The sequence below is a fragment of the Camellia sinensis genome, chromosome 3, assembly GCF_055761805.1.
Source record: "Camellia sinensis isolate YWXY chromosome 3, ASM5576180v1, whole genome shotgun sequence".
Lineage (NCBI taxonomy): Eukaryota > Viridiplantae > Streptophyta > Magnoliopsida > Ericales > Theaceae > Camellia > Camellia sinensis.
This window is the reverse complement of record NC_138963.1, coordinates 13607147-13679235: the sequence shown is the minus strand read 5'-3', so window position 1 is coordinate 13679235 and position 72089 is coordinate 13607147. Positions and strand designations below refer to the sequence as shown.

General features: G+C 33.5%; 1 protein-coding gene and 2 long non-coding RNA genes across 3 annotated transcripts; 2 read left to right on the top strand and 1 right to left on the bottom strand.

The window, feature by feature from the left end:
• The first annotated feature begins 18940 nt into the window (after nucleotides 1-18940).
• LOC114307993 (uncharacterized) lies at nucleotides 18941-22429 on the top strand. Its single transcript, XR_014363450.1, has 6 exons — nucleotides 18941-19062; nucleotides 19186-19243; nucleotides 20484-20603; nucleotides 21315-21840; nucleotides 21974-22026; nucleotides 22130-22429. It is a non-coding gene; the product is annotated as an uncharacterized LOC114307993 (long non-coding RNA).
• Nucleotides 22430-24477: 2048 nt separating this feature from the next.
• LOC145820923 (uncharacterized) lies at nucleotides 24478-31845 on the top strand. Its single transcript, XR_014362964.1, has 4 exons — nucleotides 24478-24545; nucleotides 26792-26863; nucleotides 31637-31680; nucleotides 31802-31845. It is a non-coding gene; the product is annotated as an uncharacterized LOC145820923 (long non-coding RNA).
• A 10756-nt stretch (nucleotides 31846-42601) lies between these two features.
• On the bottom strand, nucleotides 42602-45544 carry GPAT6 (glycerol-3-phosphate acyltransferase 6). Its single transcript, XM_028253499.2, has 2 exons — nucleotides 44827-45544; nucleotides 42602-43647 (listed from the first exon to the last, which is right to left on the bottom strand). The coding sequence occupies exons 1-2, from the start codon at nucleotides 45442-45444 to the stop codon at nucleotides 42772-42774; spliced, it is 1494 nt and encodes a 497-aa protein (XP_028109300.2). The 5' UTR covers nucleotides 45445-45544; the 3' UTR covers nucleotides 42602-42771.
• Between the last annotated feature and the right edge of the window lie 26545 nt (nucleotides 45545-72089).

The following is a 72089-nucleotide window of genomic DNA, read 5'->3' as shown; positions in this document are numbered from 1 at the left end:
TAATTATTTTTTAGGCCGAGCTTGGACAAAAGTAGAAAACTGATGTTAGGACCAAGCTGGGCTGGACTTGAGCAAACACAAAATTTCTTATTATATAGTGTTGGCCCAACTTGAACCCAGACCACTCTACTATAGAACGGTTAGGCTTACAAAAAATTATTTAGTAGTCTAAGAGCATCACCTGGCAATATCCTTCATCAATCACAAAGCACAATGCCCCTTACTATTCCCTTATGATCAACACAAAATCGTGATTTTTCCACTTTCTCTATCAATCACAATACATTTGAGATATAGACCACCAAATAACTCCTCCTACCTTACCCATCAATAAGTGACAAAGAGGGCCATTGGGCCAACTTCCGTAAATCATGTTGGAAATGGTTATAAATTCTGGGTAAAACTAGAATTTTTTCCTAAGTTCGGTCTATTTTTTAGGTGGACCCCGAGTGTCGATTTACTCGGGTCAAAGTGGTAGCGCGTTCTATGCAGCGTTGTGATTCACGTGGTATATTTGGTTGCTCAAAACCATTACCGAGTGAATGGAAAATTGAAGCCAAAGTGTGCTCCATGGAAATGGAGTTTTAGTGGAAATTCCTTAAGGTTGTAAATTGGCTTGTCCCACATTGATTTGGTGGGAAGTTTTGAAAGGGTTTATAAGGCTTGGATGAGATACTTGGGGTGTGCCCCAAGGGGTACCCAAGTGTTTTAGAGGGAGAGGTTATGGGCAAAATGGGCTAGACCTATTGGACCCAAAAATCACCACACACGCGCGCGCGTGCCATCGTCGCAGTTCGTCCGGTCGAGCGGGCTGGGTTGGGCCTGGGCTTGGGCGCGGGTGCATGGTGTGTGGTTGGGTTGGGCTTCTAATCTTTTTGGGCCAAAAACATTTGAATTTAATTTTATTTTTTGGTAAAATAAAATCCAGAATTCAAAGTAAATTGTTTTGGATTTATTGTTTATCCAAACAGGGCCCTTCCCGGTTTCAAACAGAATTAAACTGGTTTGGATTTATTGCTCATCCAAACAGAGCCCTTCCCGTTTTTATCTGTTTGAATTACTAACCCAACAGATTCAAAATCTGTTTAAATTCGAAACTAATAGGTTTCATACCTGTTCAATTCAAAACCAAGAGTCACCTTTACATCTATAAATAGACTAGCCTCCCATTTGGATTACTATCGAATTTTTGTACTCCATCCTCTGCTTTAAATCTCTGCATTTTGCTGCATTTTATTTCTGAAAGAAAGAGTGTAAACACTTTGTGTGTTCGACGAACGATTAAATTGTAGTGCTGCTTTTATTCGTTGATAAGATCATTTTATCCTGGGAGATAGACGTCTAAATTCTGAAAGCACCGTGGAGAGGACGAATCTGTCTTAAGGACACAGTGTCAAACACTAGACTTGATCAGTTTATAATTCGAAGAAATTAAATCAAGTAAGTTATTTAATTAATTTTTCTGTTTTATTATTTATTTAAATCAGATTTTAATTTTGTTTTTGTAACAAAATAAAATCTGTTTTTATCTATTTATTTTTATTTCGAGTTTGATTTCTGTAATCAAACATATTCTCTCATTTTCTTTATTTCTTTAAATTCTAGTTGTTGTTTTGTACACAATAGAATTAAATCTTTTAAATACAATAAAGATTGTCCAACAATCTTAAGACAGATTCCTTTTTGGTATCTTCATTGTATTTAATTTTCTGTGTTTTCAAACTAATATTTTGGTTGGAAAAACAAATAGTGATTTATGCTATTTGACAGATAGTAGTAATATACTGTCTCTTTTCTTTGACAACTAGTAGTAATATACTGGTGTCATTAACAATTGCAAAATATTATTTGGTGTTACAGAAAATTATTTTGGTATTTTATTTTTCTAGTTTTAGTAACAAGGAAAATAAAATTATATTATTTTCTAGTTTTAGTAACAAAGGAAATAAAATTATTTTGTGTTTTATTTTATTTTTTGGTTTTAGTAACTAGAAAATTATTTTGTGTTTGTTCTGATTTTTGTAATCAGATAGTTTTGTGGTATTTTATTTTCTAGTTTTAGTAACAAGGAAAATAAAATTATAGTATTTTCTAGTTTTAGTAACAAAGAAAAATAAAATGATTTTGTGTTATAATTTATTTTCTGGTTTAAGTAACTAGAAAATTAAGTTGTGGTTTGGTTTTCTGATTTTTGTAATCAGATATTATTTCGGTATTTTATTTTACTAGTTTTAGTAACAAGGAAAATAAAATTATTTTGTATTGTAATTTATTTTTCTGGTTTTAGTAACTAGAAAATTAATTTTGTTAATCAATCATATAACTTTGTGACTCGGTCACAATCTGTTAATTTTATAAGTGACTTATGGTTTCGTTTGGTAGACCACTTATTTTTTGAACCCTTTGTGAAAAGGTGTTAATTCTTTTGACTGTATCATAGTTCATCGTGAGTATACATGGGAGAATTTGTTTCTAGAGTAAAATATTAGTTTTACAAACTAATTTTATTTTTTGTACAATGTGGATTCATAGTCTTGAATTGTTTCTGCACTTGAGTCGGAAAATATATATATATATATATATATTTATATATTCAGAAGAACATTTTAATGCATATTTAATTTGTTTATTTATGTACAAATAAAACTGATTAAATGAAGGTATGTTTTGTCATTTTGAAATTTAAAGTTTAAATGCGTTGGATTTTATTTATGAGTTGAGAATCCTTTTATTTCATGATGCAAGTGATGGGATCATGCATGATTTATTTATTTTGTTAATTCATTATTTTTAGTTGATGCGTTTGATATGCATGTATGATATCAACTCAAGTTATTTCTTAACAATAATTTCAAGTGATTTAGAATGATAAATTGTTATGTCGACTTTGGACATAAGCAGGTTAATTTGAATATTTCTAATCAATTCTGAATGGGTGTTTAAACACCAGAGAAATTTAAATATAAAGATGTATGTAATTATATCGGTCCGTTTAATTGGGAAGTAATTTAAGAAATCTTTTATGTTGATTATTGAATTATGTGACATGAGATGTCATTAATAATTATTTTACTTACGTAGTAGAATTTGTTAAACCATGAACCATTTTATTAATATGGGGGTGTATCTCTTGCATTGTTTGAGATAATTTAATTTTCTTCTGTCACAAATATTTTTATGACAGTGACATTTATTTGTTATTGAGTTGCAAGAATGTATACAATCAAATGGGTTTTTGGAATTGTTTGATTCTTAGGCAAAATTTTTTATGAGGATATGATTTTGTCAAAACATTAATTCTGACTTGAGTAGTCATAATTATTTTGGTTTTTTCGTGAATTTGTTTTAAAATTCATTGATTTATATTAGAAGTGATAGGGGTAGTGAATATGATGCACCATTAAATGAATTTTGTGCACAACATGGCATTATTCACCAAACTACAGCCCCTTATTCTCCACAGCAAAATGGAATTGCTGAAAGGAAGAATAGAACCCTAAAAGAAATGATGAATGCCATGTTACTAAGTTCAGGTTTACCACAAAACTTGTGGGGGGGGGGGGGAAGCAATATTGTCTGCTAATTATGTTCTTAATAGAATACCCCACAAGAAAACCAACAGCACTCCTTATGAATTGTGCAAAAGTCGACCGCCTTCCAACAAATACTTAAAAGTGTGGGGGTGTTTGGCAAAAGTTGAAGTTCCTGTTCCTAAAAAGACTAAGATTGGACAAAAAACAGTAGACTGTGTGTTTATTGGTTATGCTCAGAATAGTAGTGCATATCGGTTTCTGACTTATAAATCAGAAATACCTGATATAAATGTGAACATTATTATAGAGTCAAGGAATGCTGTGTTTTTTGAACATGTATTTCCTTTCAAAAAAGGACAGGAATTAAGTTCACAGAAAAGAATGATTGTACACAAAGTCAAGAGATTAATGACAATCAAACACAAGAGACTAGTAATAGTCTAGATCAACAGGATTTAACTAATGATGAACCAAGACGAAGTAAGAGAGCGAGAACATCAAAATCCTTTGGTCCAGATTTTCTGACATACTTGTTAGAAAATGAACCTCAAAGCTTTAAGGCAGCAATGACAGGTCCTGAAGCATCTTTGTGGAAAGAGGTTGTTAATAATGAAATTGAATTCATTATGCAAAATCATACTTGGGAATTGGTGGATCTTCCACCAGGTTCTAAACCTCTTGGATATATATGGATATTCAAGAGAAAAATGAAAGCAGATGGTTCAATTGACAAGTATAAAGCAAGACTTGTTGTTAAAGGTTACAGACAAAAAGAAGGTCTGGACTATTTTGACACATATTACCCTGTGACAAGAATAACATCCATTCGCATGCTTATTTCTATAGCAGCGTTGTTTAATTTAGAAATACATCAGATGGATGTTAAGACAGCTTTCTTAAACGGTGATCTAAATGAAGAGATCTATATGGAACAACCCGAAGGGTTTGTAGTATCAGGGCAAGAAAAGAAAGTTTGTCGACTTGTAAAATCCCTTTATGGATTAAAACAAGCACCTAAGCAATGGGATGAAAAATTTGATCATGCAATGCTTACTAATGGGTTTAAGATAAATGAATGTGACAAATGCGTCTATGTTAAAAACACTGACCAAGGATATGTCATAGTTTGTCTTTATGTGGATGACATGCTTATCATTGGAAGCAGTCAAAACATGATCAAATCAATTAAGCAAATGCTTAACAAAAGATTTGATATGAAAGATATGGGGGTCGCAGATGTTATATTAGGAATGAAAATTACTAAAACATCTGACGGATATGCATTATCTCAATCTCATTATATTGAGAAAATTCTTGATAAATTTATCAAGGATGATTTGAATTTAGCTAGAACACCTGTAGACATCAGTCTTTATTTATCGAAAAATAAAAGTGATACAGTGTCTCAGTTAAAATACTCCCAAATCATTGGAAGCCTAATGTACCTAATGAATTGTACTCGTCCTGATATATATTATGCTATCAGTAAACTGAGCAGGTACACTAGTAACCCTGGAGAAGACCATTGGAAAGCGATCATTCGGGTTCTTAGATATCTAAGATTTACTCGTGATCATGGTTTGAACTTTACTCGATATCCAGCAGTACTCGAAGGTTATTGTGATGCCAATTGGATATCGGATACTAAAGATTCAAAATCCACAAGTGGATGTCTTTACTCTAGGAGGCGCTACTGTTTCTTGGAAATCCACGAAACAAACTTGCATCGCACGATCCACAATGGAATCGGAGTTCATTGCTTTAGACAAAGCAGGTGAAGAAGAAGAATGGCTTCGTCACTTTTTAGAAGACATTCCAATGTGGCCAAAACCTGTGCCAGCTATTTGCATTCATTGTGATAGTCAATCTGCAATAGGCAGGGCACAGAATCACATGTATAACGGTAAGTCACAACATATTCGTCGTCGACATAATACCGTAAGGCAATTGTTGTCAAATAGAATAATCTCAATAGATTATATAAAATCTAAAGAGAATATTGCGGATCCGTTAACAAAATGTTTGACAAAAGAGCTAGTGTATAGTTCATCGAAGGGGATGTGATTAAAGCCTATTACATAAGAGTCGTCATAATGGTAACCCTACTTATATGACTAGAGATCCCAAGAACTAAGTTCAAAGGGACAACTAAGTTATGTATGGCTCACCAGAAATCACCAAGGGATTAAAAATTCCCTACCCATTCCTATGGTGAGAATGATATCTGCAACATATGTTGTATGCAGGGGTATAAGGTTAAGCTTTGCTTTTAATGATTACTTATATCTTGATTAAGATATAAAATCAAGACGAGTATAAGGAGATACTCACAATAAGAACCACCTATCTAAGTGTTGAACTGGGGCCGGATTTATGAGAATGAAAAGGCTAAATTCTCTAGAAACACTTATGAAAACCAGGCGCGTTCAAGGCCAAAATGAACACAACAGTGAGAACCAAGATGTGTTAGAAGATATTTTGTGTGAAATCTATTGTCTTGGCTTACACAAACAGCTGAACAATTCAAGGCATCGCGTCCATTGGTTAGCCAGTAAGTCCGATAGGTTATCACTAGGGAAGGTTCAAGGCCAAAAACTACGTATCCTGATGCAAGATATTTTCGACTTATACTCTTTCGATAAATCTGCATATTGTTGCATTTCCGTTGTCATCAAATTCCATTCATGTGGGGGATTGTTGGAAATGGTTATAAATTCTGGGTAAAACCAGAATTTTTTCCTAAGTTCGGTCTATTTTTTAGGTGGGCCCCGAGTGTCGATTTACTCGGGTCAAAGTGCTAACGCGTTCTATGCCATGTTGTGATTCACGTGGTATATTTGGTTGCTCAAAACCATTACCGAGTGAATGAAAAATTGAAGCCAAAGTGTGCTCCATGGAAATGGAGTTTTGGTGGAAATTCCTAAAGGTTGTAAATTGGCTTGTCCCACATTGATTTGGTGGGAAGTTTTAAAAGGGTTTATAAGGCTTGGATGAGATACTTGGGGTGTGCCCCAAGGGGTACCCAAGTGTTCTAGAGGGAGAGGTTATGGGCAAAATGGGCTAGACCCATTGGACCCAAAAATCACCACATACGCGCGCGTGCGCCGTCGCCGCAGTTCGTCCGGTCAGGCGGGCTGGGCTGGGCCTGGGCTTGGGCGCGGGTGCATGGTGTGTGGTTGGGTTGGGCTTCTAATCTTTTTGGGCCAAAAACATTTGAATTTAATTTTATTTTTTGGTAAAATAAAATCCAGAATTCAAATTAAACTGTTTTGGATTTATTGTTTATCCAAACAGGGCCCTTCCCGGTTTCAAACAGAATTAAACTGGTTTGGATTTATTGCTCATCCAAACAGAGCCCTTCCCATTTTTATCTGTTTGAATTATTAACCCAACAGATTCAAAATCTGTTTAAATTCGAAACTAACAGGTTTCATACCTGTTCAATTCAAAACCAAGAGTCACCTTTACATCTATAAATAGACTAGCCTCCCATTTGGATTACTATCGAATTTTTGTACTCCATCCTCTGCTTTAAATCTCTGCATTTTGCTGCATTTTATTTCTGAAAGAAAGAGTGTAAACACTTTGTGTGTTCGACGAACGATTAAATTGTAGTGCTGCTTTTATTCGTTGATAAGATCATTTTATCCTGGGAGATAGACGTCCAAATTCTGAAAGCACCGTGGAGAGGACGAATCTGTCTTAAGGACACAGTGTCAAACACTGGACTTGATCAGTTTATAATTCGAAGAAATTAAATCAAGTAAGTTATTTAATTAATTTTTCTGTTTTATTATTTATTTAAATCAGATTTTAATTTTGTTTTTGTAACAAAATAAAATCTGTTTTTATCTATTTATTTTTATTTCGAGTTTGATTTCTGTAATCAAACATATTCTCTCATTTTCTTTATTTCTTTAAATTCTAGTTGTTGTTTTGTACACAATAGAATTAAATCTTTTAAATACAGTAAAGATTGTCCAACAAATCATAGCAACTAACTTAGGATGGTCCATGAATCTGGATCGTTGAGTTTTGCTGAAATGCACATGGTCTGACAGCCCATGATTGTGATATCATCCATAGGTGCTGTTTGGTGTAGCTGTTAAAACAGATTATAAATTATAACTTAACAGATTATACATTATGATTTTAATCAGAAGCTATTAATCTGTTTGGTATATCTGTTGGATTATAGATTTAAGTTGCTGAGTAATGTTTGTTAAATAAGCTGTGAAGTAGCTTTTTCAATTAATTTTTATTTTTTATTATTCACTATTTGTCTACATTTCTCATAAAAAATAATAATAATATTTTATAGTCCATTTAGGTCTTTTTCTATTTTTAAAAAAATAAAAAATAAAAAAATTTAAGAGTATAACCGTAAATTAACATGTCCACAGCAGAAACTGATAATCAAAAGCAAGGGGTGAGCAGCTTCTCAGAATCAGCTTTTTTGACTTAAAATAAGTTGTTAGAATAAGAAACTGTTTGAAATACGTTTAACCAAACAGTCCAAAATAACTTGTTAAAAGTCAAAAACCATAAGTTGGCTCAAAAAAGCCCCACCAAACACCCTCATATTCATGGGCTTATGCCAAACTACATCAAATTGAAGCTCTTGAATTGGACAAAGTTCCAATTTAGAACACTAAATGAGAAACTCTAAAAAGACTATTAATGAGGTGGCAATATAAAGGAAAAAATAAAATAAAAATAAAGGCCAAACTATCACATTAGTAGTGGCGTCCACATGATGCCACTTTATTAGTGGTGCATTAATGATGCTAAATTAATAGTATAAAGCATTTTTCAAATTGGACATGAAAATGTTTTCTAAAAAGGGGAATTGCTAACCACCTATGAATAATAGGTGTATTACAATATATAAATGCGTACATAAATAAATAAAAATATATTAAATTATGTAAATTTTTTAATTTTGTTCACATTATTAAAATTTCAACATAACGCGGAATTAACAGTCATTACCAATACCATTAAGAAAAACGTAAAAATTATGTTCATTTTTGGGTTATCATAGCTTGCTCATGAGTTGGGTTGAGCCCACAAACTATGCCTACAGGATTCCCTATTAAGTAAGACTAGAAGTTTGATTTGATCTCAATTAATTGTGATCGATTATATTAAATAAAAAAATACAAAATACAAAAGAATTGAAATTTGAGATTTTACTACCATTAGACTTGAAATCGAAAGTATTTTATAATTGATTCGGTGTTATTTGATGGAATAAAATTACACGTATCAATTGATATATCAATTAACATATTAACAGATGATATAATATAATTTTACAAGTTTAGATTTAGTTTGTATAATAGACAGGATTTATAATTTTAAAATTACAATGTTATAACATATATTGATATATTGATTAATATACCAATTAATGCATATAGGCTATAGCACCACTAAATTTGATGTGGTTGTTCATGACTAACAAAAATGGACTCCTTTATGCCTATTCTTTCTATATTACTAACAGTCCCCTTCAAACTAAAGATGGTTTCAATGAGACCAACTGGAGTTTGGAAAGTAATTCATTAAAACGACCAGGAAGATGAGTTTTAGTAAACAGATCAGCAACTTGAGCAGTAGAAGAAACAAACTGGAGTTGGATAATGCCACTATTGACATGCTGACGAATAAAATGGCAATCAATCTCGATGTGTTTGGTGTGATCATGAAAAACATCATTGTGAGCAATCTGAATAGCACTACGATTATCACAATGAAGAGTAGTATCAGTGGGATGAAGTACACCCATGTCCTTAAGTAACCAACGAAGCCATAAAAGTTCCTGAGTGGTGTCAGCAAGAGCACAATATTCCGCCTCAGTACTGGACCTAGAGACAACAGTTTGCTTCTTACTCCGCCAAGGAATCAATGAACTTCCAAGAAAGAAACAATAACCGGTAGTAGAGCGACGATCAGTGGGATCACCGGCCCAATCAGCATCAGAATATGCACATAACTCTAGCGGAGTGTGAGCAGAGTAATGAAGTCCATGAAAAAAAGTTCCCTTCACATAGCGGAGAATACGAAGAACAGCAGCATAATGAGAAGATCGTGGAGTAGACAAAAACTGACTGACAATGTGAACTGCATGAGAGATATCAGGCCGAGTAACAGACAAATAGACTAGACTACCTACTAATTGTCGATATAGAGTGGCATCAAAAAGGAGAGTGCCCTCTAAAGAGGTAAGACGAGCGTTGTACTCAAGCTGGGTAGGAGCAATCTTACTATCCGTGAGACTAGCACGAGATAAGAGATCAGATGCATATTTGGCTTGAGTAAGATATAAGCCACTTGGAGCAGAAGAAATCTCAAGACCAAGAAAATAACTAAGAGAACCCGGATCTTTCATCTCAAAATGAGAGCTGAGAAAATGTTTTAGCTCATGAATGCCATCAAGATCATCACCAGTAATAATCATATCATCAACATAAAGCAATAGAAGAGTAATGCCACGGGGTGTCTTGCGAATAAAAAAAGCAGAATCATAAGAACTTGAAGAGAACCCAAACTGAGTAATGGTAGTACTGAACTTGGAAAACCAAGAGGGGATACGGTTAATAGTGTAAACAGCCGTAAGGGCAGCTTCACCCCAAAAACGCTCAGGACAAGAAAAAGAGATGAGAAGAGCTCTGACTGTATCAAGAATGTGCCTATGCTTGCGTTCAGCACGACCATTTTGCTGGGAGGTGTGAGGACAAGAGCGATGGGGAAGGGTACCATACTCACGAGAAGTTTTAAAAAACTAGTCTCTTTATATTCTTGAGCATTGTCAGATCGGAAAACTTTGATATAACAAATTGAGTTTGAATCATTTTAACAAAATCACAATAAGTTTGAGGTAATTCCGAATGTTGTTTTAAAATATAAATCCAAGTGAATCGAGAATAATCATCCACAAATATGACAAAGTATCTAGAGCCTCTCATTGTGGTATTGGGAGAAGGTCCCCAAACATCAGAATGAACTAAATCAAATGGAGAGTTTGAAACTAAATCACTTATATTAAAAGACAAAGCTGGCTGTTTAGCAAGTTGACAAGATTGACAATCATTATGATAATTAGAAGAAACAGAACCTAAATTGCCACTAAATACTAAAGTACATAGCCGACCAAAAGAAACATGCCCTAATCTAGAATGCCAAAGATCAAGAGAGGGAGTGGATGCAACATGCTGAGGAGTAGGTGTAGAAAATGGTAGATGAAGATTGATGAGCTCAAACAGACGTCCAGTTTTACGCCCTATCCCAATAGTCTGTCCTGTCCGCGGATCCTGAACTTGACAACCAGAGGAGGAAAAGAGAACAGTTAAACCAAGTTCACAAAGTTGACCAACAGAAATAAGATTTAGGATGAGGGCAGGAATATAATAAGCATCAGAAAGAGACACAGTGGAGGTAGAGACACTACCAATATGACTAACAGACATGTGAGTGCCCTCAGCAGTATGAATAATAGGTAAGGTACTAGAAGAAGTAAAAGAGGAAAAAACAGTGGAATCTGATGGCATATGATTACAACATGCAGAATCAAAGAACCAAGAAGAGCTACCTGGGGTGACGGATAAGGCAGTGTTATGAGAGGTACCAGAATGTGCTTGTTGAAACATGGCCTCCATATCATTCTGAGAATAATATGGAGCAGATGGATCTATAGGAGGAGGGGAATCCTTAGCAGCAGTAGCGGCAGTAGCAGTAGATCGAGAGGCAGACTTATATCGAGACCCTTGTTTATAGTGACCCCCTCTTGAGTTCCTAGAAGAGTGGTTATTTCGAGATTGTTTCTGAGGACATTGATGCTCAAAGTGACCAGGCCCTTGTTTGTGACAAGTACGACAATCCCGAACTGGACAATAAAGAAGAGAATGACTAAAATTGAGACCGCGATTCTGACAATACTAACAAATTTGGATGAAGGAACCAAAAAGAGTCTGTGTGTGAGAAACAGCAAGAACAGTGTCAGTAGTGGGTTTAAGAATACCAAGATGAGTCTCCTCAGACAAGAGTTCAGTCACAGCTTGTTCTAGAGTGGGTAAAGGATACCGGTGTAATAGAGAAGCTCGGACAGGCTAAAAAACAGGAGTGAGAGCCATAAGAAACTCAACCAAGCGGTCCTTATCACGATAATCAGCAAAAGATTGGGCATCGTTGTCATCAACCCAAACAGGCTCACAAATAGAAAGCTGATCCCATAAACTATACATGGATGATAAAAAATCATTAATGGATTGACCTGGTGCCTGATGTTGACCATGAAGACTAGTGCGAATCTGATATCGATGGGAAAGGCCAGTTGTGCGATATCGGTCTTTGAGAAAGTCCCATATAGATTTGGCAGGAGTAGGGTTGGTATTAGTTTGAAATCGCCCAAATTGGAAATGAATTGAAGTGGTAGAGGTGTTCCGAAACCAAGTAATAATACAATAATTTTTTCCATCCCATGCGTTCAAGCGGTCAAGAAATTTGGTTTTAGTTTTATCTGTAGCTTGGATTGGTTTCGTCAGTTCACCGGTAATAACTCGCCATAATTGTCGACCTTTAAGAAAGGCAGACATAGCTTGAGGCCAGAGAAGATAATTGGTGCCATCAAGAACCACAGAAATTGATTGAGCCGAGTCGGAGCGATCCATTAATTGAGGAAAAAAAAAGAAAAAAAATAGTATAGAAAAAGACCAAATTGGGAAAAACAGAGGGCACCACTGAACTCAGAATGAAAAAAAAACCTTGGGAACAGGTCTAAATACACCGAAAACAGGGCTAAAACGGATTAAAAGGGCAAAAAATCGAACAAGATGACGTCAATGATGGTGTCAGCGGCTGCAGAGGCGCTAGGGCTGACGTCAACTGAAAGGTGCACCGCTGACGTCAGCAAGGGGTATGGTAGTGACGTCAGCAAAGGTAGAGATGAGCACGCGTGAGAGAAGCGTGTCGCGTGGACCTGCAGCAGAGGGCGCGTGTAAGCGCGTGGTGAGATTGGTGGCGTGTCGTCAAACGCACCAAGGGAAAGACGGCGCGTGGAGGCGCGTGCGGAAATTTTTATAAGTGAGGGTGGCAGCGACGGAATCGTCTGGAGAAGAGGAAGGATCTGATTGCTGTATTTGGGGATTACGGCCACTGAGGAGAGAGCCGCAAGGAAGAAACAGATTAGATACAAAAAAAAAAAAATTGTTACCGGTAGCTGAGATTACTGGTGAGGGAGCTAAGGAGCAAGGTTCAGAACCTGTGCTCTGATACCATGTTAACACAATTAGACAAATAGAAAAGTATATTGAATAATATTATGTGTATGTCATACAATACAATGAAGGCCCATATATATAGGCAAGAAGGAGAAAGAGAATCCTAATCCTACTATATAATGTAATCCAAATCCTATTATATAATGTAATCCTAATCCAATCTATATTACTAACTATTACAATGTGAACTGAACACCATCTTGGCTAGTTTGGTGATGAAGATTATTAGCACATTGCTACTAGGCAATACTATCATCTGCCTTGCTAAGCACGAGGCACATGCATGCATTGCTGAACTCAACAAGCCATCATTCAAATTAAGAAACCATCATGCGGAACAGTGAAGTTAATTATCTAGCACTTCTTAATTCATCGAGAACTTGATGATTTTTATTATCTATGGAGCACGGATTTTATACACTATTATTCCGATCACAGAGATATGGAAGATTAAGGCCTTGTTTGGGAACATATTTTTTTAGTAACTTTTTGACTAAAATATGATGTAAAAAAAGTAGTATGTTTAGGAATCTCATGGCCTGCCGGCCATGTTTGCCGACAGTAGATATTTTGCAGCAACCAGTTATCCATATATGCATGCTTTGCAGTTACTGTCTCTTTGTTGATATTTCTGACGTGAGAACCTGTTTTCTATAAATAAAAGGCCCGATTCTTGCAACTCAGGGCATTCGCCACCACATTAGCTTTTCCAAGATGATAAGATAAAGTAAAATGGTAATCTTCAAGATATTCTAGCCATCGTCTTTAAATTTTTTGACTGTTTACAAAAATATGTGAAAAGAAATAATATAAATAAAGTGAGCATGAATAAAATGACAGCTTTGCCTTTCCGAAATTTGCTGTGCAATCTGTGATGTAGCAACGGTACAAGTCACTTGACCAGGCCTCTCTCTCTCTCTCTCATTTCTAATAAAAAATGAAAAAAACTATTATAATCATTTTCATTTTATTTTCATAATATATATATATAAATATATATATATATATAACTTTCAATACAAAATTTTAATTTTATAAAATTAATATCATTGAAAATATACCTTTAAAATGAGACTAATATTAAATATATTTAATAAAAAACTAAAATAAATAAAAAGTAATTATTATGGTAAGTTAAAATTTTAAATTATTATTTTTTAAATCTAAAAATTAATTTGATGAAATAAACACACAAAAATTATATTTAAATTTATGTGTTTTCAAAAATCATTTGAAAACATAATAATTTGTGTGTTTATTAAATTAATTTTTATATTTGACAAATAATAATTTGAAATAAGAGAGAGAGAGAGAGAGAGAGAGAGAGAGAGAAAAGTGTGTGAGTGGTGTGCGTTTTACATAAAGAAGACAGAAATATAATTTTAAAAAAATGAAAAGGAGGGGTAAAAAGGTAATTCCACCTCTGCTAACGGCACCAATGACGTGATTGCAACATAGGATAGGTGTGTACAATAAAATTATACGTTTTTTGATTTTTTTAAAATAATTTTTCGACTTTTAAGCTAAAATAGACACTTGCTAAATGAGGCCTAAGGGTTGTTTAAACCTGTAACTTAATTTCAAGCCTTGTGTTTACCCAGATTTTGGTAGCTGTTAGTATCAAAATGTGATTTTTGGGTGTGATTAAAGATAATTAGACTCAAGAACATCGAGAGCACAATGAACAACGATGGGAGGAGTATTAGGGTTTGGAGAATTTACGATTTAGGGCATTAAATTGGATTCCAATCAATAGAAACGCCCCAACGATGATGGTGATTTGATTGCTGCAAGAAAAATGCCTTAATCTGGGTTTGAAATGCAAGAAAACAAAGGTTTAGAGCTCTGGTTCTTAGGGTTTACGTCTAAGAAGAAGATGAACAATAAGAAGTTTGAATCTGTATGTATGTGGGGGAGATGAAAGGGCGCATGAACAGTAATAATTTTGATTAGTAGTGCTAAAAAATTACTATTTTCCAAAGCAAATTCAGTCCTAGTAGATAATAAAAATAAAAAATTATTTAATTAAACTCTCTTAAAGGAAGTTGGAGAGAGTACTTTCAATTTTCGGTTAAAATTTATTAACTTTTAAATTACAATAAACAATGCAGAGCAATAAAAGATGATAAAAATAAAATAAATAGTGATTTGTCAATAAAACATGAGTGATAGAAGATAGTCCGGTTACTATCACTTATTAATCTTGAAAATCATAACATTTTCACTATTTCAAAACTTGCATGATAATAAGAATTGGAAAAAATTCTTATATATATATATATATGTGTGTGTGTGTATTTTTAAGCGAAAGCTTGCCCTTGTTTAGTCATAATCGGTGTCAAAAGTTCATAAGTGCTTCATAAAATCATGTTTACTATAAAATATTAGCTTGATGATTGGGACTAGCATGAAAAGAAATGATTGATTATTATAATGTTCTTTTATAGAAAAAAAACACACCAAGTAGGTGAGAGACTTTTTTTTTTTTTTTGGGAAATGAAAAAACCTCCAATAAATAACTTAAAAAAAATTTACCTATAAATCTTATATTAGAGAAAGTCGCATCATTTAGTTTTAAGAGTTTTTTTATGCACCAATTAGTCTTATTTTTTTTGGTAACCTTTATTAATTAATTTTTAGTTTCCATTAATATCCTTGATGTGATTTTATTTTCCTATTGTAGGTGATTCTAGGGTTTTGATTGCGTAACATTGACTGGAAGTGGAGGGCAACGTTTGCAAGGGTTTTGGTGCTTATCATTTTGGCTGGTGTTTTTTCCATTGACATGAACCTCGTGGCGTAACCTCGACAACATCAAGTACACAATCAATTTCATTCACATAGAGATATAATACAATATATAAAGTAAATGTAACCTCGACAAACAATTATACTCCATTGTCAACATCAACAAACACGACCCTTCAACCACCATATCACTATATATTACACATCAACCACTACATCGCCAAATGATACCATGACATTAAGAATGCCTCTAGTGTTATTTTATTACATTTGGCCAACACTATCGGAACTACACACCCATCATCAACACCCCTAAACATACATACCGGAAACAAAAACACACTACCCCAAGTACAAATGAGTTAGAACCTATCTTACATGGAAATTTTGCAAACAATGTTTACTTACCGCATGCTACGTTGACGTCCCCAAATCGACGTCACACATGCAATCCAATATCCAATTCTCTAATGTTACTGCACTTCCTCTTTTTCCAACAATGCCAACGCGTTTGACATCAACAAAAATGCATTCAACTAAAAGACCGATACATAACATCTAAAATCCATTCCCGAACAAAGGAACCAACAATGCTTACTTATGCCAAACCATATCCTAATGTTATATAAATCATTCAGACTAACGCATACTCACTACAAGAAAACTGGGTATATGAGACGGAACTATTTGCGACGGCACACTTGCCGTCTCAAAAAGTCACTTTTTGTGACGGCAGAAAATGCCGTCTCAAAAAAGCAGAGTATTTGTGACGGCACCACTTGCCGTCTCAAAAAAGCAGAGCATTTGCGACGGCACTATTTGCCGTCTCAAAAAATGGAAGTATTTGCAATGGTATTTTCTGCCGTCGCAAATACTCTCATTTTTTGAGACGGCAAATGGTGCCGTCGCAAATACTCTGCTTTTTTGAGACGGCATTTTCTGCCGTCACAAAAAGTGGCTTTCGTGTTTTTTTTTAGTGAATATTTTTAAAATTTTAAATATTTTTTTTAGATGTACCTTACTTAGATGTATCTAAAAAATAAAAAAATTATGAAAAAATATTTTTAAAAATTAATAAATACATAAAAATACAAAAAAAAATGTATTGAATTATGGTATTTTTTTTTTGTATTTTTGGTATTTAGTGAATTTTTAAAAGATTTTGGTGATTGTGGTTTTGAGATAGCTTCATATATATACAGTCACAAAATGGTTTGAATAAATTCAACGGTATTTTTCTGCCGCAAAAAAAATTAAAAAAAACAATGTCGTCTTACTCTTTTGATATAATATTTCTCTTTTCATTCATTTTTTCATCTTCCTGTCTCTCTGTCTCTATCTCTCTCTTTTCTCTTTATCTTTTTTCATTCATTTCTCTCTATCTCTATCTCTCTCTCTTTCTATGTCTGCCTGTTTCTCTCTCTCTCATTTTCTCTCTGTGTCTCTCGCCTATCTCTCTTCTCTGTATCTCTCTCATCTGTTTTCTCTCTCTGTCTCTCTCGCTCATCTCTCTTATCTCTATCTCTCTCACTCATCTCTCTTATCTCTATCTCTCTCATTTTTTCTTTTTTTTCTCTCTCTTTCTCTCTCTCTCTTATCTTTCTATCTCTCTCGCTCATTTCTCTTCTCTTTCTGTCTCTCTCTTTTTCTGTGTCTCTCTCTCGCTCATCTCTTTTCGCTCTGTTTCTCTCTTTTTTTGTCTATCTCTCGCTCATCTCTTGTTTCTCTCTCTTTTTTTATCTTTCCATCTCTCTCTATCTCTTTTTCTGTCTATCTCTCTCTCCCTGTCTCTCTCTCACTCATCACTTTTCTCTCTCTCTGTGTCTACTTGTCTATTTGTCTATTTCTCCCTCACTATGTTCGCCTTGCTCACTCTCTTACTCCTATCTTCTCTATTTATCGAGCTCCTTCTCAATTTATTGATCCACTATAAGAAAATAGACTTTTAGCAACCACTTTGTCTATCTCTCTCTCTCGCTCATCAGTCTATCTCTGTGTCTCTCTCTCTCTCTATCTCTCTTCTTTATCTGTCTCTCACAAAATTAAAATATTTAAAATATTTAAAAAATTGATTTGAATTAAGTTTTGAACAGAGTTTTGAATTATCTGTCTTCTTTATTTATTGATCTCCCTATCGATTTATCGATCCACTACAAGAAAATGCACTTTTAGCGACCACTTTGTCTCTTTCTTGCTCATCACTCTGTCTCTCTATCTCTTTTCTCTATTCGTCTCTCACTCATCTTTCTCTCTCACTACCCATCTTCTCTACCACATTTACCACTACTGCAAATGCCATTCAATTACTACCACTCTTCTCTTTCTCTCTTTCACTCATCACTCTTATTTCTCTGTCTGTTTGTCTATCTATCTGTTTGTCTGTTTGTCTGTGTGTCTTTCGTTCATCTTCTTCTCTCTATCTCTCTCATTTGTCTTCTCTCTATGTCTCCCTCGCTCATCTTTCTTCTATCTATCTCTCTCATCTCTTTTCTCTCTCCGTCTCTCTCGCTCATCTCTCTTCTCTCTATCTCTCTATTTTTCTATTCTCTCTATCGTTCATCTCTTTTCGCTCTCTTTCTATATGTCTCTCTCATCTCTTGTTTATCTCTATTTTTCTATATGTCTCTCTCTATCTATTTCTCTCTCTGTCTCTCTCTATATCTCTTTCTCTCTTTATCTCTCTCTCGCTCATCACTCTGTCTTTCTCTCTCCTCTATCTGTCTCTCACTCATTTCTCTCTCTCACCACCCATCTCCTCTACCACCTTCACCACTACTGCAAACACCATTCCACTACCACCATTACTTCTACTGTAGTCACTTCACCTCTACCACTACCATTACTACTACTATCGCCACCACTCCACTACCACCACTACCACTACTACTACCATTACCTCTCTTTCACCCCTGCCACTCCATTTACACTACCACTACCACAACTTCACCACTAATCTCTTTCGCCACCACCATCACCACCACCACCACCACCACCACCACCACCATCATCTCTTATCCACCACCTTTACTACTGCTGCTGCTCCTTTTCCTCTACCACAAAAAATTAGTTCATAATTTTTAGTAATAAAAAAAAAATAGGCCGCAGAAAAATATTTTTCGTTGACTACAGAAAATTAACTTTTATTTTAGTGAAAATATTTTTCATTAAAATATATATGAAACAAATCAACCTTAATAACAGAAAGAAAATAAAAATTATTATTTATTTATTTTTATAATTAAAATATTTATTTATGATGATTTTTTTTTCCCCCATTTTTTCCATTCCCGCGCCCCAAAATCCCCAATCTCTTTAGAACAAAAAAAACCCCTAAATCTAATCGTCTCCCTCGCATCACTCTCTCAGTCGCCTCTCTCTCTCTCACCCTCTCATTTATCTCTGCACCGATCTCGTTCATCTCTACACTGATCACTCTCTCACTCACTCGTTGTTCATCTCATCGATTCGCACCGATCATCGCACCGCCGATCTACTCACAGGTAAACTCTCTCTCTCAATCTCTGTCTCTCTCTCTCTCGGCCCGATGGTTGTTTTATATATATATATATATATCAGATATATCTCTGATCTAATCTGTCTCCCTCACTCTCTCATCTCATCAGATCAGTCTCATCTCTGTCCCTCCCTCTCTAGCCCCGATAGACTCACACTGTCTCACAGGTAAGCCTCTCTCTCTCTCTCTCTCTCTCCCTGATCTCTCATCTCTGCACTGCACCGATTGAATCTGTGTGTGTAATGTCTCCCTCATTCAGTGATGTCTGTAATGTTTGTATGTTAATTTGAATCTGAAATGTTGATCTTAGTTGATCACACTGTGTAATCTGAAATCTGATCTTAGTTTTGTCTCACACTATGTAATGTTGATCTTAGTTGTGAAATCTGAAATCTGTATGTTAATTTTATTAATTCTGAAATCTAAATCTAAATCTGAATCTGAAATATGAATTTGTTTTGTTTGATCTGAAAATTGATTCTGATTGTTAACCTTTTTTTTTTTTCTCCTTCTCATCCTTTCTTTTATACCTTCCTTTATATAATAAATTAATCACCAATCTGCTATCTCAGTCATCTCAATCAAAACTGGAAAATGCAGGAGGGGAGAAGTACTTCTTGCAATACCTGGATATGACCTTAAGCCCTACCGGTAAATGCTACTTCCTTTTTCCTATGCCATTGTATCTGGTGCTGTAGGATCATGCTCGGTGTTGTTTGCAAAATCCCTGTAAGTAAGCTGAAGCTTTAAATTTTTATATTACATTGACCTCCTTTGAGATTTAGAGAAAATACAGTAAACCTCATAATTTTGACAAAATTACATTGAGTGCCCTTGAGATTTTAATTCATATAACTCTTAACCCTCTTTTCACCAATAATTTATTAGTTATATGGATGAAAAAATGATGTTGTCATCTCTTGTACACGAAAATGTATACTTTACGTTGTTTATTTTTGTGTTTTCGTACCATCTAGATTAGTTTTGGTGCATTTAACCTTACTAAAAGGGAGGTCAATGTAATTATGTCGAGACTATGAGGCTTAATTGTATTTTTTCCAAACCTCACGGGAGGTCAGTGTAATTTTCCAATTTTTATTTTTATTTTCCATCTTGGATGGTCAAAAAAAAGAAGACAAAGAAAACTAGAATTAAAATTCTTTTTGACATTCAATACCTTGATTTTTGCAGCTCTAACCTGCTAAGATTGTCTATGTCTGGTGGCTATCAGTTGCATAGCTGGTTCACATACTCCATGCTTTTATTATTTCTTAGAACGGCTAGCTTTTGGGTAATGCTTACATGAATAAGTCAATTTTTTTTCTTCATATTTCTACAATGTACGAGTTTGTGGAGACAATGAATTTGGGAATCCCTGATTTTATTCCTAATTTGTTACAACTGCAGATGGCAAGGTTGAATGAAGGATTATCACTCTTCGATGCAATACTTATTGTTCCTATGTTTCAGATTGCTTGGACTTTCTTCTCCATTTGTACAGGATTTGTATACTTTCAGGAATATCAGGTTCTTTCTCTGTCTCTTTCTCTCTCTGTGCGCATATCAGTACCTTAAGACTTTATCAAATCTAAATCAACTCTTAGTCAATGTGGTGTTAGGTTGATGTTTCAGGTAAACTGTCCAGCCCTTGAAACCACCCAAATATAAAGTTTAATAAAAATAAATTTATCATATAAAATTGATTAGTGTGTGTTTATCAAGTGTATGCAAATTAAAATGTGGTCTTATAAAATCTATGTATTCATATTTCACTACTTGATAAAGAACCGGCTAACCTCATTACACATTGTTTTGATTGTGGGTTAAAAGGAACAGAAACAACTGTAGTGAGCTCAGCTTTGGTTTGAGACTGAACCAGACCAGATGAAATCAAGTTGTACTTCTTGACATAATGGGTCGATGTTCTTTCCTGGTTATGTAAAACTGGGACAGCTGATTTATTCAAATAATTGGGATCAAGCGAGAGCAATTTGCTCTAGGGCAAATTGAGGTCAAATATCTTGCTCAGTTGCTCCATGTGGACTTGACGGTTAGAGATGTCCATGTGGTGGGAATCATGCATGATGTATCCTGTAGAAAAAAGTGTTGCACCTTTGATGTTTACTCAATATTAACCCGCTTTAGTTTAGTCTGTTGGCATAGTCTGTTGGCATATGTCCAGTCTTGCTTCTCTTGAATTCACACACATTGGCAGACTATTGACTGCTGCTTAAGCAGGTATTTGGTGCTCTAAGGACAACAATGTTCATATTAGGAATAATTTCTGTATTCATAGGCATTTCTTTGCTGGCACCAGACGAGGCAAAAGGTATAGTTGTGGGTCATGGATATAGTTGTGGGTCATGATTTCTGTATTCATAGGCATTTCTTTCCATTAGAGCTATTAGAATTCCAATATTAGAGCTCTAAAGCATTTATATCGTCTCCCTCTCATCTTTCCTAACAACCATAGATCATAAATTATTGCACAAAAAATATAGAAAATAAAAAAAAAATTTAATTTTTAGTGGGCACCCTGTTTTTTTTTATTTTTTCGTAAATTTTTTTTCGTTACACCTGATTAACTACCATATATAGAGTTAATTGTAATCACATATTAGTATTCTTCTCACAATTCTTTATGATGGACCCTCTGCATGTGAGTTCCTACAAAATAAATTTGTGTATTCTACAATCCAAGACAGGTAGGAACCCTTTAAGTCCAACCCTTCCCACTCCCATCAGACATGAAAAAATTCCCCAGGTATATTACAATAAGAGTTTATTACACTATTTTGGACTACATTGAATTCCATTATTATTATTATTATTATTATTATTATTATTATTTTTTTTTTTTTTTATTTATTTATTTATTTTTTTTTTTTTGTGAGCAGGGAAAGTTTTGGTTTCTCCAATTGAGAGATATGCAGTTGTTCCTGATGACAACGTAAGTGTTCTTTCTACAGTCTTCATGGTCTTCATTACTGGTGTTTAAATAGTTGGTTTCTCCAAAAGATTATAATTTGCAACTGTTATCTATTTATTTGTAGGTCAAAAGGATAAATTTTGCCGAGGGGAAGATCTGATTCTAGAAGTAAGGAATTTGCAGCTTGATTTTTGAAATAGGCTCAAAATTGAGATCTTGTTGGAAATTTTTTAATTTTTGTAAGAGCATTTAAATATCCAATGTGCTGATTGGTGAATTTTAGATTTTATTTTATTATTTTATTTTTTTAAAGGATTTGGGTGAATTTTATAATTTAAATATGCTTTTATGAACATGTACAGTTTAATTGTTCTTTGTAAAATATTGAATTTGATGGTTTGATCAATTTAAATTTTTATTTTTATTTTCTGTTATGATGTTTTTGTGAATAGAATGTAAATAATCAGCTCTTAGAGAGAGAGACAACACCACCGTCGGAAAAAATAGAAAATTTTAATATTTTTATTAATTTTGTTACAGGTTTTACTTTTTGCGACGACATTATACTGTCGCAAAAAATAGAAATTTTATTATTTAAAATAGAAATTTTATTATTTTTTAATATTGTTTGCGACGGCATTACACTGTCGCAAAAAATAGAAAATTTCATATTTTTTATACTTTCTGCGACGGCACCACATCGTCGCAAAAAGTAGTGTTTTTTTTTTAAAAAAAAGACTATTGGCGACAATATTTTTTGCCGTCTCAAATAACATTTTTAGCGACGGTAAAATAGGGCCGTCGCAAAAAAGTCAAGAAATTTCAAACGTTATTAGCGATTGCACGGTGCCGTCGCAAAACATTAGCGACGGCACTTACCGTCACAAAAACGCTTTTGCAACCCCTGCAGTTGCGACCCCCCTCTTGCCGTCGCAAAAAGTATTAGCGACGGCATTAGGAGTGTTAGCGACGGTATTTTACCGTCACAAAAAGTCAATTTTTTTGTAGTGGAAAACAAAGGAAAGTGAGTACTATAAAACATATTTTCATAAATTCATGGGATTGAATAAATGAATGTATGAAAACAAGTTTGAAAATATGAAGTTGAGTTACGATTTGGAATTGAAACATAATCCAAGTCTCAAAATAATGCCTATGGAGACCAAAAATAATTAATTTGATACGGATGTCATGATCTAAAGTTAAAATCTATGGCAAAGATGTATTTCATGCCTAGTTTTAAGTTGAATTATGGCTAAACTAAGGATACATAGCACTAGACTATACCAAGGCCTCGTTTGAGAAGCGACCGGCTTAGTTAAAAAGTCAAAAAGTTACTAAAAAAAGTCAAAAAGTCAACAACTCATACAAAAAAGTTAAAGATTCTCTTTTCTTTTTATTTTTTGCACATCTTTTTGTAAAAAACCAAAAAATCATCCCAAACATACTAGTTTTTTTTATCTCATATTTTAGCCAAATAGTCAAAAAATTACTAAATTAGTCTGTTCTCAAACGAGGCCTTGTGTTCAATGTTTGATTGATTGGGGTTTTGTTCCATCTTCAATTCTTATATTTATAGATGTTGAAACTTCCTGAAAATAGTAGCCACCTCTTGGAAATCTGTAACAATCTCTCATGATCTCTTGGAAATGAGATGCTGGATTGTCTCCTACGGTGACATCTGTCCTAACAACCTCCTAATTTTCAACAGGTGATTGGGTAATTCCTCATAAATAGCGTTGATCAGATCGTCAAGAAACACGAAACGTTGGGTGGTGAATGGGGGTTCTTGGATGGTTGTCAAGTATCCCATGCTTGATCAACTCACACCTCCTTTGTAAAAGCTGTTGCACATTTTGAAATGGAACTGTTGGATTGCTTCTGGCAATGGATATAGAACCTTTTGAATTGTTGCCACTTGTCCTCCTGATGTATTATCTCCAAAAATATATATATATATATCTATATAATAAGGCACAAGGCTTTTTGAAAAATGTATCAAAATGTATGTGAGATACATTTTGATCCAATGGCTGAGATCAATTCCAAATATATATCAATGGTTGAGATCAATGGTTTATATCAAAATGTATCAAAGTTTTCCCGCCCAACACATTTCTGTCTCCCCCATACCCTTTGTCTCCCCCATACCCTCTGTCTTCTTCCCATTCCTACTCTCTGATGAGATGTGAAGCTTGGCAGAAAAATACTACTGCACTCTTAACTGCTGGAGAGAAGCACATACGAAATTGATTTGAGAAGGTTGGATTGAATTCAAACAGAGGTGAGTTGAATTCAAATTCTAACAGAGGTGGGTTGGAGAGAAGCAGGTTGGATTCAAATTCTACACAGTTATGTTTCGGGTTCCTTTCCTTTCCTCTCTTATATGCACAGCCAATCGATTCATATATGCTTTCTCTCATTTTTATTCTCTCATTTTTGTTCTTCTTCTTGATTTTTTTTTTCCCTCAGCTTTTGCCTTCATCAGAGCTTACCGTTGTTCACTCTGGCTCCAAGTGAAACAGGAACTTCAAACAGAGGTGAAACAAAATAACATACACTTAATGAAACCAATCTGACATGCTGGTTTTGCCGACTCCAGAGTACTCCAAAAAATGAAACCAATCTGATGCTTGATGATGCCAATTGAAACCAATGATGATGATATACTCCAAAAATTTTAATATACAAAACCAGAGTACTCAGTTCTGTGCTTTGCTCTTTCTCTCTCACTCTCTTTCTTCATGACAATTGAGTATTTAAGGAGAGAGAGCGAAGAACAAAAACGTATGTTAATCATTGGAGTACTCTGAGTTTCATTTTTCTGGAGTACTCTGTTAACAAAACCAGAGTATGTACACAAAACCAGCATGTATCATTGACTTTCTATTTTTTGGAGTACTCCTGAAAACATGAGTTTCCATGAAATGAGTTTCCTGAAAACATGAGTACTCCTGAAAACTCATTTTTCTGGTCCCCTCCAATGAAACTCAGAGGAAAGAAAATATGTTAACATGACAATATGCTAGAGTTTACAAGAGTTTCATTTTTCTGGAGTTTCATTTTTCTGGAAATGTTTACAAGAGTTTCATTTACAAGAGTTTCATTTACAAATCGTTTACAAGAGTTTCATTTTTTTCTGGAAATGTTTACAAGAGTTTCATTTTTTTCTGGAAATGTTTACAAGAGTTTCATTTTTCTGGAAATGTTTACAAGAGTTTACAAGAGTTTCCTGATCAATCATGTTTCATATGGATTCATTTCAGGATTTTTCTGCACGTATAGAATAAATTTTTTATGTTTCATATTCAATATTATATTTTTATGTTTCATATTCAATTCATTAAAATCCCAAATAAATTTTTTATGTTTCATATTCAATATTATATTTTTATGTTTCATATTCAATTCATATTCAATTCATATTCAATATTATATTTTTATGTTTCATATTTTTATGTTTCATTTCATATTCAATTCATATTCATGTTTCATATTCAATTCATTTCAGGAGTTTTATTTTTTATGTTTCATATTCAATATTATATTGAGTTTCATTATTCAATTCTTTTTTATGTACATTTTTTTCTTTGGGATTTTTCTTTGGGTATCTTTTTAATGATTTCAATTATTTCCTTTTATAGTAGATTGGTTAATCTGATGCTTAATAGGATACAATTTATATTTAAATACTCAAGTCTGGAGTAAATTTGATCATTAAAGTATTTAAATACTTTTAGGATACAATTTAAAATTTATAGGATACAATTTTCTATCATAAAATATATTTATGATCATTAATAGGATACAATTTATAGGATACAATTTTCTATCATACAATATATCATAAAATTTATACTTGAGATTTTAAAATTTTCTACAAACAGAGGTGAGATTTTGATCATTAATAGGATACAATTTACAATTTATAGGATACAAAATAGGATACAATAATATATTTAAATACTTTTATATTTTGATCATTAAAAGATAGGACTCCACCATTTCGTTTCATTTACTCCAGACTTGAGATTATAGTAGATTGGTTAATCTGATGCTTTAGTTTATGATTAAGAAAATATTGATTAAGAATATTTTCTTAGTTGATTAAGAACTTCAAACAGAGGTGTTAGAGGTTGAAAAACATATTTTGAAAAACATGATGATGTTTACCGCTGTGACTTTCTATTTTGAAAATGGTCCCCTCGCAGAATGGTGTTAGAGGTTGAAAAATGTGACATATTTGGCACAATGACATCTGGAAAAATGTGAGTTGAAAAACATATTTGGCACATAGTATTTTAATGATTAAGAATAGCATTTTAAGAAAAAATGATTAAGAAAATATTTATACCAGCATATATTTTCTTAGTTGATGATTAAGAAAATATTCACATATATATTTTCTTATCATCAATGTAAAATATTCACATTAACAGCATATATCATCAATGTAAAATATTTATACTTAATGACTACCAGCATATATCATCCCGAGTGAAGTTTCCCTTGCACCCAATGACTACTCTGTAAAATATTTATACTTAATGACTATTCAGTAAAATATATTTATGATAGAAATATATTAAATTCTTATAATATATTTTAAGTATGAATGTTCATTTATTTTATTTACTTAGTTTCACATGGTTGCGAAAGTTCATTTATTTAAGTATGAATGTTCATTTATTTTATTCACTTAGTTTCACATGGCTCCATGTATCTCCTTGCACCCAACAATATCACTTATTTTTTAATTGAAATCAGGAACTTGAACTTGAAACAGGAACTTTGCTCGGCTGCTCGGTTAGTTAATCAGGAACTTGGAGCCATAAAAAATAAAAAGCTCGGCTGCTCGGTTAGTTTATTGCTTTGGTAACGTTTGGCTGCAGCTTCTGTTATTGTTTTGCTTTGATATTGAGCCAACTGTGTTTTCAAAGAATTCTGCTCAATGTGTTTACTGAGAAGAATTTTAATTGTCCATTGTTTTCAAAGAATTCTGTTTTCAAAGAATTCTGCTCAATTAGAAAAATTCTGCACAATGTGTTTTGAAAGCAGAATTTCTTATCACCAAAATCACCAAATTCTGCTCAATGTGTTTACTGTCAACTGTTTATCACCAAAATCATAAATTTTGGTTCCGCCAAAAATTCTGCTCAATGGATTTTTTAAATTAGTTTGGTGTTATACACTTGAAAATTGGTTTCAAAAACGGTTATTGACACATATTTGAAGACATGTTATTGAACTACTTGATGTTATTGAAGACATTTTTCTAATTATTGAACTACTTGATATTTGAAGACATTTTTTAAATTAGTTATATGGGTAATTATGATTTATTATTTCTTTTTATGGAAAATATATTAACTTTATTATTTTTTAAAATTTATTTTAAGTTTTATATTTTGAATTCAATCATACAATTTGCTATTTTATTTTCTAAAACAAAATACTTATATATACACATACACTATATGGGATTCTTTTTAACTTGATATCCTAAATAAGTACAAAAGTTGCCTACCCCTTTAAATCACCACTGCAATGTTGGACACTAGAGATCCCACAACAATAAAATTGAATGAAACTTTTGTGACAACCATGCCACTCATATATCTATATTAATTACACAAAAAAAATTAAAAAATTGTATATAAAATTAGGTAGGAAATTAATGAAGTGGTGCAGCACGAGAGAGCATACTTCAGTCAGTGGTTTGACCTTTAGCTTGGTTTAGTTCAGCCTCTTGAATGTGTTCAACACTCCAAAAAGAAAAAAAAAAAAAAAAAAAAGTTGTGGAGAATCCAAGCCCCCTTTTGGCTTTAGAGATGATTTTTTTATGACTCAATATTATTGGTTTGAGATATCATATTCAAAAGAAACTTGATGATCTTCACAAATCATGTGAATCTGTGAATCTAAGTGCCTTGGATTTTTTAATATTAGGTGCATTATATAAAAAGATTATGTATATACAAATTGTGCATAAATTCAATTTTAAAAAATTTGGTTTGTTTGTTTACTTAATCATCAACAAAGAAATTATTAGGTGTTTACAATTTTTTTTAGGGTTTGCTTAATCATCAACTAAGAAATTATTCTGTCAGGGTTTACAATTTTTTTTTTACTTGCTCTTATATTTTGATTTGCAGTATTGGTGAACATTAAAAATCTTAAATATTTATTTCTTAATTTGCATTAACATTAGGGAAAGTTGTTATTTATTTGAGTTTTGTAGAGCATGTAATACGAGCAAAAATGTTACAAGTTATTTAAGAAAAAAAAATAATATATTTTTAATCTTAAAATTATTTACATCGTGCCTTCTGTCAATTTTGATTAAACATCGTGCCTTCTCTCATAACTATTAAACATTGAGGAAATGTGTCTCTCATCACCAAATTTCTGTCAATTTTTAATCAGAATTATTGTCAATTTTTTTAATAAAAAAAAAATTAAACAGAAATTGGTTTGCTATTAAAAAAAAAAAAAGGCTATACACATTGTGTTTACTGTCAACTGTGTATAATAGTTGGTCTGTCAATTATTTAAAAAACATCATGTCAACCAAATTTCTATCAATTTTGATTAAACATTAACCAGAATTATTGTGAACCAAATTTCTCTCAGAACTATTAAACATTGAGGAAATGTCTCTCATCACCAAATTTTTGTCAATTTTTAATCAGAATTATTGCCAATTTTTTTAATCAAAAAAAACATTAAGCAGAAATTATTTGAATAAGTTTGGAATTATTTGAATAAGTTTGGAATTTTTTTAGTCAATTTTTAATCAGAATTATTGCCAATTTTTCTGTCAATTATTTGAACTATTAAGCACAAATTTGCTCCTTACACATAAGGTTGGTCTCAAAATTATTTGGCTATTATACACAAGAAAAACGTAATAGATCCAAAATTTTTGAACTATCAAGGATGAACAAATTTTTTTACCAAATCTCCAATAATAATACTTTTAATCTTTTTTGATAAAATTTTAAAATAGAGTATGGATAGGAGATGGTTTTCTTTCATAAAAAATAGTATAGATAGGAGATGGTTTTTAGGATAAGTTTGGAATTTTTTTGAAAAGATTTGAAGAAGACCATGAGAGTAAGGATTGGAGTATTCGTATCAGATCAAACTTTTAATCAAATTTTTACTCAAATTTGATGAACAGAGAGAGAGAGAGAGAGTAAGTTAAGTAATTTACTAATCATAACCATCATGGTTTGGTTGTCCTGACTGCTTCATCGTAATTATGTGATGATATATTTTGATGTAATATGGGCTTCTATTCTCCCTTTTATTTTTTTATTCCTTCCAAAATAAAAACCTAGGCTTAGGCGCCCATAGGATTGTTTGACAAAAAGGCATTATTCATTTCTATTCAACTTACTAAACCATCAAGCACATCACTAATCACTGGAATGCTCAGTTGAAGAACTCTACATGCTCAATTTTATTTTTCAAAAATAGATGCAATCAACCATAATTTAGCCACCCTTTTGATGAAAGAACATTTCATTTAGTGGGTCACACATGTATGCAAGATATAGAGAGAGACATCACTACGATATACTTTTACACAAAAATTGTACCATTCAAACGTAGTATATTTGTTGTGTGATTCTAAAAAAAAAGGGACTGTTTTCTTCATTTTTTTTTTTTGAATATCTACAGTTCCTAATTAAAAGAAAAAATTGAAAGACTTGGCATTTTAACATTTATGTGTAATATGGCAAGAGAGTTTATGTTTTTTTTTTTTTTTTTTTTTTTGTACAGATGATAAATATTTTTATCAATTTTTTTGAATATTTTTTTATAAATATTTTAGTTCTCTGTGTTGTACAGATGATAAATATTTTTCATAATTTTTTTTAATATCTAGAGCTCCTAATTAAAAGAAAAATTTCAAAGACTTGGCATTTTAACATTTATGTGTAATATGGCAGGAGAGTTTATGTTTTCTTTTTTCTTTTTTTGGCACCTTTAGTTGTCTTTATGAAAAAAAATGTATTAAACTTACAAGTATTTAACTTAACCCAACTATTTAACATTATTTGTTTTGCTTTGAATCAAATTCACCAAGTATTTAACTTAACCCACAAAAATGTATTCAACATTTTATTATAAAAAAATAAAAATAAAAATTGTACCATTCAAATATAATATATTTGTTGTGTGATTCTAAAAAGAAATGGACTATTTTTTTTTTCAATTTTTTCATTTTTTTGAATATCTAGAGTTCCTAATTGAAAGAGAAATTTGAAACACTTGGCATTTTAACATTTCTGTGTAATATGGCAAGAGAGTATTTTTTTTTTTTTTTGAGGGAGTATAGTATTCTATGTTGTATTTCAAAAAATTCTGGTTAATGTATATATGTGTGTATTACTTTAGTTGTCTTCATGAAAAAAAATGTATTAAACTTACAAGTATTTAACTTAACACAAGTATTTAACATAATCCGTTATAGATATCCTACAAGTATTTAACTTCACCAAGTATTTAAGTTAACCCAAAAAAATGTATTTAACATTTTGTTATAAAAAAAAAAATTGTACCATTCAAATGTAGTATATTTGTTGTGTGATTCTAAAAAGAAAGTGATTGTTTTTTTTTCATTTAAATTTTTTTTTTGAAAGACTTGGCATTTTAACATTTATGTGTAATATGGCAAGAGATTTATGTTCCTTTTTTTTTCACATTTTTAAGGGAGTATAATATTATATGTTGCATTTTAAAAATTCAGGTCAATGCATATGTGTGTATTACTTTAGTTGCTTGATGAAATAATTATTCATTATTGCTTATAAAATGCCTTTCTTATGTGGTGAATTTTTTTTTTAGCATAAATTTATGTTTGGACTTTCCAAATCATAAATGGTGAACTTCAAAATATTTATGATTATAATGAGTTTTATGATTATAATGGGTTTTAAAATTGAAGTCAGTTAAGAAAGAGAAAAGTTCAAATTCGGACAATTATTGTGCTCGAGTTTTAATTTATCATTTTAATTTTAATGTGATTGTTAAAAAACATCTATTCTAAATGCTGGGTTAACTCAGAAAATGTGAGTTTGATTATGCTGGGTTAACTCAGAAAATGTGAGTTAAAAAACATCTATTTTAATGTGAGTTTGATTATGCTCGAGTATTACTTTAGTTGTCTTCAAGAAAAAAAATGTATTAAACTTACAAGTATTTAACTTAATGCAAGTATTTAACATAATCCGTTTTGTTTTTAATCAAATTCACCGAGTATTTAACTTAATCCAAAAAAATGTATTTAACATTTTGTTATAAAAAATTGTACCATTCTAAACAGAGAAGGCACGTGCCTCTGATATCTGTTGACCTTTTTCTTTTTCTTAGAAGTTTATATTTTTATTTATTTCTTTTCCTCTTGATTGTAACCCGTTAAGTATTTTCTATTCCTGGTAGTTATTTATTTAAATAAAATTTTGAATTTTATTATTCGAATTTTAAATAACATTTCATTTTAAATGTTATTTGAATTTTATTTAAATAACATTTCATTTCCAATTTTTTGGTAATTGCTAATTTTATTATTGCTAATTTTTTGTTTCTTTGTGTCTAAAATTATATAACCAAACATTTTTAGGTTGAAGTACAACAGTTATGAACAATATCACTATTTTTGGTCAAGTAAGTTTTTTTTCTTCTTTTTTCTCTTCATATAAATTTAAGTACCTCTCTTATAAATTTAAGTATAACAGTTATGGACAATATCACTATTCTAATTATTTTTTTTCCTCATACTTTATAGGTGGATGGGGACTTACACCGAACCGTAATATCACCTCCTTTTACTAATTTTCTTATTTATGTGTATAAAGTTTTATTTATCACTCTAAAATTTTTGTATGTATAGGTTCGATTTCTTCAAGAAAGAAATATTAATGTTGTTATTCGCGATGAGCGTGACCTTAATACTATTCGCATTCATGAGGTAAGCCTAAAAGTCGCATCAACATTGGACATGTATTTTCTTATCATTTTAAAAATAATTTATAAATATATTCTACTTATTTTTTACAGGCAAAGGCAAAGGAAAAAGATAAGGCAATATCAAAGGAAACAAAAAAAGCTATTCCTTATGGCAAAGGAAAAGAAAATGCACATCCCATGGTATGGTTTCTCAACAATTTTTAAAAGTTTCTTTTTCGAATATTATATAGATTTTTTTACGAATTGCACAGTGTCATATACTATTTTTTATGTACATTTTTCAAAAGTTTCTTTTTCAAAAATTTATTCAATTCTTTTTATTGAATGTGAAATGTTTTTCTGAAGCATGGTAAAGTAAGCATTTGTACAACATGCTAATGCATTTGTATAAACATTAATTTGAATTTTTAATATGTTTGTCTATTTGTATGATAAAAATATGTTGCATTTGTACAATATGTTGCATCTACAACATAGCATAATAAAAATAAAATAGAAGAAAACGAAAAAGGAAAATAAGAAGAAAGAACAATTATGTGATGAAAAGGAAACTACATAATATAATTTTATTTTTCTTATAAGAAGTTCTTAAGGAAAGAAGAAAAAGACAAAAATGCATTTTAATACAACAGAAACAACAAGAAGAGAGAAAAGGAAAGTACAAGACATTACATACTAATATTCACATTTTACGTACCCAATGATTTAATATTTACCTTTTCAACGTACATTTTGTAAAGAGATGGGTAGTGTCTTAAAACCAACAAGTGCGTGCATAGTGAGTTTGCAGTTTTGTGTTTTCAAATTATTTTTCCCTTCCTTTTTAAATTTCATAAATACATGCATTGGTTCTTATATGACTAACAACTTAACCGAGTGAAGAGGAAAAGTTAGTTAAAAGGAAGAAAAATTACATGATGAAAGGGAAGCAAGTTCGTTAATCTTCACATTTTATGCACATTCTTATATAATATTCTCATTTTAGGCACACAATGATAATAAATTATCAAAAGCTGCATTGGCCCAACGTGCACGGCGAGAACGTGAAAAAAATCAAAAGCCATGTTCTGCATACCAATTGGGACAACGCCTGCGACGAGAACGAGAAAGAGAAAGATCGAAGGAATGTATTAACCCAAGACAACCTTCTTTAACACCAAATTGGTAAAAAGAAAAAGAATTTTTTACCCAAGACAATTTTAAATTTTTTACTCTTACTATTACCACTTTATTATATAGATTTTAATTTGTTCACAATCTATTTCTGTAGGCCTCCTCCTACAACTCCATGTAGAAATGTTGGTGTGGTCATCCGTGATGAGCACGACCTTAATGTTATCCGTGTTCGTGCGGTAAGTACAAAATCAAGTCAAACATTGTATGTATTTTATTTATATAAGATTATATAAGATTTTTTTTAATCTTTTCAATATTTTATTTATATTTGTTAGGCAAAAGATAAAGAAAAGGTCAACCCAATGTCTAAAGGAAAAGAAAAGATGGCTCCTTCCGGCAAGAGAATGACAAATGCATGTCAAGTGGTATATATTCTTTTTTAAAAATATGATGCAAAACTAATCAAAATTTTGATAGTTAAAATATATGAGTGTGTAAAATGAATTTATTGTTTTATGTTGTTTTTGTAGAATGATTGTAATATGTTTTCCTGTAACTTGCTATTATTTGTATGTATTTTTCAAATTTATTTATTCTTATTTTGCATGGATACATGTGCATTTATAATGCACCATCCATAAGTTGCTACTTATATAAAGAGAATAGGAAAAAAGAAACGAAGAAATAAAGAAAGGAGAAACTAAATAAGATAGGTTTTTAATTCTTATTTAATATATAAAATAGAAAACAAAGAAAGGGAAAGGGAAAGTGAAGAAATAAGAAGATAGAAAGGGAAGAAATAAGAAATAAAGATAACACTATTAAAGGTATAAAACAAATAAAATATAAAACAAAATTAAGAGAAAGGGAAGAAATAAGAAGATAGTTTCATTTTAAACACAAAATATTCACATATTTTGCTTCAATGATAAAATATTTTCTTTTTAGGCACAAAATGATAATATAATATCAAAAGCTGCATTGGCCCAACGGGCACGGCGAGAGCGTGAAAAAATTGAATTTCAATGCTTGCAACGAGAGCAAGAGGGATTAGAAGAATGTGTTCAAATAAGACAATGTTCTTTAACACCAATTCATCGCGATCGCACTCACTTGGAGTGGGAAACAATAACTGAAGATTCTCAGTCGGCACAAAAACGAACAATGGTTACCTATCATCAGACATGTTCGTTTTCTATGCCAAGCACATCTTCAAATTCACAAAGGAATCGGTAAATTACTGTGTCTACTCCTATAAATCGATTTCTTCAAGCACATCTTCAGATTCTCACATCTTCAATACATACTTTTGCTCATACTGTTTTGTTGTACAGAATTTTATTTATACACAAATATTTGTAGGTCTACTCCTATAAATCGATTTCTTCAACAAGATCTATGTACTGATGATGAATTAGAAGATCTACCTACAAGTATATCAATTGGCGCCCGGGCACACAAAGATTCTTGCCGCCATTATCTTGGCAAGATGGATGTATTATGTCCTTATTGTTCAGCCTTACATTGGATGGATGAAAAATTAACAAAATCATCTATAAAGCGTCCCTTATTCGGAACTTGCTGTTTGGAAGGGAAGATTAGGCTACCTTTACTTATTACACCCCATCCACCACTTCAGGCATTGTATGATGGGAATAATGATCAATCAAAATCCTTTCGAAGTTATACTCGAGTGTACAATGCAGCCAATGCTTTTACGAGTCTTGGTGCTACATTGGATCCTAGAGTACTCAGTGGAAGGGGCCCTACATCATTCACAATTCATGGGGAATTGCGACATCGAACAGGATCACTACAACCACAACCAGGGCAGGATGCGAGTTATGCTCAGCTGTATATCTATGACCCTTATTCAGCTTTAGAAATTCGTAATCGTAGAAATCCTAACTTGAGAAGGGATGTTCTCAAAACTATTCAGGATAGTTTGTTGCAAGTCAATGCATTTGTAGATAAATATCGCCAGGCTCATGCCATTTTACATCAATTAGACTCGGCAGGACACAATCTACCTGCTCATCTTCATTACAGTTCAACAACTGATCGACGTCGGTATAACCTACCAACTACAGATGAGATTGCAATTGTAATACCAGGTGATGGAACAGAGGTAAATGGAATGAGAGATATTATTTTACATTTCCGAGGAAATAATGAGTTGATGCAAATTAATGAATGTCACCCAGCATACTTGCCATTACATTATGTTCTATTATTTCCATATGGTGAGCTTGGATGGGAACCTGAGCTGAAATTGTGGAATGTTCAGTATGATCGACCTTCAATTGATCGACTTACTCAAATGAATTTTTATAGTTATCGTTTATTTGAACGACCCACAGAGTATTCAACAATTTTGAGAGGTAGGAAACTATTTCAAGAGTTTTTGGTAGATGCTTGGGCTGCAACTGAGCAAAATCGATTGACATACTACAAGCTTAATCAAGGGAAACTTCGGGCTGAGCTTTACCAAGAGTTGTCAGATATGGATCCAGATTATGTGCGACCTGGACAAATTGGTCAAAGGTTTGTTTTGCCATCTTCATTTACTGGTAGTCCTAGACATATGTTTGAAATCTTTCAAGATTCAATGGCTATCACACGATACAACCAACACCCAGATATTTTTCTTACCATGACTGCAAATCCCAATTGGCCAGAAATTACTTCAGCATTATTACCATATCAAAAACCTATTGATCATCCTGATTTAATTGCCGTGTTTTTGAGTTGAAGAGAAAATGTTTGATGAAGGAGATAGAAACAAATAAAGTGTTTGGAAATAAAGTTGCACATGTTTTTACAATTGAATTTCAAAAACGAGGCCTCCCTCATATGCATGCACTTTTATTTCTCAAGGGTCCAGACAAAATTCGGACATGTGCTCAAGTAGACAAATTGGTGTGTGCAGAATTTCCAGACCCAAAAGACGATCCAATGCTTTTTGAAACTATCAAATGTTGTATGGTACATGGACCATGTGGTGCTCGAAATCCGCAAGCACCATGTATGGAAAATGGTAGATGCACTAAGAGATACCCTCGAGCTTTCACAGAAACAACAACTATGGATCAAGATGGATACCCTATCTATCGTCGTCGCAATAATGGTCAAGTACATACTATAAGAGGGCAAGAAGTTGATAACAGGGATGTCGTACCATATAATGCATATCTTTCAAAACTTTTCAACTGTCATATAAATGTGGAAGTTTGTGCCGGAATGAGATGTGTCAAGTATATACATAAGTACATTTATAAGGGTTATGATCGTACAACGATGGTGTTAGGAATGATAAATGAGATTCAACAATATCTCGATGCAAGGTATATTGGACCTCCAGAAGCTGCTTGGCGAATATTTGGTCATCCTTTGCATGCAGAGATGCCAACAGTTGTACGATTGGCACTTCATTTACCTGGAATGCATTGTGTTGTTTTTAACCCAGAAGAGTCATTACAAACGATTCAATCTAGAGCTGGTCAACAAATGTCAACTCTTACTGGCTTCTTTGCATATTGTGCTGCCAGTGAAGATGAATGTCCATTCACTTATCAAGAATTTCCACAACATTTTGTCTGGCTCAAGTCAGAAAAGAGATGGAAATCAAGAGAAAGGGGATATGCAATTGGTAGAATGTACTTTGCTAGCCCTAATTGTGGTGAAAGATTTTATCTACGTTTGTTACTAACCGTTGTCAAAGGACCAAAGTCGTTTCAGTCTTTACGCACAGTCGATAATGTTGTGCATGATACATTTAAATTAGCATGTATTGCAAGGGGGCTTTTAGAAGATGATAAAGAATGGATACAATGCTTGAAAGAGGCTGTAGTCATAAAAACTGGATATCAATTGAGAAGATTGTTTAGTATTATTCTCACCCAGTGCTCTCCACTAAATCCATATGCATTATGGAATCAATTTTCAACGCATATATGTGATGATCTTGCACATAAGATTTGTACATTGTTTGTCATTTCTAAACCAACTGAGGCTCAAATTGAAGATTATGGTCTCCATCTTTTGAATTAAATGCTTCATGAATCAGGCAAAAGTTTAATTGACTTCCCACCCATGCCACAACCTACTGCAAATTGGAGTGCAGTAGTTGGTAATCGATTGATAGTTGAACATCAACAACTGCAGAGTGAGGCAGAACATGCAGATCCACAAATTAATATTGATTGTCTCAATAATGGACAGCGGAATGCTTATAATATAATCACTTCTTCAGTTTTTCAAAATAAAGGAACTGTTTTCTTTCTGAATGGGGGTGCAGGAACAGGGAAAACATTTCTATACAATACAATTGCATTAAAATGTCGTAGCCTTGGGCATATCGTTGTTACTGTGGCTTCGTCTGGAATTGCATCACTGTTACTGGTAGGAGGTCGCACTGCACATTCAACATTTTCCATTCCGTTAGATGTCTTGGAAAATTCACTTTGTGGGTTTAGCAAACAATCATTACAAGCTGAGTTATTTAGAGAAACAAAGCTCATAATTTGGGATGAAATTCCTATGCAACATAGACATTGTGTTGAGGCGGTTGATCGTACATTGAGGGACATTTGCGATAGTGAAAAGCCATTTGGGGGTATTACTGTTGTTCTTGGAGGAGACTTTCGACAAATCTTACCAGTTATACCCAAAGGAGTTCGTGAGCAAATTGTGAATGCATCATTAAGACACTCTGTTCTATGGAAGCATATATATATCTTGACTTTGGATTTGAATATGCGCTTGAATCATGAAGGCCATGAAAATGCTAATTTTGCAAATTTCTTGATGGAGGTAACACTACTTTAACCTGTATTATATAGATTTTAAATTAATAAATTGTGTTTACACTTACTCTTTTATTGATTTCACTTTTTTTTTAGATTGGGACCAATCCTCAAGAAATCGTTAACCTTCCATCAACAATACACAAATGTCAAGATTTGAATGAATTACTCTCTACAGTTTATCCACAATTGAATATGATAGAGACGTCAACCCCAACATTTTTAACTGAATGCACAATTCTGTCTGCGCGTAACGATGATGTCAGTGACATTAATACTACTGCGTTGAATATCTTTCCAGGGAGATTATATACTTATCTTGCAGCAGATAAAATGTCTGAAGATAATGAAATTGATCCTACCATTACAAATAGATATCCTAATGAATATTTAAATTCATTGGATCTTCCTGGGTTGCCAACTTTTAAGTTAGAGTTGAAAGTGGGTTGTCCTATAATATTGTTGAGAAACATTGCACCGAAAGATGGACTATGTAATGGTACAAGATTGATGGTTACTAGGTGCGGCACTCGCATAATTGAAGCTCAAATTTTAACTGGAGAAAAGTTTGGCAATTTGGCATTCATACCAAGGATATCTTTGACACCATCTTCTTCAGAAATGCCTTTCCAAATGACAAGACGTCAATTTCCAGTCCGATTGGCATATGCCTTGACCATTAATAAATCTCAAGGACAATCTGTGAAATTTGTTGGGGTTGATTTGCGTATACCAGTGTTTAGCCATGGGCAATTATATGTGGCATTGTCTAGATGTACATCATTTGATCGTATAAGTATTCTCCCTCCTAAAGATAATTTGGATTCTACTACAAATATTGTTTATCCTGAAGTGTTGCTGTAGTACTCTATGCAGATTAAATGACGTTTTATTAGAAGGTAACCACGTAGATTTATTTCTGTTGATTATATAACTTTTTAAAAAATTTCAATTTAATAATAATTTGAAATTTGGACTTTTGTAGGATTGGACCGAAAAATCTATGGAGCTTAAAAGGAGAAATACGACTACCTTGCTTCGATGGGGATGTAATAAGGTAATTTCAATCTGAAAGTATTTTGACATGTATATTTCCAACACATGTACTAATCTATATTTTTTTTGTTTCCACAAATTACCAGATTGTTGTGCATATTCCTCATTGGGGATACATAAAAGTTGATACAAACACTTTTTGGAAAGTAATGAGGAGGAAGTTTGGGCAAACGCATATTTGAAGACATGTTATTGACACATCTTTTGTAAAGCATACATATTTTTGGTGTATGACAATATAATTTTTTGTGTATGACATGTTAGTGACACATCTTTTGTAAAGCATACATCTTTTGTAAAGCTTTAACCCACTTTTTGTAAAGTTTTAACCCACTTTTTGTAAAGTTTTAACCTACTCTTTTGGTGTATGACAGTATAACTTTATTTCTATTTTTTGTTCAGTGTTTACACTTTTTTTTACTGCCTTTTATATTTTGATATGCAATATAACTTTAAATCTTAAATGTTTGTTTCTTAATTTGCATTAATATTAGGGAGAGTTGTCATTTTATTTGAGTTTTGTAGAGCGTGTAATACAAGTAAAATTGTTGTAAGTTCTTTAAGAAGAAAAATATTTCAATATATTTTTCAGTATCTTTATCAAAAAATAACATAAACTTTATAAATTTTAACATAATACGTATAAATTATAACTGCATTTTAATTTTAAAATTATTTACACCGTACCTTTAGGCACGGGCATACGCTAGTATATATATAAAATAATATATGTTTATAGGACATCCACGTGATCCCTTTTCGCTAGGGATTTGACCAACTCAAATCATGATTGTTTTCATCCATTCCAACCAATCCGCCACCGAAATAATTAAGCTAAAGCAACTTATTTAAGTTAGAGCATTTCTAATCGTTTATTAAATTTTTTATTAAATTTGAGTTAAAAAAAGATCTATTTTTTCATTTTTATACAGATTGTTTCAATTGTGGGTATTAAAACAGGGATCGACCGGTTAGTCAACCGATAAGGCATATATATATATATATATATATATATTTTTACCTATTTGAACCTTTTGACCTATTTGAACCAAAATTTTTGTAAGGGAACCGGTAGGCCGGTTGGTCAACTGATCGGGCAATCGGCTGGTTGACCAGTTCAGCTCTTTCAACGGTCATGAACAGTAATTTGGTAAAATCTGTAGTTTATTCTCAGTTTGATGATTTTTTTACTGAATTCTCATTTTGATGTCAATTTGGTGAAACGGTTGGAGCACCAAAAAGTATTTTTTTCATCAAAATTTAAATTTGATGTTAAGTTTGATTCACCGTTGGAGATGGTTTTATATTGAATTGTCAAATCAGGTACAAAAATAAATAATACAAAAAAATAGAATAGAGTAAAATAACCTAATGTTTTTCTTTTTTGTTTGGTTAGGACAATGAAAGAAAATGAATAGATATATATTTGTAAAAGAACAAATTTCTTTTAAATAAATATTTTTGTCTTTTTAACTACAGTAACAACAAAGATACCAAATAAATCCACCAGCTCTCGCATATTAACGCTTAATGCTTGCCACCATCACAACAATACTATGTTCAAGGCCACTTTTTACCCAAAAGACATCAGCTAAACATTATATATATATAAACTAGTCGTCACTTGTGCGATGTACAGGATTTTAGAAAGTTAATAATTATTACAAAAAAAATTACTATTTATTTATATTTCTTAATATTTTTATTTGGTTTGTGTATATAAATCTTATTTCACATCATTAAAAATATTTAATATTTCACATTGTTGAAAATTTTAAAAAAGTATTATACATTAGTAAATCATCACATATATAATAGTTAATTTTTCTAAGAATTACTTCAGAAAACCAAAAGTAGAGTAACAAAGGCATATTATAATTAATCAAAATGACTAATATATTAAATAAAAGTAACACTAATTTTGCTTAATCAATAGTAGATATTACAGTAATCATCTCATATAATATAATAAATTAAAATAAAATTAATTTTAATTCCCATTATATTTAGTTAGTGGGTGATTAAAATTTTTTACATGCTATTTGTTTTTTCGTTATATTGATTCATTAAACACAAATAGGTTTGGAATGATTATAAAAAAATTTAAAAAAAATGTTTGAAAATGCATTATACTTGAATTGACAAACATAAAGAATATAAATATTTAAATTATTCAAAAAAAAATTAACATTTTAAATATGAGATATCTTCCATTTGCTCAAACTCTGAATCTAAATAAATAAATAAAAAATTTAAACAAAGAAGAAATTCGTGGTTTAGTTCTCAAAGGAAATGAGTTACTAAAAATAAATTTAATCATGAATGATTTCAATAGGATAATCAACAATAAAAAATCAACTGATGAATACATTTAAAGTATAACCTATATCCAATAAATTTTTATTCTTCATTTTCAATCTAACATCTACACCAAAAAAAAAAAAAATTAAACACAAATAATTAATAAGTGAGAGAGTTACAAATTGATAATAGCAGTACTTTTATAAAAATAAAAAAAGAATAAAATCTCAATTAAATGACAAATTATTAACAAAAAGAAAGAAATAAGGAAAAATACAGATTGTAACAAAAAAAAAAATTTTAAAAATAATAATGTTCATTTATATGAACTCACTTTCTTACAAATGCAAAAACTCATGCAAGTACACATTTCAAATGTAAAGCAAATATTTAAGATTTTTAGGCACCGAAAAGGGATCAGAAATGGCTCAATGTTGATTGTTTTCCCCCTAATTTTCTGTTCATGGTTTCTTTTGCAAGAACTTGTTTTTATATTAAAAAGATTATGTTTAAACAAAAGATATATATGGAATTCTATCATGTTTAAAATTTGTGTGGATAAGTAATTGATGATTTTAAAAGATTAAAAAGATTAAGTTGAAAAATATAGAAATTCTATAACAAACTAACAAAAGATAAATATAGATCGTTAAAAAAATTATCATCTTTTTGGGATATTTATATCCCAATCTTAATCTTTTTTTTTATTTAAATATCTTGTTATCTTTTATTTGAATTTTCATTAAATAGTTATATTTTTATTTTTGTATATTTTTTCATCTATATTTATTTTTTATTCATATATACATAATTACCTTTTTATTTTAAAAATCATTTGACTCGTAATATTTTTTTATTTAAATTTTTTTTAATTGCTCATATATAAATAGTTCACTTTTTTATTTTTATAATTAATTGACTCATAATATTATTTATTTATTTATTTATTTTATCTTTTATTTGACTCTTTATATTATTTTGTAGTTGAAATTTGAATAGTTATCTTTTTATTTTATATTTTTATCTCTACTTCTTTGTTGCTCATATTTAAATATTTATCATTTTATTTAAATATATATAATCCTTTTGGCTTTTGAGATTTAGATAATTGACAAATGATTAAAAATTAAGAAAAGTGGAAGGGGAGAATTGAAAAGTGACACATAGGAGAGAGAATTTATAAGAATTTAGTATTAAGAGTTTGGAGAATTCTCATAATCCACTACATTTGTTTATATATATAGTATAGATAGATATAGATAGATAGTATAGATAGATAGATAGATATAGATAGATAGATAGATAGATAGATAGATAGATAAATAGTATAGATAGATGCATATGAAATTGTTATTATATAAAAACTTATAATAACAACAATCCACATTATTTGTTTCAATAAAGTTTCACAATATATGAAATTAAAAAAAAAGAAAAAGAAAAAGAAAAAGAAAAAAAACAATAAGGAGAAAAAAAGAGATCACATTTTGCATTTTCGTTTCGTTTCATTTCATTTTGAAGAACTCTCTTTCTTGTTTGGCACTCTGCCATCAGTCCCAGCCATCATGGCATACTTATCCTTCCTAGTGAGATTAGTGCATTCAAACCCTAATGTCCCAGCAAGCACCGTCTGAATATAATTCGCAACCTCAATCGCAGATTTGCCGCCTTTGCAAGTCAGCTCCGCTGGCAATTGATTCAAAAATGTGATTTCGTACGTTGGCATCGGATTCATGAACACGAAATAAGGATCCAATAATTTGTGCCCGCGAACAGTCGTTCCATAAAAAACACTCTGCTTAGTGTTGATTGCAACAGGTACGATCCGATCAGTAAGCTCTGCAAAAAGTGCACTGAATCGAAGCAAAAATGGCTCGCGACAAGTGGTCCCTTCGGGGCATATGACTAAATCGCCCTCCTCAAGCAATCGCTTGATATTAGCCGCGTCTTTATCTCTCTCCCTCGATAATGCCACAGCTTTAATGGGTGATATTAGTTCAGAGAATTTACTTATGCTGTATGTGACACAGCTGATTTTTCTTCCTAGGGCGGCCGCGGTGACAACGGGATCTAACACCGTGCGATGGTTGCAAATGAAGAGGACACCGCTCTGGCCCGCCTTAGGGGGCGGTGGAGGGGTGCCTTTTACGATGAGCTTGATTCCGAGGATTTTGTAGGTGTACCTTACGATTCGCTCTGGCAATGGGATGTTCAAATAAACCCTAATGATAGAGAGAGCGATGCCTATCGGCATCCATAGGAAGGTCAAGAGGGCAACAAGAGGGGTAGGCCTTTGAACCAAACGGCCTTCATGAAAAATGACTGGACTTAGTAGCTTGTTTCTTGGTAGTGGCTCACATTTTGTTTTTGGCACCATGTATCCCTCCTGTAATCACAAACAGAGTGTTGTTAATGTCCAAAACATCAAATATTTGATTTGTGTGTATTGAAATGTAAAATACCATTCAATGTTTTGAATTGGGGTATCGAGAAATAAATTGGCATGCGGTACTATTGGAAGTATCGAGGGACAGCATAGGAAATATGGTGACGTTAGCTGTGAAAAATAGTTTTATATTAACTAAAATAACTATATCGACTATATCTATTGTGAATCTGATATGAACCGATATTTATATTGGTATACCGGGTTATCTATAGGTATTAATGATTTTAAATATCATATTAATGTATTAATTTTTCATCTTTCTAATACCGATACACAAGGTATATCAAAGGGAATGAAAATCAATGCAGGATAGATAAAATTTTTACTTGTTCCAATTTGACACGACAAAAATTTATAACAGGAAACCAAACATTCTTGTTTATCCAATATGTATATTATGTAAAGAAAAGTAGAGAATTTAGAAAAAAGAGTTATTAATTTCTCATATTTCTTTCGTGAAGACGTAATTCAAGAGTATGATACAAAATGGAAAAGTGGTTTGAACACGAAGGATGCATGTTGAAAATAATTGTCTTCCCAATTGAAAATAATTAGATGTTGTCATGTGTACTGCTGGTGCACTATTTCTTCTCAGAACCACCCGAGTCCCATTTTGATAATCAGAATCGTTTATTTTGTAAAGTTTTATATATAAATCATTAAAAAAAATTAATTTGATATTCATAATTACATGATTTCTTTATATCTATCCTTACAAAAATAAATTAGTATAATTTCAAAATATATTGAATTGCCACGTGGACCAATAGAATTTGAAATTATTTGAAAATCAAAATAGTTGTCATTTAGAGGCGAAGGCAGAGAGATTCACGAACAAAGCATCATGCCATAAAAGCGACCAACCTCACAAAAATACAAAAACGATAGTAATTTATTCTTTAACTAACAAACAGCTCATAAATGTTCAAACTTTAAAGATGTTAAAAAACACACTGTTTATAAAAACTTTTCAACACAAGGCCTATAAAAAAAGAAATTCAAGATAATTAATAGATTTATTTGCCTACTAATAATATTGAACTAATCAAAATGAAATAAAAGATAAGAGAATAATTGCGAAAATTAATAAAAAAAAAAAAAGTTTAAAGACCGAACCTTGCATATGGACATGAAGTCATGGTCAGTCTCTCTGTCTCCCAATCCCAAATCCGGCAAATTCCTGCCAAATTCTTTGAGAAGAGCCGATTTCTTATGCTCTCCTACCAGAACACCGGGTTTTTTAGCAAACCCGGTCGCTCTTCCAGATTTGGACACTTCTAATTCGGTCCCAATAACCTTATCAACCCCTAAAAAATTCTTGGCAAAGTGTTCAACCATAATCCTGGGATTAGCGGTGATTATGTATCGCTTGCCGAAGGAATTGAACACTCTCCAAGTCTCCGGGTGGACATCCTCGGCATAGAATTTGGGCAGGACAGACCTTGAAACAAGCTCAATGTCTCTAATTTTGAGTCCAGCAAAGGCAATGAAGATGAAACATTGGATAGCGATGGATTCGGATATGAACAAGTATGTTAAGTATAGAAATGGGACTGATACTAAAAGGACTAGTGCCCTTATGAGGCTACCGGCTTCTAGGGCAACGAGGAGGAAGTAGGGAAAAGCGCTTGTCGACACGAGGAGCGTGCCATCTAAGTCTGCTGCCACCGTATGATTCGTTCTTCCCTCGGTACTACATTTGGAGACCGGCTCGAATTGCCGATGAGCACCCATGAGAGAGAGAGAGAGAGAGAGAGAGAGGTAGGTGTGTATGAGCTAGCAATTGCATGTTATGGAGGGTGGGGAGGGGTTTAAAAAGAATTGGGAGAAAGATTGTTTGTGTTGCTAGCATGAGAAAAACAAATATTATGGTTGAGAGAGAGAGAGGGAAAGGGAGAAAAATTATCAAGTGGTCCAGTATATTAGCATGATCGTGCAACCGTCCAATAAATTTTAGTATAAAATTTGTTTATTTATTTATTAAATTTTATTATTAGCTATGTATTATTAATTTATTTTGTTTGTTTAACAATATGTCTGATAAAATGAAAACAATATATAGTGTAAAAAAATAACAATACATGGTGAAATTTTAGAAATTTTGTCAATAACTATCACTTTTTTAAATCAATGTGGCATGATGATGTGGTGTGTGGGATTTACTAACTAATTTCTTCATATATGAAGACCTCGTTTGGCAATTTTGAGATTTTAATTAGGAAGTCAAAAAATTATTAAAAAAATTAAAAAATTAATAAATTCTAAAAGATCAAAAATTATTTTCCATCTACTCTACTTTTGTATATCTTTTTATAAAATTTAAAAAATTATTTTAAATATACTAATTTTTACCAACTCATATATTAACTAAAAATTAAAAAAATCACTAAAAACACCTATGTCAAACGAGGCCTGATATATTTGTTTCGAAAACACCACATAACTTTTGGGGATAAGGAGAGAGAGTTAACTAAAATAAGATGGTTTATTTTTTAATATTTAATTTTTTTTGAGGTTTAAATTAGGGCAGTTGTGAAGAGGGGTCGTAAGTGGTTGAAAGTCCAAACCAACACCTACAACAAATACAGTCATTCAATTAGCCTACTTTTTAGTTTCTACGCGTCCGCCAAGCCAAGCCTTTATAGCCTTGGCTTGGCTCATCAGCTCAGCTCCTTTCAATTGGCTAAGCTTATACTGTACTTGTTATTGCCGGTTCGTTTGGGATGTGAGTTGGATTTTTTATTTTTTGGCTTCTAGCCTAGGGCTAAAAAATTTCATTTGAGATAAATTTTTTTATTTTTATGAGAGAAAAAATGAAATGATTATGATTTAGATGCGACATTTTATCTTATTGGACTAAAAAGTTTAATTTATCTTTTTATAGTTATTTTAACAAAAAAAAATCCCGATTAACTTATGCCAAACGAGAGCTAATTAAGGTATAAACTAGTTTAAAAAAAGAAGAAGGAAATATCAATTCAGTCCAAATTTGAAAAGATAATCTAATCACCAATATTAATAGTAATTAGGTGAGATTCACTATGTAACAGTTATATCAAGTGGTTAAGAGTAACCATTAATAAAATGTAAAATTTTCAGGCCTTGTCAATATCAGAGTAAAATTGAGAATGAAATATTTTCCTTTACATCCTCTGTTCCAATGTTTCCATGACTAGTGCATGATAATGTTCAGTCACAAAATGGTTGTTTACAATAGTATATTGTTAGTTGCATATGGCTATCATGAGTACATTCTAAATGCATGAAAATAGTTACTTCTCTTCTTGGTACTCTAAATTAGTGAAATTTATCATTTTTATGTTAGTTTTTAAGAGAGAGAAATATACATATATTACATATTGAATGGCATAGAGTATTACAAAACCACCAAAATAACTTCACCTCTTCAATGAAAATTCCTCTTTTATTAAAAAAAGAAGAAAGGGGTTATTTTTCAGATTGATTGCAAAGAAGACGCATGGTTTGTTTTTGCTGGAACCTCTAGCATGTTAAAAGATAATAATTAGAACAGAGAAGTTAAAAATACATCTTTTTTTTACTTCAAATAATTTTAATTGTAAAATGGTGGTACGAATTTTACTTCCAGCTTAATTAACTAGTTGTGATTCATAAACTATAAGTGATGCACATTCACTGGTACAAATTTTTTAAAGAAAAAATGCTAATCCATAAGCTGCACTAAACATTTTATAGAAAAGAAGAAATTGAAAACAAAAAGGAAAAAGGAATTAAAATTGGGTAATTGAAAAAAAAAATATTCACTGTTTGGTTTGAGTTCTCTGAATTAAGTTTTTTGAAAATTGAGTTTTTTTATTTTCGTGTTTTTTTGTTTTTAGTGAATATTTTTAAAATTTTAAACATTTTTTTTACTTTTTTAGATACACCTTACTTAGATGTGTCTAAAAAGTAAAAAAATTGTGAAAAAATATTTTAAAAAATTAAGAAATACATAAAAATACAAAAAATGTACTAAATTCTTGTATTTTTTTTTTATATTTTTGGTATTTAGTGAATTTTTAAAAGATTTTTTTTACAATTTTTTTACTTTTTAGGTGTATTTATGTTAGGTGTGTCTAAAAAGTAAAAAAATTGCATAAAATATTTAAAAAATTCAGTAAAAACAAAAAAATACGAAAAATAAGAGTGTAAAATTATCTGAAAACTAGTTTTAAAAAATAGGAACCAAGCAAAGTGTTGGAATTAAAAGTAATCTAATCACCAATTTTTTCAGAATATGAATATACTTGATGGAATTCGAACCTGAGTTTTTGGTAATTTAGTTCCCATTTTATTAATATAACTTTTTTTTTTTTTTTTTCTTTCCATGAAGTATTTTACCACAATTTTAATCTATCAATACCAAAGTCTCCACATGTTTTGAAATATTAGCTTCAAAAAAATACAATGAAAGGATCTTCTAATGAACATCACTAGTTTTCAACACATCTGTTGGCTTAGGGTTGTAGTTATTTAACAGAGAATGATTTCACTAATTGAAGAGAAAAAAAAAATGTTTCAATTTTGGGTGTTACTATGTGTTGATTGGTACAGTTTATTATAAATTAAAAATTAATAATTTAAAAATAAAAAATACCCCTCACTCTACCTAGCTTTTGGAACTCAGTTTTTCTCAATTTATTTAAATTATTTCCATTTAATAGGTTATAAGTAAAAATTGCATTAAACAATTGACATAAATTTTCAGAATAAAAAAGTTATAAGTAGTCTGATAAGTTACACCAAGCAGCCTCATAATGTTGTTTTGCACATGGTGAAGAAGGACAAGATGTGGTTGATGTATTTGGAAACCATTGTTGGTGCCTTTCTCTAATCATTAATGGACATTAACATCCAGTTTACCAAAAAAAAAAAATGGACATTAACAAAATAGAAAGGAAATTACAAAAAGAGGAGAAAATATTTCACTCGCCCCCCAAAAAATAAAAATAAATAAATAAAATTTGTTTGAATTTGCACCAATTAGTGAGTGAACCTCCTCTGTTTTAACAAGATTGTATAGTTACAAAACCACTGGGAAACCAACAAAAATAATGTCCTTTGACCTGACTAAAGTTTTAAATGTGAATAAAGACCTATAGCAAGTAAAATAAATAGCTAGCCTTCTAAAAGTTGGTGTTTGAATTTCGTTTTTGAATAAAATTTTGTAGAGACAGAAAAAAAAAAAAAAAAAAAAAGTAAAAAAATACAAGCACAACTTTACAACAATCACTAAATACAATCCACCCAAAAGAAAAATACCTAGAGAAATTTTATAATAAATAGGCTTGATGGCCTTGCGTACGAAGTACTGTATTTGATATAATTTTTTTCTTATCTTCGAACATACCTATTAATATGTCTAATAAAATGAGAAACGATACGTGTGTGGGTCAATTTCTGACCACACTGATAATCAAGTACTCAGCTGGAGAACACTGGCATAATAAATTAAGCCCGAATGACCTGTCACAAAAAGAAGAGATTTCGGCAGTGACTTATCCACCTGGGGGCACTCCAACGATTAAGTCAGTGAAATATCTCTCAAAGATAATCAATAGTGCTTAACTCACTAGACAGAGCATAAAAGACATATCTTAGACCCATGGGGGTGCCTCTCTTTTATAACCAACACAATCCTAGTTTCAATAGAAGCCTAACTTCAATGGACTCAGGATTACTGCTAATCTTGGACTCCCAGTAGAATTGGGATAAACTCTCTTATCCGCTTATCTCGGATTCCGATATTCTCGCAGATAACCTCGGCCTAGCCGAGATAATCTCAGCGTCATGACCAGGACACATGGCATCTCGGCCACGTGTTGTCATTCAAAATTTATGTCCTCACAACTGCCCCCTAGGTTCTATTACCTCGACATCCTGAGGTGATGGAACCTATATCATTTCTTTCATTTAGTACGTTGGCTAAGCTCACTTCATCATCTATTGTCGAAGTCAGAACTCATCGGCTCAATATGACCAAGACCTATAGTCTGCTTTCATCAATGCCTTAGAACCAACGACCAAGTTCGTTCAAGTTTCTCAGTCGAAACCGTCCTCCTAGCCGAGGTATTTGCTTCATTGAATCAAGAACTCCAAGAGTTCCAGCACGCGTATGAGCTGGCACACACAGTATTTCAGCCGTTCTTACCACGTGTCTTTCCCCTACTGGACCGTACCTGATACGCGCTATCAAGTCTCATCACTTTTGCGTGCATTATCTGACAAGCACGTTGTCCAAGGCACCATAATTTCCTTTTTGCCACCATTTCATGCTTTTGATCAAAATCAACTCTCTCTTCGCCTTTTCGCTTATGCATCTTCGTTCTTGTTCAAACTTTCTCTCTCAAATCCTTCATTGTTGCTTTTGCGAAGCTTTCTGCAACCAGTTTCACTCTCTTCCGCCGGAGAGGCTTTCGTTGCACTTCTTTGCTTACTACCACCATTTGACATTGATGTACTTCACACCGGCCTTTTTGTAATCTAAACAATCTTTCTTCAATGTTAGGCTGAAGTGCCTTCTTTCCTTTTCTGAATGCATTCTTTAATTTCTTCTTTCAACGTGGTTATATGTGTCTTCTTTTTACTCTTGTATGATTCTATACTTAAAATAATTTGCATGTCTTCAAAATACACTTTAACTGTGCAATCTCCTCGGGGTGTAACACCTCGGTTGTACCCACTAATCGGTTTATCTCAGCCTCGGCTTAACACTTGAAAATATTATTTACAATATTTTCGCAAGTGTTATTTACAACTCGATACTTCACTCTTAGCAAGACTTCTGTCTTCAAATTTCTTCCAAGTCTTGGAAATATGGCAATCTCGGCAAGTATGTAGATATTTCTTTCAACATAACCTTGGCTTAACTTGTAAATTTTTCTCAAAATTTTAACAAGTGTTAAACTAATCTTCTTTTAGCATGACCTCGGCTTACTTCAACTTGTAAACTTAAATTTTAACAAGCGTTAAACGTGACCTCGGTTTAACTTCAACTTATAAATTTAAATTTCAACAAGTGTTAAACACGGCCTCGGTTTAATTTTAACTTGTAAATTTCAATTTCAACAAGTGTTAAACACATCCTCGGTTTAACTTCAACTTGTAAATTTCAATTTCAACAAGTGTTAAACGCGTCATTGGTTTAACTTCAACTTGTAAATTTCAAATTTCAACAAGTGTTAAACATGACATCGGTTTAACTTCAACTTATAAATTTCAATTTCAACAAATGTTAAACACATCATCGGTTTAACTTCAACTTGTAAATTTCAATTTCAACAAGTGTTAAACACGTCATCGGTTTAACTTTAACTTGTAAATTTCAAATTTCAACAAGTGTTAAACATGACATCGGTTTAACTTCAACTTGTAAATTTCAATTTCAACAAGTGTTAAGCACATCCTCGGTTTAACTTCAACTTGTAAATTTCAATTTCAACAAGTGTTAAACATGACCTCGGCTAGAAAATTCCAACTCCCAAGAATCATTCTTTAACTCTTTGCCCCCTAATGTGAACTTAAGTTCCACTTGGGTTCTCATTAGGCACGTGGCTTTGACCTCGTCGCCGATGTAAGATTTGAACAAAGACTGGCTAAGGTTATTAACCTTGGTCTCTTTACTAAGGCACTTAGCTCTAATCTGTGTTTGATTTTGCCGATATGACAAGTCCAGGTTAACCCAACTTAGTTCAACTCTATTATATGCAAGTAAAGTTTCTACTCTGCCATATAATAAGTCTAAGTTATTCGTCATGTTTCAATCAGAAACATGGTCATAGGACTGGTCGGTTCTATCGCACAGATTTCAAAAATCAAACTAGCACTTTATTATTGCTTCAGCCATTATGCCCCATTGCCGGCAACATTTCTCAGGCTGAGGTCCCTTACTTTGAACTCTCTTTGGTTGACCTTCTTGTTGTAAGCCCTAACAAGTTGTTGCTGGTATGCCCCCAGCCGAATTGTTGTTCTATCGCACATTGCAGGTGGATTTCAAAGCATTTTCATATTTTTTTACATAGGCTTCAGCTTCCTTTTGCATGTAAGGCCAAAAGAATCCCTACGATATTGCTCTATGGGCCAGGGATCTGCCCCCTGCATGGCTTCTACATACTCCTTTGTGGACCTTATATAAAAATTCTTTAACTTAGGCCAAGCTCTTGTCTCCTCGGACTTAATCATCTAGGCCGAGATCTTGTCTTCAAGGATCTGTGATCTACTCACTTGGGCTGAGCTCTTGTCTTTTCGTATCCAATGTTATCTCGGCTTCGCTTCGGTGAACCATTTCTCTTCTCTTGTTTGGACGCCTTTGTCCCCGGCGTGTCCTCCTTGGCTCTGGCATACTTTTCTATCCTGGCCATCAGCTCCTCCATGCTTTTCGGCAATGTTTTGCCAATGATTTTTGAAGCAGGCAGTCATCCTTCAAGCCGTTTTTAAACGACACGACCGCCACCTCTTGGTTGTATCCGGATATTCGGTTGAATACCTCATAATACCTTTTGGCATAGGCCCTAAGGGTTTCATCCTCGCCGATCTTCAGGGCCATTAGGGCGTCCACCCTCAATGGCTGTAGCTTGTTTGTCACGAACTTGGCCACAAACATCTCGGCCAGGCCTTCCCAGGTTTTCACAATTCCTTTCGGCAACTTGTGAAGCCAGTCCGATGCAATTTCTCCGAAGGATGAGGGGAACACCTTGTAGAGCAACGGCTCATTCCCGGTGTACAACGCCATCGAGTTCAGGTACAAGCTGATGTGAAAGTTGGGGTCCGACTTACCGTCGTAGATCTGGAATCTCGGCATGCTAAACCTCTTCGGGGCTTCGAATTTGTCCAATTCTACCGAGAACGGCGTTCTCGGCTTGACCGGGGAGATTACCTCGTCATCTTGTTGCTTCTTCTATAGGTGATCCCCCAGATCTTCTTTGGCCCGTCCAGGAGCTCGGCTATCTCCTGACTTCAACATTTTCGGTGCACTACTCCCAGTTTCATTATGGGTCCTTTTGGACTTCCTTCCGTTGGTTGCGTCGAAGTACAACTCCTGTCCTTGAACATGCCGATGTTCTTTAGGGTCGGCTTCCGTAGTTCGATGCGTCCTCCTTGATTCTTCTCTTCTTGACTCTCCTCGCCCGACCTCCCTTGAAGGCCGGTGACAGTGTTTTTCAGTCCTGGTGTGCTGGGGGACTGTAGGAAGTGTTTTCTGCCCCTCTTTTCGGGCATCCTCCTTTGCCGCTAGAATTGACGTATCTTGTAGTGGGAACGATGGCTACATGACGTTATTCTGCATCATGAAATTGACCACTGTTTGTAGGTCTGTCAATTTGTTCACCATGGCCTTTACCTCATCGTCCCTCCGTAGACATCTTTCTTTCCATACCTGGAGGTCGTCCTCGTTGTAATACCCGCTCCGGTCTGTTTTCTTTGGTACGTCGCTCTCCTGGCCGACGTCCTTTCCTTCGCGATTCTTATCGTGAGTCTCTTTATTGTAGTTGTCTTCTTCGATGTCAAGGTCTACAGGTTTCCCACTCCTATTAGGAGTGTCGTCCCCAACCTTCTCTTTCTGTCCGTCGTTGGCCATCTATTCTTCTTCGTTTCCACAGACGACGCCAAATTGTGTGGGTCAATTTCCAACCACATTGGCAATCAACCACTCAGCTGGAGAACACTGACAAAATAGATTAAGCCCGAATGACCTGTCACAAAAAGAAGAGATTTCGGCGGTGGCTCGTCCACCTAGGGGCACTCCGACGATCAAGTCAGTAAAATATCTCTCAAAGATAACCAATAGTGTTTAACTCACTAAACAGAGCATAAAAGACATACCTTAGACCAATAGGGGTGCCTCTCTTTTATAACCAATACAATCCTAGTCCCAATAGAAGCCTAACTTCAATGGACTCAGGATTACTGCTAATCTTGAACTCCTAGTAGGATTGGGATAAACTCTCTAAGAGTTTTATCTTAATCCAAACTGAAGTCTTCTCCCATTCTAGGACTCTTGTCCCTTATCCGCTTATCTCGGATTCCGGTATTCTCGCAGATAACCTCGGCCTAGCCGAGATGATCTCGGCGTCATGACCAGGGCACGTGGCACCTCGACTGGCACTTCGGTGACACCTCGGCTACGTGTTGTCATTCAAAATTTATGTCCTCACAATATGAAAATGAAAACTTGAAAAGTGACATAGTAAATATTATGGAAAACATGAAATGCTAGGTGAGAGGATAATTTGACTCCTATCAATTCAGGCTGAGATGAATTACACCCTCAATGGTGGCTAGGCCGCGCAGTGGGCCGAGAAGGGCAGCTCAATCTTGAGCAGAATGGATGACAGACCGACTAGAGGGTTAGACCTAGCTAACAAACTACCGGACAAGTGAAGTGGGCCAAGCAACCAGTATCTCAGTACAGCTCGTGTGAAGGACTCACATGCGGTGCGGTCAGTAATAAATCGAAGCATGATAGCTCGGCTGAGCATAGCTAGCAGAGTGGAGTGTTTGTCATCTCAATTGAATTGCAGTGATAAAGGTGGTCTAAGGATAAACATTATCATTTAAGAATGTGACTCCTAGGAAGACTGTGCTAAGAAGAGATAGAGTCCTACTAGGGTTGTGTCATGTGGAATCAATAAAAGTTCATGACTTCACTTATTTCCCAGTATGGCAATTCATACTCCCGAATTTACAGAACTTTTGTATCTATTGTCTATTTGCTGACTTAGGCATCGGAGGGGTTTTCGGCACAGACCCACTAGCTAGCTTATATTTGTATTTTCAGGTAATAAGACGATGACGTTTGGAGGAGTGCAAACTTAATCAACAGAATTATACAAGACAGATTATTTCATGCTAGTACACTAGGTAATACATTATTGAATAGAGTTATTATAAGAACGATCAATTAAAACACTGTAAACTTTTTAAAATAATTACACTTTATTATCCAAAAACAAAAATTTAAGAGCATAAAAATAGCAGAAATTATGAAAATGCTTTTCTAGAAAGTTTCCACAACATTCTTGAAATGATTATGACAAATTTCTTGAGATTATGATCTTTAGATTATGTTTGGATCACAAATGTAAATATTTTTTATATTTTTATAATTTTTTACTCAAATTCAAGATTCAAACATGTAAATGGGACTCCAATTCTCCGACTCACAAGTTAGATTATTATTAATTTTTTTGATAAATTACAAAACACTTCGTGAGTTTTGTTTAAAACATGAATTGCTCCTTATAATTTTGAAAATTATATCATGTCCTTTCAAAATTTTAATTGTATAACAAATGACTAATGTTTTCAATAAATTATTAAGTCAATTAATAATTTTTAATGATATCAGAAATATATTTCAATTAACAATTTTGATAATTTTATTGTTACACAGGAGAATAGTTAGAAATTTTATTTTTTCTGTATTAAATAAAAAATCTTTACAAGGAATACTTGAAATTTTTGAAACACAATCCATATTTTAAGAAATTACCGATTTTTTTTTTTTTTTGGCTCATATGATCAACTCATAAAACAACAAAATGAAATGAAACTTATGACTTAATAACCACTAAAGATCACCTAAAATGGACCATCTTAATTGGTTCTTGGATGGATGACCAAGAAGAAGAAAAATAGGTGAAGTACACCACACTACACTAACAGGTTAATTAATTGTATTTAATTCAAACAGTTAGCCCCTAAACAAAATCAAACGGTTAGCAAGCCACAGGCTTGAGCATAATGAGAGCTCGGAGCCGAGCCAATGTTGTTGCCGAATTAATCAATGCAAGCCAACCAATTAACGGGTGCTTTATTTCTAGCCAAAAAAATGGTGCCCTAACCTAACCAATATTTTGAAAATGAAATCAGTGGCATAAATTTAAAAAACAAAAGCGATGATTCTTCGGAATTTATATCTAGACTTGATTGTCATATTTAGACTAGTGAGGTCCAATCATATTGTAATAATCTGAACTGTTATTGTCCGTAAAAAAAAAAAAAAAAAAAAGAAAAAAAAAAAGAAAAGAAAAAGAAGATCGATTTGATAATTATGAGTTGTTTTTGTTTTATTGCATTTGTTTTTGAAAAAATAGATAAGTGCATTTTCATATTAAAAAAAAAATCCCTTCATTTTTTTTAGAGACAAACGTCACAAAATAAAAACATTACGATTGTTAGATCGGGCTAATTTTTTTTTATGAATAATATAGACGAATGGCTTTAAAAATAAACATTTTAAATTATTGAAATAAAATTTTTAATGGGCCTTATGAGCCCGAACATAACAGTTAAGTTCAGATTCAAACTTAAAATAAACCCAACTCATTTTAAAATTGGTGAATTAATATCGTGTGAATTTTCAAAAGAAATTTTTGTCAACATATTTTTAATTGAATAATATTTTTTAATTTTTGAAACACTTTATGGGAGTGCATGGTATTACAAGATCTCTTCTCGTTTATTTCATTTGTCCATTGGCCTCCAATTTTTTTTTTTTAACTACAAGATACTAATACTAATGGCGTGGAGGATTTGGAACAGGAGACGTGAAAAATTAAGAGAATCGTGTTGTGAGTTTTCAAGCAATGATGGTGTGTTGGATTGGAGAGTTGAGGAAATCGTGATGAGCTTCTCTTTAATACACCGAACGGTTTAAGACACTATTTATGAGAGGTTTGTAGACTCCACTATGAATCAACATAATCGGACCAAAAAAAAAAAATAGTCTTTTATGAAACAACAATGATTTAGACCACTAAAAAATACATCATTAATAGCACTAATATATTGGGAATGGCAAAAAAAATAATAAAAAAATAAAAACAAGGCATAGAAAGTGGGCAGGGTCCACTGCCACATCATTAGTGCTTCCTCTAGTAATCTCTTTTTAGTGCTCTCAAGCATTTTTCTTTATGAAAATGATCATGAAATATTTGTGATCTTTGAATTATACTTAGAATAAAATACCACACACTAATCAAGGTAATTTAAGAGTCATAAATCTTTCATAATTATTTTCATGAAAAAATTTTTATGATCCCCAATATTTCTCAAGAAAAAAAAAAGGACAAATTACATATACACCCCTCGAGGTTTGGCTAAATTACAAATACCCCTGAGGTTTGAGAAATTACAAATTTCCCCCTGAATGCTATATTTACATAAGAAATTAGGGGGTAATTTGTTATGAAATATAAACCTCAGGGGGTAAATTGTTATGAAAATACAAACCTCAGGGGGCGGGATGTAATTTCCGAAATCTCAAGGGGGTATCTGTAATTTTACCAAATCTCGAGGGGTGTATATGTAATTTGCCCAAAAAAAAAAGAAGCACAAAATGAATCATACCTGATTACGTAATTTGTTTGTGTGTAGATAGAAGTGTTTATTTTAAGATGTGTAAAAATAACTTTAGGGGAAGCAGTGGTTCTCTAACGAAGTTTCAAACAGGTAGATATCAACATCAACCAACTCCGTATGAGACAAAGTACTTTAGTCTGCTCTACTCTATCTCTCTCTCTCTCGCTTGTGAAGAAACAAATGAAGTTCGGAGCATGTAACATCCATACAATTGGAGAGAGTAGTAGAAAAGAAATCCAATGGGAGTCGTGGATATTGTAGTTGAGGTTAGGAACTCCTTGCCCTGTCCGTGTTTCCTTCATTTAACATTTGAAAAATTACATTTGAGTGGTGCAATGGAAAAATAATTTCATTTTCATGGCAATATAAGTCTTTTGTGTGTATAGTACAAGTTTATTTCTATGCTTGGTACAAATTATTTCTATATATTGTATAAAAAAATTTAGGATCATTTACATACAAGTCATAATTTATGAACTTATACTTCATTAAGTCCTAACTAAGATTTTTTGGACCTTCAAGTCCCATTAAATTTTTAATAATCGAAATTACCCTTCAAATAATGATTGTTTATCATTTATGATTATCTATAAACGAACATGATGATTTGACATTTATTTTAATTTTTAAAACCTTAAAACATCAACTTTCAAATTGGAAAAAACTAAAAAAAAAAATTGAAAAAACTTAATTATTTTTTTGTGCAAAATTGAAAATTTTATATCTATAAAAGAGCATGATAATGGAACATTGATCTGCAAAAAAAAAAAAAAAAATTTAAAATGAAAAACTGATAATATTGTCAGTTTTAAAATTGAAAAAAACTGATAATATTCCTGATTTTATTAGATACTTGAATCAAACCAATAAGTAGAAAGACAAAAACGTTTAATCTTATGCTTTATTTTTTTCATCAATTAGTGAAACAATTATCTGAAATATTACTATGCAAAATTGATAATATTCTTAATTTTAAAAGTTGAGAAAAATTGATAATATTCTTAATTTTATTAAATAGGACTTATTAGTTCAAAAAAATTTAAATATGAACTAAACTACCATAACATTTATAAATAAAATTTTTAAGAAATTAACTCAAAAAATCATCATATATAATATAATTATTATTTGTTTGATTATCTCATCTATTTGCAGTTAAAGTTGCAACCAACGTTGACACCCACGTGCATTCTAAACCATATATTTGGCTTAGCTTAGCTAGCAACAAGTTGTTGTTGGCTCATTTACTCTCCCTATCTTCTTTCCTCCAACTATATATATATATATATTTTCATTTTTTAACAAACTGATGTGTTTTACAATAACAAAATATTAAAATTTATCACAAAATTTAAATAATCAAATCTTCTATTTGTATAGAAAATAAAATATAGAACCAAACATAACTTTCTCTTATGAGTGTGAGACTTATTTTATAGTCTTGTTTGGTAGGACTTATTTTCAATTTATTTCAGCGTTTAGCTTAATTTAAGCTATTTTAATGTGTTTGATTCAGCTTAACAATATAGATTATAACTTTTTATAAGTCAAAAACCGACTTTTCTTTGAGTGGGGGAGGAGAAACTTAATTTATTAGTCAAAAATCAGCTTAAGAGTGCAGCTGAGATATGAGGGGTAAAATGACTAAAATGCCCCTCACAATTTCAAATTATTACAAATGTGCCATGTATATAAACCAAAACACACTCATTTTTGTCCCTTACATGAGCCAAAGAGGCGATTTCCGGTGAATGGGGCGATGGGGTGATTTCTAGTTCTCTCTTTGTCTCTTCGTTATCTCTTCTCTCTCTCGTGATCTGAAACCCTAACCAGAGGGGCAAAACCCTCCCGTCATAGAGGGCAAAACTCTCTCTCTCTCAAACCAGAAGGACAAATCCCTAGCTCGCCATCAATGGGCAAAACTCTCTCTCTCTCTCTCAAACCAGAAGGACAAATCCCTAGCTCGCCATCAATGAACCAGAGCTCACCATCGACGGCGTGACGATCGAACGGTGATGAACCAGAGCTCCCAATCGACAACCCTAACCACACCCATCATGATCAATTGCAATCTGAACCAGAGGCAAACCCCTAAAGCTGCCGACGATGGCCAGGGTTTGCTATTATTGTAAAGTGAAGATAAATAAAAAAGAAAGAAGAGAAAAATAAAATAAATTAAAATTGTTTAATGAATTAAATAATTAAGCCATTAATTGATAATTAATTTTATATTAAGCCATTAATAAAAAATATGAAATAATAATTAAAATATTAATGAAATAAATTGTATATCAATTGATAGAATTAAATAATTTTAGTATTAATTGATACTAAGTAGCCATTAATTGATAATAAATTAAATTAAAAAAATATTAATAAATATTAATGTATTTATAAACTAAAATGAATATAAAAAAATAATATGTAATGAAATCACAACATTAATATAAATACATGAATATAATTTTTTTTGATCGGCAATACATGAATATAATTAATATGTAAGAAGAGAAGAAGAAAAAAGAAAATAAAATAAAATGAAGAAAAAGAGAAAAAAAAAATTAGAGGAGCAAAGAAAAAAAGAAATAAGGAAACACGAGAATAAATTAAAGAAATGGAATCACAATTGTTATATTAAAATTAATGAAAATAGAATTACAATTTTTTTTTAAATTAAAATTGAAGAAAAAAAATGAAATACAAAATGAAATAATTTATATTAAATGAAATAAAAAAATGAATATTACAACTTCTGTTAAATTAATAATTGAAATTAATATAAAGAAAAATAATATGTAATGACATCACAACATTAATATAAATACATGGATATTAATTGATATTAATTGTAATGTTCATAAGGACAAAAATGACAATTACACAGCAAAAAGTTATTTTATCACTTATTTATCAAATATTACTCTACTGCTTAAATCTATAATCCAACAACTACACCAAACAGGTTATCAGCTTATGTTCACAGCTATAAGGTATAATCTGTTAAACTATAATTTATAATTACTTTCCCACAGTTCTATCAAACGGAACCTATATAAGGGAATCGTGTCTGATTTTGTGATTGATTTTTGTATTCCTAACTTTTTCTTAAATAATCGGAACACCTTAGCATCCATATCAGTGCATAAGAAAAAATAGCGAAAACTTATGATACAAATTCGTTGGTAAATTGTTAATTGACATGGGATCGTAATATTTCAATATGCTGCATGGGCAGTTCATGTGAGTAGTAGTCAATTGTGTAACTATCTATGGCGATCCACTCTATTAATACTATAACTTAATAATAGTCCTTTTTTTTTTTTTGGTTACTTCCACTCACTTACCAATATTCAAACCTATTTAATCCTATACTCAACGTCATAGATGACTTTGAAATCAAATTATACAAATCCTTGTTATAACTAACTTTGAAAAATTGATTTGCAAGGTAAGGATGCCCAAAAGCTCAGATTCACGTCACCAATATCATAACCAATGAGGAATAGTAACAATTGCATCTCCACCTATAAAATCAAAATCTAATTAACATGCTCATACCACTATTGTGAAAAGATTCTATATAGACATTATATAAAAATATCATTTTCCTATTCTCAAACAGTGGTGATACATACCACTAAAAAGAGAGCACTAAGCCAGCTCTAATGAGCTAGCAGTGCAGAAAATAAAAAAAAACAAAAAAAAAAACAAAGAGCAAAATATCAAATCAATTGGAACTACAATGTATTTAGAGCTGTTAGAGCTCATTGTTTTAGAGCTCTTAAACAATTTTCATTCTCAAATTAAATATAAAAAAGGGGAGTTGGATATGGCTTTGTTGTTGTCTTCTTGTTATATATTTTACTATTTATTTAAATGACTAGAAAGTTGGACATGGAGGGAGTCAATACTGAATCAAGAACTCCTAGAGAAGACTAGAGAAGAGAGAGAGTTTAGAACTTTCACCAACTAGGTTGGAAGAAGTTTGGCAGGTCCCTCCAATATCAACTAATATACAAGTAATTAATATCTAACCAGAATATATATATATATATATATATTATTGTGTGCCCTTTACTTGTAAATCAAGAAAGTTCACTACACTGTCGGTCATGCATTAGGTGAGCTTGATCAAGTCACTCAATAAGAGACACGTGCACTAAAACTTGTTTAATCATCAGGGAGAGAGAGAGAGATGATAAATTCAACTCTGGAGATATACATGATAGTATAGAGCTAGAGCACATGGTTTTGAAAGATGGTATTGGAATAGACAATGTCAAGAATATCAAAATTGAGTGTTGTAGTTGTGGTTTTTATTTTTTTTTAATTATTTACGAATTTTTTTTTTTTATAGCAGCCAACCATATCAATTGATTTTGGACTGATATATATTAGGAACCATCCAACACAAATATAATTTTTATTTCAATTAATATATTGTGGTGTATTCGTAGCAAAAGGATAAGGGGAAATATTATTACGGTGTAGATTTGTAAAATTATTATTAAATTAATAATAATATATATACATTAAATTATAAGATCATAAGTTTTTTCATTGATAAGTAATTACATTTTGAAAGTCTCACTGCAGTGTTATTGCCTCTTATTTAAACTATGGGCTTGGAATAGTGAAAAAGTACTAGAAATCATGAGAAATGATGGGTGAATTAGAATCCTACTTAATTTAAGAATGTGATTCATACTAAAATAAAAAAATCAAAAACCACATTACTATTTCAATCTGTTCTGAGCGTTGGAATTATGGAGACTCGCATTTTCATTCTTCCAAAATTTCTACCATCCAAACTTAACCGATCCCCTTCCCTTCCCAGATCAATATATAAATAATATTGTTAATATATAATTGTTAATTTATAATTAGCTTTAGCTTTAGTATATAAATTGTATAGCTTTAGCTTTATTCCTTTTGTTGCTTTCGGTGATAGTGGGTCTTGTTGGTATCCAATGTTTCATTCTTCTCTCTATAAAGAGAGAGTTCCTTCTCTTTGTAATAATTACATACAATACAGAAACATCAACACATCAATCAATAATACATCAATTTTAACATGGTATCAGAGCAAGGTTAAACACTTAGTATTTTTCGCTTCACCGGCGGGCGGCAACCTCGCCTTGGCCGCCCGCCGGACCTCAACCTAGTCCGCTAGAATTTTCTACACATACCTTCACTCTCAATCTCTCTTGTCTTGGAGGTTGATGATTCCGTGTTGTATGGATCACATCTCATCTGATCTGATCATCAACTAGTGCTATTCCGAACAGAAGCAGAAGCAAACATGAGGATGATAGACTTGGGAAGCCAAAGGGGGCCCTTGCACATGCACGTGGTTATGTGGCCGTCGTTCCTCTTCCTGCTTGTCATCTTCACCCTCTTTCCACTCTTCCTCCCCTTCAAGGCCATCAAAACCGTCACGAACCCACTGAGTTAGGTCCACACAGTGGCTCAGTTTGCAGAGAGAAAGACAAGACACGGCATGAGAAACTTTCTTCTTAAAATGGGAGGTGGTATCGATAGCAGGTGGCACCACCTTCTTCGTATAGCTCTCGTCGAGTGTGGTGAGTACAGCCGTAGTCACATAACCTCTGCCTCTAACCAAGGTTACTACGACCAGTACAATTCGTCTTCCAAAATCAATACTGTTAGCAGCAGCTGCTCCTCTTCATCGCTGTTCAACGTACCAGTGTGGGCCATGTACTGCAACGGCAGGCAGGTTGGGTTTGTAATGAAGCAAGCTGGAGCACGTGTGATTGTTCCTGAGATCGATCCTATCCTTCACCCATCCGATCTACTTTTTCTTTTATTTATTTATTTTTACTTTTTCTGGTCTTTACCCCATATCCTCCTGTTCCTCACCCTCTATTTTTTTATTCTCTTTGTTCCCATCATATTTCACCCACTCATCCAAAACCCTATAATCTATTCCACCGACCAAACACCACTTGGTTCCCACTAGTCCTTTTAATTTTTAATCTATTCACTTTTTTTAACTAAAGGCACCGCATTACACACACTCATTTTTTTTTTATATTCATTTTATCATCATCATTTTGCACCCCACTTTTCCTTTTTCATTTCCAAAAAAAAAAAAAAAAAAAAAAAAACAAACAAACGTGAACCACTTTCCTTGTCCCTCCTTTATTTTCACCATCATTTCTTTCAAACTTTTCATCACCTTTATTTTGTTCTCTTCCTGACACCTCTTTTTGTCTCGCTGATTCTCAACTCTTGCTGATCCACCACTTCATTTTATTTATTATTCTTATTATTATTATTATTTTCAACAAAAAAAAAAAAAAAAAAAAAATCCATTCACACCCAACTCGGTTTTCATTCCACAAATTTGTCATTTTTTTTTTCATGCCGGGATCAACCCCGATCAGCATTTTACACCGAAAAAAAAAAAAAAAAAAAAAAAAAAAAAAAAAAACCAACACACAAAACAACCACCTCCACAGGCAGGATTTTTCTTCTCTACTCTGCTGCCGGTCTTTTCTTCTTGCCTCCGTCCTGGACGGCCCTTGACCGTGCTGCCTCTGTGCTTTCTCCTCCACTGGGCATGATCACTACTCCCTGCTCCTCCACTGCAGCATATGGCGGCCCTCCAAATCGGAACATCACGGTGGCCTTCCGCTTCAGCTCCTTGTTTTCTGCCCTTAGCACGCTCATCTCTGCTCGCGCATCCTTATACATGCGTTGGAGCAGAGCCAGCTGGGAGTTTAACTGCTGCACCTCATTTGTCCTACTCTGTAGCCGGTGCGACAGATTTGTGACCGCCGTCATGGACTCCACACATGCCTTCAACGTATACTGATTGGCCTCCACATCCGACTGCACCGCCATTTTTTGCTCCACAGACCGCATCGGAAAGTTCAGCGGAGCAAACCCAGCAGTGTTTGGTTGAGGTTCACTGGCCACCGCACCAGTTCTCTCTCCTGTAGATTCGTTGAGGTCGGGAAAGAGGGTAAGCAGCCCGCGGGAAGACGAAGCCATTTTTTCTGGGCAACAGAGTGTTATAGAGAGTGTTACAGAGTATCTTCTCAGCAAAACCTTCTCAGCAAAACGAAGAGTTTTTCAGAGGATTTTCGCCAATTGTTTGTCTTCGCCTCTGCCTCAGCTCTGTCTTGGTTAAATAGCCGAGGCAGCCACGCGCATCGCGCGCCTCTTCTCGCCGACAAACTGGCACGCCTTTTCATGGCACGCCTTTTGATGCATTCGGGCACGCCTTTTGATGACACGCCTTTTGAGGGTGCGGGCACACCTTTTGAGGGCACGTCTTTTGAGGGCTCGATATCTACATCCATGTATATCTTTTGGGCAGCCTATCTACACACTCATACAGTGTCTTCTACACCAGTCAGCTTTATCAATCCCTTTGTTTCAACCTCAAATAGGTTTCTATCTTCACACCTATTTGAGTTTGAGGGGGGGGTTATACACAGTATCATGTTCAAGCCACCTCATGGCGCACTCCCTAAGTCGCCCCCTTGGTGCACCACCACAATCTGCTACAACGGTCCGACATGACCCCATAAACTGTCTTCTACAACGGTCCGACATGACCCCATAAACTGTCTTCTCCAACGGTCCGACATGACCCCATAAACTGTCTTCTACATCGGTCTGACACGACCACACAGTGTCTGCTACATCGGTCCAACATGACCCCATAAACTGTCTTCTACAACGGTCCGACATGACCCCATAAACTGTCCCGACATTGATTCCGGTCAGCTTCTACAACGGTCCAACATGACCCCGTAAACTGTCTTCTACATCGGTCCGACATGACCCCGTAAACTGTCCTGCTACATCGGTCCGACATGACCCCGTAAACTGTCTTCTACAACGGTCCGACATGACCCCGTAAAATGTCTGCTACAACGGTCTGACACGACCATACCGTGTCTCCTATCCTGTTTTATTTATCAGTTTACTTTCCTGTTTTGTTACTCTCTTCAAACTCAAGTTGGCTAGTACCTATCCTCCTTGAGTTTGAGGGGGGCTGTTAATATATAATTGTTAATTTATAATTAGCTTTAGTTTTAGTATATAAATTGTATAGCTTTAGCTTTATTCCTTTTGTTGCTTTCGGTGATAGTGGGTCTTGTTGGTATCCAATGTTTCATTCTTCTCTCTATAAAGAGAGAGTTCCTTCTCTTTGTAATAATTACATACAATACAGAAACATCAACACATCAATCAATAATACATCAATTTTAACAAATATGACAATTTAAAATGCATTTACTTGGTAGCTTAACTTATGGGAGTGACCTATTACAGCTACAATTGAGACCAAGGCCGAATTATCTTGATCAATAATTTAGAGCTGATCAAAGCCAGAATTATTACATTTAAGACCAGCCAGTGAGGGTAAAAGTTGGCCCCATTAAGCCTCGAAGGAAATGTACTAATGCTACAAGGTGTTACTAGAGGAAAGGCTGATAATAACTTTGTATCAATAATATTAGAGACCAATAATTCATATCAAGAAAAAACTTTCAAAAAAAATTTTAAAAAAAAATGTACTATAAACAAATCCCAATCACACAATATCTTTCTTATTATTTTTATTTTATTTTTTATTTTCTGAGTTTGAGTTCTTAATTCTTAAGATTACTGTCCGCATGTGTGTATTAGAATAAAAATTTGTGTTTGGTTTCTTGTGTGATTTGGGTGTACAGGCCTATTAGTAAAAATTATACTTACTCTTAATCGGCAGGATTTGAATAACAATTTAAACAAACAAACAATTGAACAAATTAATCAAGCGACTATGTTTTTTTATTCAAATGCCTTGAAAGTATAAGGATTTCTTTGAAACAAAAGTTACATTTAGCAAGATCGAACAAGGTAAACAAAGCAAACTAAAGATAACTTCAAGATAAAATCACCAGTGTTTACGAAGGTTACTAATTATAGAGAGAAACTACTCCTGAGTTAAGATAGAATTACTCCTAACATAATACTGTAACGCCCCCAAAATAATACAATAATTGCAACCCAAAACATTTATTAATTATAACATATATCAAAGTAAATAGTTTTTTCATTACATAAAGTTAATGTTACAAAAGTTTAGTACAATTACATGCCTTATAGGCTTGCACCCTTTCCAAGTCTTGACTTGGTTACAACAAAATGAGATTAACTCGTACAATTGAAGCCCTAGGCTATACAAAAGTGAAACAAAACAAAGAAACTCTTGCTTCCAAAAATCCCTCCAATGCTATTGCCTTGGTGGAGGCATGCCATCAATACTTGAAAATGTTTTTCCCAAATAGGATAAGTCATAGCCCAATAGGAACAATCTAACACAGTATATGAGGTATAACGAAGATATAAGTGCAGTGTACATATACAATGCCAAGGATTTAACATTTATATTTTTATATAGTCATAAAAATACTAAGTTCATATTCCATTTCATTTTCTCTCAATTTCTTTAAATACATAAGCCAATTTCATTAGTTCTCAAATAACCCAAATGAGACTACAACTCAATGGTTCCACAATCACATCATTAACATACATACTTCAAACTGCCATTTTACGGATATTTCTGTAGACAGCCCATTTTTGACCACCCTTAAGACTTGGGCGCTACTGATGGTTTACTTGGTGATGAAAGATGTGCAGGGCAAATGTTCGACTTCTTCGGCAAGGAGAGAGACAAATCCCAACCTCGCACCCCATTTTTGGATTAAAACTATTTTGACCAAAGATTTTAGACCTTAAAACCCTCTCTTTTAAAATATTTTTGAAACACAGTTCCTACGATGTTCTGAAGCTCACATTTTGTTAAATGTCGCGCTTTTCGGTAAACCGAGCAAGGACAAAATGGAAATGAATGAAAGAGAGGTGAAATTTCTGAAAAATCTTTCAAAACACCTTGTTTAGGGGTTTGGAGTTGAATAAAAGAGGAGAGGAAAGACGAAACCAAGTTGGGGAGGAAGATGGGCACGAACCGTTAAGAGAGAGAGAGTCGAACAGCCCTCGCTAAATCAGGCCTACCCATTTGTACATTTGGATTTCAGCTATGAGGCCACCATCGCTGGAAAGAAGACTTTCGGGGCTTAATTTTTCACTCAAGAGTCTCCTCAAGCTGAGGCCAGATGAGGGAGATATGGCTGGTTAAAGTAGGGTATCAATCCGATTGGATCGAAACTGAGCAGTCTTTACTAAAAGAAGGATATCTCTTAGCACAGTTGGAATTTTGATATGAGGCTAAAACCATTGGAAAGCTTACTTCCGGGGTTTCAATTTTCACACAAGAATAACCTGAAAAGGCATCTAGATGAAGGAGTTGTGCTTGCTTCAAGTCGGGGACCATGACTGATTTTTGTTGCCGGCAGCTATGGGAGTGTGGCGGCCACTTATAGAGCATGCCGGCCACATGTCGTCCAAAAATGGTTCTTGTCAGCCACTTAAGGTGGCCGGTTGGCCAGTTGAAGTGGCCGGTCAGCTAGAAATTTCCAGAAAGCCCAGAATCTGCAGATATTTTGCTCCAGCTGTTCCAGACTGTCCCAGATATTTCTGAATTGAGATATTTCCAACCTAAAGCTCTTGAATTGCTATATATGGAAGCTTTCTCTCATTTTGGCAAGGGTTAGAAGTTTGGGAGCCCCTCTCTCTCTAAAAAAATCCCTTCTCTCTAGAATTCTCTCTCTCTTGCCCCTTTGTGCATACAAGTAGAGGTGTGTATACAAGTAGAGATACGCAACTAGTTTGCCAAGGCATCCTTAACCAAACTTGACCATATTTGGGTTGAGATTACTTGGAGCCTTATTTGAGCTCTAGAAGAAGGATTGAGCTTTGTTTGTTGCCTCCTTGGTGCCTAAAGTGCTCCTTGCTTCAAAGGTATAATATTTCCCTTGTTTAAGCTTGTTTTGCATACTTGCTTCACCATCCTTTTTCCACTGTTTTGGACTATTTTGGGGCTGGTTTTCAAATACACAAAAACTCTATTTTTAAGGTGTAAAAATGATAATTTAAGGCATGGTGAGTTTAGGGGTTATTCTCCCTTCTTGTTCCTTGGCTTGTGAGGCCTTTTATGCAACTTCTCACCACCTTCAAATCCAACTTTTTTGGCCTTTTTACCACTGAAAATCAGAGGTATTTCAGTGGTAAAAACCATGTTTTGAGGTCCAAAGTAGTAGGCGTTGGCCTCTCCTCCTTGTTTCTTGTTTGTATGTGTTGATGGCCTAACAAATAAGCATGCTTTTCTACCAATTTGAAGCTTGGTTTAAGCATGTTTTTGCCACTAATTTTTCATGATATAACTCTGTTTTTGGCTGGTTTGGTTACCTCTTGCATGCTTCGGTTACCTCTTGCATGCTTCTTGCACTTGTAGTACAATTTTGTTCACTAGCCTAGCATGTTTAGTGTTTTAGCCTATTAATCTAGCATGTATATGCTCCACTCCAGCATGTTTTTTGCTCTAATTTAGCATGTTTTAAGTCTGATTTGAGTGGTCTTGGTCATGTGGCTCATGCTTTGTATAGCTATAGTGTAGTTGGCCTTGCTAGTCTTGTGTTTTGAAGCCCCTAACATGCCTTATTTGTGATGTTTGCATGATATGGCATCACTTGGCATATAATTTCAGAGCATATGTCATTGCCACACTCTCACATTTTCCACTCCTTCAATGTGTTTGAGAGTTGTTTGTTCATGCCTTGTTTGCGAGCCATCAAATATGCATATTTTCCTTGTGTTATATGCCTTGATCTTAGTATATTTCAGCCACTTTTTTGGCATATTTAACCTCTGTCCAGGGTTGGTTTGGTCATTTAGGCTTAGTATTGTATGCCTATAATGCTATGTTCTTTGCTAGTTTCAATGCCTTTGACTTCAAGCATGTTTTGCATGCATCATTTGTATGATTTTAAGTCATTTAGCATGTCATTTCAGTGCTGAAAATTACGCCATTGCACTCCATGCTTCACTCCTTCATTCGCTTTGAAACAAGTCTTAAGCCCCTTGTTGGCTTGAGCATGGAATTGAGGCTCTCATGCCTTATGGTTTTAGCCTTTTCTTGAGGATTTCTACTAACCAAAAGCATGAGGTTTCTTTCATACTCATGGTGCTTGTGGTTGAGGCCATCTTTCTAATTAGAGGACTCTCACATTGGACATTAACCGGTTAAAGAATGACTCGGTGATTTAAAATGTGTAAACAAAATGAATCAAAGTAAAACATGCCAAGATAACATGTTTGTGTTGCATTGCATATGTTTGAATCGGACGTTAATCCAAACACAAGAAATGAGGGGCGTTTCATATTCGAAGTGATGAAACGTGCCTCATTTCTTAGTCGTTGTCCCCCTTGATTGTGCATGATAGGGTGGAGGCCTCTTGAATCTTGTGTGTTATTTGTGCATTCATTAACTTGTACACACTTGGATTCTCGGTCATCATGCATTGCGATGCTTGGTTAGTGGCTCGAGAGTCAAGCGCTATACTCCTTTGAGGTTGAAACATGATAAGGAGTGTGGAAGTGCATACGTTTCCTTGCAAATACACTGTCTTGCCTCTGTTTGTGCTCTGTTGTAGCAAAAGGAGGAATTTCAAGGAAGCAGTGGCCGACCGGCCACATGCCCTAGCCGACCGGCCACCCAAGCCAGTCGACTAGCCACCAGTACTGGCCGATAACCACCATTTTTGGCCGATGACCCTTCAGGGTGTTCTTGAGATCAGACAAAATCAATCTGGAAGTTGGCACAATTTTCAGAGGTCCAAAAGAGTGCAAACAGAGGCATCTTGAGGCAAAATGGTGGATTTCTGGGAGGACGCAACTGGGCATGCATATCTTCCTCGCATGCGAGACCATTTATCACTTTGTTAGCTAGATGTAGTTAATTACATGCGTTGTAATTAATTAGTTTAAAGTGCTTTGTAATATTTTAATTAGCTTAGATTAGCTAGTTATTCAATTTGGTTTATAACAATTAATTAGCTAGAATAGTTAATTAGTTGGTTTGTAATAAGTAGCTTAGCTTAGCATAGCTAGTTAGCTTATTTATTCGGACCCTCCGTCGAGAGGGCAAATGTTGTAATAAGGGTGCGTGTGTGTGTGCATGTCTTCCAACCCCACTTCTTTCTCCCTTTTATTTACCACTTTTTGATGGTTAGTTTAGGGCATATTTCGATTAGCATACCTTATGCTTTGCATGCGTGCATCATTCATTTTCTTGCATGCACCGGGCTCGGTGCATCATTCAAACTGCATTGTATTTCAATTCCTATTTGAATACATGTATCAATTGTTACATTCATATACCATCTTAGATAGCCGAGCCTATTAAATGCATTTTGCATGTGTTGCATTAGGCATTGTTGACATAGTTAGAATCATACATATTTCTAACTAACTTTTGTTTTGGCTCGGAGTACACTGTAAGTGTTTATGCTTTAGCATCCTTGCATGAGTGTGAGTGTAGCCATGATAACATGCTTGCCATGAGGCTATTTGCTTAAGTGATTAACTGCATGAATGCCTGTGGATGAAGGCTTTATTGCTTGAATTGGAACAATTCATCAAATATGAGTTTTAAGCCCACTTGGGAGTGACAAATCATCATGTTTTAAGCCCACCTTGTTTGGTGGCAATTCCGTACTGTAGTCTACTTGCGAGTAGCAATTCCAAACCATTTTCGAAAAACAAGCATGAGATGTTTTGTTCCAAATTGAGTGATTTAGTCTATACTTGTATGTTGTGTGCATCACGTAGTAATGATAGATTAATAAACCGGAATAAGAACACATGTGTTTTAAAAAATAACATATCATGTTTAGTAGAGGCCGATCCTTTGATCGGGCGAGCGGGGGTGCTCATTTCAAGACCTTCTCCTCTCGTAGCCAAGTTCCCGAGCCGAGGCAACTTTGGTGATAATGGACATGTGGCCTTAGGAACGCATAAGGGTTTTCTAAATTTTTCAAAAATAAAATATTTAGATGGCGACTCTAAAATCTGGGAAAGCAGTCCATGCTTGGCACTTTTTGATTAAAATTAATTTTTCAAAATGATTTGCCAGATTTGGACTCTTTGGTGATTTATCAGTTACATTGCACTTTGTGAGATTAGATTCAGAACCGTGACCGGAGTCCGAACTGTAGTAGCTAGAACCCAATTCGCGCCCTCTCCAAAAGGAGGGCGCGCGGAGCGAGTTCGAGGCGGTCCACAGTTTCTGGCGACTCTGCTGGGGATTTAGAGAACTTTACTCAAACTCATGATATGTTGTTTTGTTTACACTTATGTATTTTTTTGTATTGCATTTGCATTGGTGCGCTTAAGTCACAGTGTTTGCCATCTGTTATTCTTGATCAGTTTGCCGGAGGCTTGCTTGGAAAAACATACCATAAAGCTGACCGGTTACGGACTCTGCCATGATGGGAACACAAACCTTGGTTTTACCGAGGCACCTTATTTGACCATTCGACCTAGTTGCATATCGGAAGCCATAGAGACTGTTTCAAGCAAGGACAGGTTGCTTACCCGAATGTAAGTTGTTTGAAACCACATGCGTGCGTAATGAAACCCTAGTTCCTGACAAAATAGGACAGGAAAACCCTACCCCACCATAGGGGTGTTTTGGCTCTCTTTACCTGGTATGTGCTTTGCAGTGAAACTGTACAGGGTATGCATATCAGTTGCAAGTTTGGTATCTGATTTTAGGACAGAATCCAGTAGAGAGCACAGTCATTCAGCTATGCTCAAATCTGTTCTGGTGAAACCAGGCTGAGATGCTGTCTGTTTTCTCTTTTGCAAGGTAGTCCTAGAATTATAGCTTCAAAAGGCTCCAATATCCCCCGGGTACACTAGACTTGTATTGATAGACTTTGTCAGGTCAGAGATTCAGTTCAAAGAGTAACCAGTGTTCCTTCGCTGCAACAAGGCAAAGAAAGGCCAGTCAGGGCTCACCGGTTCAACTGATCTGACAATCACTAGTCACATCACCTTTGTTCAAACTCAGCAGA

Excerpts from the sequence above, each read along its gene's own strand:
- GPAT6 (XM_028253499.2), bottom strand. The coding sequence starts at position 45,444 with ATGGGTGCTCATCGGCAATTCGAGCCGGTCTCCAAATGTAGTACCGAG. Across the intron at positions 43,648-44,826 it reads ACTTCATGTCCATATGCAAG|GAGGGATACATGGTGCCAAA; the intron begins GTTCGGTCTTTA and ends TTGTGATTACAG.